Source organism: Balaenoptera acutorostrata, chromosome 5 (assembly GCF_949987535.1).
Source record: "Balaenoptera acutorostrata chromosome 5, mBalAcu1.1, whole genome shotgun sequence".
NCBI classification, from domain to species: Eukaryota; Metazoa; Chordata; class Mammalia; order Artiodactyla; family Balaenopteridae; genus Balaenoptera; species Balaenoptera acutorostrata.
The window spans coordinates 143,741,410-143,810,811 of record NC_080068.1 but is presented as its reverse complement, the minus strand read 5'-3'; the positions used below and the strand labels follow the sequence as shown (position 1 = coordinate 143,810,811).

Sequence of the window (69,402 nt, the reverse complement as noted above, 5' to 3'; positions counted from 1 at the left end):
GGAGCAACTAAGCCCGTGAACCACAACTACTGAGCCTGCACTCTAGAGCCTGCGAGTCACAACTACAGAGCCCACGTGCCACAACTACTGAAGCCCGCGCGCCTAGAGCCTGTGCTCTGCAACAAGAGAAGCCACAGCAGTGAGAAGCCCGCGCACAGCAACGAAGAGTAGCCCCCACTCGCTGCAACTAGAGAAAGCCCGTGTGCAGCAATGAAGACCCAACGCAGCCAAAAACAAATAAATAAAATAAATAAATTTATTTTAAAAAAAAAGAAGAAAAGACAGTCAAAACAATCAGTGACTCCTGTGTGCCAGGCACAGTCCTCAGCACCAGACATGTCAAGGGGTAGAGCAAAGATGCCAGCCCGGGTGGAGCCTGGTATTCAAGACGAGATGCAAAGGAGAAAAAACAGAGAGGAAACCAGACAAGCACATGGGTTCACAATAAACTGCTGGTATTTCCAGAGAGAATAAGACACAGGGAAATTTGTCTCAAAAATACAGTATAGTAAGTCCCCTATGATGTACGAACAAGTTCTGTTCCGAGAGCGTGTTCGTAAGTCCAATTTACTTGTACGTCCAACAAAGTTAGCCTAGGTACCCAAGTAACACAATCGGCTATATAGTACTGTACTGTAATAGGTTTATACTTTTCACACATATAATACGTAAAAAACAAGCAAAAAATAAAGAAAACTTTAAAAATCTTACAGTACAGTACCTTGAAAAGTACAGTAGTACCAGCTACATCACTGCTGCTTTTACTCTTGCTTCCGGACATCCTGGCCCTGAAATAAAGATACTTTACTACCGTACTCTATACAGTACTGTGCAGTAAAGTACACAAAAGCACAACCACTGGCAGAGGATGCACACACGTGACAATGTATGCCAGACACATGACTTACTTGCGTGATTGGACATGGGAACGCACGTTCGCGTCTTTGAAAGTTCACAACTTGAAGGTTGGCATGTAGGGGACTCACTGTAGAAGAAAATGCTCCTTCAGCGAAGGAAGTTCTGCATCGGCAGATTCACACAGTGGTACCAGCCGGGAGTCACCGAGAGTCTGGACATCGCGGGGGTGGGGGCGTTGGTGGATGCGTGGGCTCTGAGGAGAAGCAACCCACTAGACCCGTGAGCAACAACCCTGGGGGAAGGCCCGACTGCCTGCACCGTCCCTGCAGAGTGTTCTGGAAGACGCAGCTGTGGGGCTTTGGATTCAGGGCAGGAAGCCTTTTTGGGCTCCCGTGAGCACTCAGACCCCCAGCGCTGCAGGGACCACGCGCCTCAGAAGGGTCTGGAAGGAGTTGCCAGCAGGCAGCACCCAGGGCCCCGCGGGGGGTCTGCTCTGGCTATCGGCCGGCACTTAACCGGCCAGCCCGGGACCGAGTGCCTGGAAACCACCGTGCCGTCTGTTTTGCCCACAAACCTGCACGTGGGCAGGGCTCAGCGGGCAGCTGGCCCCCTCCTCTTGGTGTCACCGGGTGGCTGGAAGGCCATGGCCGAAGTCATCCCGAGGCCCTTCCGCTCACTGCTAGGGCTTTCGTGCTGGGCTGGGACCTGGGCGGGGCCTGGAGCCCCTGCACATGGCTCCTGCGTGCGCCGTGCTTCCTCTCCGCGCGGTGGCTGGTTGCCGGGCAGGTGCCCTGGGGACACGAGCCAGGAGGAAGCTGCACGGCCGCTCCTGACCTGCCCTCATGAGTCGTGGAGCCATGGCCCCGGGTCATGGCACAGGCAGCAGACCCCACCTCTCATGGGGAGCGGCGCCGCGGGGCTGGAGGGCTTGTGGACATTTGGGGGCCCTACGAGCTGCCCTTGGGTCTTGGCTGCAGCTCACACCCCTCAGGAGCTTCCGGGTCCCTGCAGGGACACACCAGTTACAGGGTCATCGCACCCAGGGGCCAAAGCGTGGCGTGTTGAAGAGGATCAAGCGCCCCAGGTTTCTTTGCCGCCCCCAGTCCCAATGCGACCCACCAATCAGAGGTGGGCTCCAAAGGGGACGCTGAGTAACCAGCTGGCCAGCGTCGAGCAGGGAAGCAGCTGCAGAGCAGCCGAAGGTCAGGTGCTCAGAGAGCAGGTGAAAGCCTCGTAGGAAGTTTACCCAGAGGGGGGCGGGGCTGAGATACAGACGAGGGCTGGGACCCCACCCCACGCTCCCTGCGTGCCCAGGCCCACGACAAGGGTGCCCAGTGTGGGCTCCCACCCAGCAGGATATGGGGCGGGTTGGGGCTGTGCTTCCCCGTCTGCTCTGGGTCTCGGCCACGAGTGTAGACAGACAGTGCTCAATGGCCGCACACGGGAAGGACCCAGGGGGGCAGGAGGGTCCTCACTGCCCTCACCCGACACCTGGGCCGATGGCCTCTTCCCGGGCTGTGTGCTCCGCTGCCTCTTACACCCTCTCTGGGACCCTGTCTAGCAGAGCTCGGCCTTGGGAAGGGCTCTGAGATCTGCAGGGACGGCCTGGGGGTCGGGGGAGGGGAGTACTGGCTGGAGTGGGCAGCAGGGGACGGTGCTTGAATGTGTGTACAGCCCAGAGGGGATGCTGAACCCGTGGGCAGGACCCCAACACACACTCCCGACGGGGTTTGCACCAGGGCAGGTGGAGGGGGCAGGGCCCCCAGGACAGCAGCCCCTGCCTCGGGGCCTGGGCGCCCAGCACCAGGGTGGTGGCCCTGGGCTTCTGGGCTCTGACGGGGCGGCGGACGCTCCGCGCTCGGGGGTGAGCTGGGCGGAGGGATCCCTGAGCCAGAGTTGCCTCGGTGTCTCTGTGGAGTGTGGGGTGTGACCAGCCCCCTGATGGCCCTCCAGCCCCTCTGGCTCCCAGTGCTTTCCCACAGAGGTGACCCCTGTCCTCATGACCCCACAGGCCAGCGCAGCGGCTGTGCAGGAACGGAGCTGCGTACAAGCCCTGAGTCAGAGGCCCTCCCTGGTGGCCAGGCTGCCTGTGGATCCTGGGGAAAGTTTTGGGATTTGGGGATTTACACTTTAATTTTCACATTATCTTCCTCCCCCTGGATTTTCCTCTGTTGCTCTCCACAGGGCTGTGAAGTCATCTGCTATATCTGAAACTGGAAGCCGAGTTCTGATGGGCTCAGGGAGCTGCGTCTCCACAGGAAAAGCATCTTTCCTTGGAAGGACATGTGGTGGGGAGAGGGGCAACTTTGGAGAGAGCCAGCAGAGGGGGTGCTCCCAGCAGAAGGGGTGCTGTCAGCAGAGGGGGTGCTGTCAGCAGAGGGGGTGCTGTCAGCAGAGGGGGTGCTGTCAGCAGAGGGGGTGCTCCCAGCAGAGGGGGTGCTGTCAGCAGAGGGGGTGCTCCCAGCAGAGGGGGTGCTCCCAGCAGAGGGGGTGCTGTCAGCAGAGGGGGTGCTCCCAGCAGAGGGGGTGCTCTCAGCAGAGGGGGTGCTCTCAGCAGAGGGGGTGCTGTCAGCAGAGGGGGTGCTCTCAGCAGAGGGGGTGCTCCCAGCAGAGGGGGTGCTGTCAGCAGAGGGGGTGCTCCCAGCAGAGGGGGTGCTGTCAGCAGAGGGGGTGCTCTCAGCAGAGGGGGTGCTCCCAGCAGAAGGGGTGCTGTCAGCAGAGGGGGTGCTGTCAGCAGAGGGGGTGCTGTCAGCAGAGGGGGTGCTCTCAGCAGAGGGGGTGCTGTCAGCAGAGGGGGTGCTCTCAGCAGAAGGGGTGCTGTCAGCAGAGGGGGTGCTGTCAGCAGAGGGGGTGCTCCCAGCAGAGGGGGTGCTCTCAGCAGAGGGGGTGCTGTCAGCAGAGGGGGTGCTGTCAGCAGAGGGGGTGCTCTCAGCACAGGGGGTGCTCTCAGCAGAGGGGGTGCTGTCAGCAGAGGGGGTGCTGTCAGCAGAGGGGGTGCTCCCAGCAGAGGGGGTGCTGTCAGCAGAGGGGGTGCTGTCAGCAGAGGGGGTGCTCTCAGCAGAGGGGGTGCTCTCAGCAGAGGGGGTGCTCTCAGCAGAGGGGGTGCTGTCAGCAGAGGGGGTGCTCTCAGCAGAAGGGGTGCTGTCAGCAGAGGGGGTGCTGTCAGCAGAGGGGGTGCTGTCAGCAGAGGGGGTGCTGTCAGCAGAGGGGGTGCTCCCAGCAGAAGGGGTGCTGTCAGCAGAGGGGGTGCTGTCAGCAGAGGGGGTGCTCTCAGCAGAGGGGGTGCTCTCAGCAGAGGGGGTGCTGTCAGCAGAGGGGGTGCTGTCAGCAGAGGGAGTGCTGTCAGCAGAGGGGGTGCTGTCAGCAGAGGGGGTGCTGTCAGCAGAGGCGGTGCTGTCAGCAGAGGGGGTGCTGTCAGCAGAGGGGGTGCTCCCAGCAGAGGGGGTGCTCCCAGCAGAGGGGGTGCTGTCAGCAGAGGGGGTGCTGTCAGCAGAGGGGGTGCTCCCAGCAGAGGGGGTGCTGTCAGCAGAGGGGGTGCTCCCAGCAGAGGGGGTGCTGTCAGCAGAGGGGGTGCTCCCAGCAGAGGGGGTGCTGTCAGCAGAGGGGGTGCTCCCAGCAGAGGGGGTGCTCCCAGCAGAGGGGGTGCTGCCAGCAGAGGGGGTGCTCCCAGCAGAGGGGGTGCTGTCAGCAGAGGGGGTGCTGTCAGCAGAGGGGGTGCTGTCAGCAGAGGGGGTGCTCCCAGCAGAGGGGGTGCTGTCAGCAGAGGGAGTGCTGTCAGCAGAGGGGGTGCTCCCAGCAGAGGGGGTGCTGTCAGCAGAGGGGGTGCTCCCAGCAGAGGGGGTGCTGTCAGCAGAGGGGGTGCTCCCAGCAGAGGGGGTGCTGTCAGCAGAGGGGGTGCTGTCAGCAGAGGGGGTGCTCCCAGCAGAAGGGGTGCTGTCAGCAGAGGGGGTGCTGTCAGCAGAGGGGGTGCTGTCAGCAGAGGGGGTGCTGTCAGCAGAGGGGGTGCTCCCAGCAGAGGGGGTGCTGTCAGTAGAGGGAGTGCTGTCAGCAGAGGGGGTGCTGTCAGCAGAGGGGGTGCTGTCAGCAGAGGGGGTGCTCCCAGCAGAGGGGGTGCTGTCAGCAGAGGGGGTGCTGTCAGCAGAGGGGGTGCTCCCAGCAGAGGGGGTGCTGTCAGCAGAGGGGGTGCTCCCAGCAGAGGGGGTGCTGTCAGCAGAGGGGGTGCTCCCAGCAGAGGGGGTGCTGTCAGCAGAGGGGGTGCTCCCAGCAGAGGGGGTGCTGTCAGCAGAGGGGGTGCTCCCAGCAGAGGGGGTGCTCCCAGCAGAGGGGGTGCTGCCAGCAGAGGGGGTGCTCCCAGCAGAGGGGGTGCTCCCAGCAGAGGGGGTGCTGTCAGCAGAGGGGGTGCTGTCAGCAGAGGGGGTGCTCCCAGCAGAGGGGGTGCTGTCAGCAGAGGGAGTGCTGTCAGCAGAGGGGGTGCTGTCAGCAGAGGGGGTGCTGTCAGCAGAGGGGGTGCTCCCAGCAGAGGGGGTGCTGTCAGCAGAGGGGGTGCTCCCAGCAGAAGGGGTGCTGTCAGCAGAGGGGGTGCTCTCTGGCCAAGCAGGGGGCCCCAGGAGACGCCTCGCCCCTGGGGCAGGGAGCACCTCCGTCGATGCCTCCCTCCTCGTCTGCAGGGTTCACAGGACTCACAGTCTGGGTTACAGGCTGGGGAGGGGTGGGGTGTAGAGGGGAAGGCACAGCCTGTTGCTCTAAAAGCCTGGACGTGTCCCGCTGTCCGGGGTGCCCCAGCCCCAGGGCATCTGCCTCAGCGCTCCCTGTGCCGCAGCCCCACCTGGTCCAGCAGGCTCCCGGGAGCCACACCACCCACTGATCCTGTCAACAAGGAGACAGAGCCACGGCGAAGGGGCTGGCTGAAGCCGCAGACCGCCGGTGACAGCCGGGGCCGAACCCTCGGGCTGGGCTCTTCTGGGGAGCAGAGCCGGCCGAGCACCGGGGGAGGGAGGCGGGGGGCCGAGGTGTCCGGGTGAAGAATCCCCAGGGCCCCTGCAGTGCCAGCGCACCCGGCCTTGGGGCCGGCAAGCGAGGCCGTTGACACCCCTGGTGGCCTCACTCGCTGTGGCCCTGAGCATTGCTGGGGGGTCCTGGGGGGAAGCGACCGCTAGGGCTCCCCATCGTGGGGGAGACACACCGCCTGGGCTTTGAGCACGGCAGGCGGGGCTACCGGAGGGCAAAGGACCCTCCCCAAGCCATGCCCCCTGGCCTCCATCCACCCCTCCCCCAGGATGGCGAATGGCCCCTCCTGGGGTCTGTGTTGCAGCGTCCAGGCCTGTCCTGTCTAGTCAGGGTGGCAGGTGCAACCAGAGGAAGCCCGGTCAAGGGGCCGCCTTCAGACGGGGGCATCACCGGAGGAGCCAACCCCAGGGTGGGGGCCCCCGGACCAGCCCCGCTGGGGAGGGGTCACCAGGGGGGAGTGCGAGGGGCACCGGGCTCTGTCCCCTTCCCCCTGCCCAGGCGGCCTCCCCGCCTCCCCCCACAAGCCTGGCGAGGCCGGCACCCCGAGGACCAGGGGAGGCCTCCCTCCCTTTCGGGACCTGCTTCCCAGCCTAGAAATTCTGAGCCCACAGCCTTGCGGCCAGACGCCCCGGCTCCAGCCTCGCGGTGGCCTGCTTTCTGCCGGGCGCGGTGGAAATGTGGGTCAGCGTCAGCTCCCGTGGCCGGGGGCCAGAGCCACTGGCAGGAAAAACTCGCGGCGCAGCCCCGGCCCCGCAGCGGCCGCCCATCCCCGTGCATTCCTGCTGCCGTGCTCAGACTGGGTCTGGCTGCGTGTTGGGGGGTCAGGCTGGCCGCTGCCAAAAGAAGGTGCTGCACCCCGCCCTGGGGCCCACTCCTCCCCCAGGGGCACTTGATGGGGCCTGCCTGCCCCGTGGGTGCCCCTACCGCCCCTGCAGGGGGTCTGCAGCACCTCCTAGAGTCCTCGGGCCCCCTGAGCAGCCCACAGGGCCCCGATCCTCCAAATAGCTCTGTTCGCGGGGAGAGGAGTCCCCCAATTGGGGAGGGCGCCCCTGGCATGGTGCCTGCTGCGGCCCCTACAGACCGCGGAGAGCAGAGCCGGTGGGGGGCTCGCAGGATCACGTGCACTTTGTGCAATGCCCCCCCTCCTCTGGGACTTCCCAAAGGACATCTTACACACGTGGAAAGTGAGCCTTGTTCCTAGGGATTTAAAGAAAGCATCAGCTGCCCCCCCAGCCACAGAGGAGAGGAATGAGGAGGAGCCCAGCAGCCGCTCATCGGCTGGGGGGGCACGGAGCCCGCCTCGGTCGGGTGACAGGACGGGCAGGGGACGAACGTCCACCCTCTGGTGAGCCAGCGTGCGCTCCGGGCTTCCACAGGCAGATCACGAGCCCTCGCCCCGCGCCACCCCGACTGCAGAGACACTTGTGAAGAAAACGTTTGTTTCTGAACTGACTTAGGCTTACAGAAAAGTTGCCGAAACAGTCGAGTTGCTTGTCCTGTCCACCGTTCAGGCTTTAAGTGCCCCTAAGAGCGGTCAGAACCAGCACACTAACGCTAACACCTGTCGCCAGCCAAGCCGCAGACCCGCCCAAAGGTCAGCAGCTTTCTGCTGGCGTCCCCCCGTGCAGGAGCCCCTCACGGACCCTGTGCTGCCCTGCGGACCCGTGAGTCCTGGGCGGTTTGAAGGGTGTGATCAGACCTCGGAGGCTGGCTTGGGCAGGAGTCCCATGGGGGCGGCGGGGCGGTCGTCCCCCTCAGGGGTCAGGTCGGGGTGCTAATGTGTAGATCCCTGTGTTCAGGCTGGGGCAAGAGTCCCCAGGGGTCGGCACCTGGGCCCCGAGCTGCTGGGGTGAGGCCCCCAGCCAGGCACAGGCCCTGCGGGTGCAGATGGGATTTGTGGGGAGACGGTGGCTCTGGCCAACCTTCCCCAGGTCCTCTGCAGGGCGACCCTGTCCTGTCTCCGTTCTCCTGGCTCCCCCTGTCCTGGGGGTCCTGCCCTCTGTCGGGGAGGGGCTGGCAACCAGACCCCTGATGTCCTGGACGTCCTGACCGCAGTGGGCCTGGGAGGGTGCCAAGCGGTGTGGGCTTTGGCTCGGCCCCTCGTCAGCTGTCTGGGGGGCAGCCCACCATGGGGGACGCAGTGCAGGGAAGTGGGTACACCTGGGTCCCGCAGGGCCTGGCGGGGGCTGTCCACCACTCCCCCCTTAAGGCAGTAAGTTTCCCCTTTGCTGTGGTGATCTGAGCTGGGGTCCTGTGACTAATATGAGAGGGGGCCAATTCGGGGAGTTCTTGGCACCCTGGCCTCTTAGGAGGCTTGTGGAGGCTGGTGGCTGCCCGCCCTCCCACCGACCTTCCCCCTTCACCCCCAGTGGGCCGGGAAGCCGCACTCAGAGGGAGCCCAGGCCAGGGGATGTGCCCAGGGAAGGAGCGGCCTCTCCCGCTTCCCTATTGGGCCACGCCCGCAGGAGGCCGCGAGCTCCAGGGAGGGGAGGCCGTGGAGAGCCTTTACTCACTAGCCATGCGCCCCCAGGGAGGTTCTGTGCCTCTCAGGGCCTCGCCTCTCCCCGTCTGAGCACAGGGTCTGCAAGGCACTGAAGGGCTGAGGGGGCTCTGTCTTGATCTCTCACCTCTGCCACTGTACTGGGCAAACCCACAGGTGTCCAACGGGGTCGCCGACCGAAAGCACGGAGGCGGGTGTGGCGCAGCACGGCGGGCGCCAGGCAGGGGCTCGCAGAAGCTGCTGCCGTGATCGTGATCGTGACCGCAGCCGCCCTGGCGCCCTCCTCACCCTCCCAAACCCTCGCAGGCGGGGAAGGTTTCGTGCTTGCTGTCAGAACGAACACGTTACTTCCAGAGAGAAAATATTAAGGAGGGCTGCAGTTCTCATCGGCAACCCTGGAAGCGGAGGACAGTGAAATGTCATCCATGGGTCTCAGAGGGAGGAGGACCCCACCCAGCATCGCACACTAGCCCAGAAGTAGTGGCTGTGAGCGTGGCATCCACACATCCCATCCAAGGAGAATTCCAGAAACAGACCAGCACTGACCATGGATCAGAACAGAGGTTACAAGCTGATGTCCAGATGCGGCTCAGGACAGGAAGCAGGTTGGGCACGGAGGCTGACGTAAGCACTGGACACGCTAACACACGCGTTCGATGAGCAAGCAGATGGCAGGAAGCCGTAAACATACGTGCCAGATAACACAGGGGCTAAACACATAAAGCCAACTGAGAGGTAAAACAAGGACTGTGGATGCAGACACGGGACTTCTCCCCGGACCTCTTCATAGTTAGGTCTCGTGGCAACTGAAAAACAAGCAGATGTGGGTGTAGATGCGGATCTTCATGTTCCTCAGAGAGAAAACATTGTACTTTCTATGAGGCCGTGACGTGGACTCTCCCACAAAGGAAACCTCAATGAGCAAAAAGTAGGTTAACAAACATGATCTTATTATAATCCAAGGAAATTTAAAATAAATTTTAAAAGGTGTCACACACATAGCCCCAATCTTGACCACTCAGAAACTAAGAAAGACATTCCTAGGTAACGTAGATAAAGCGAGAAGTCAAATCTGAACACGTAGGCTCTCTGGAAAGCTCAGCATCTCAGCTGAGCCCACAGGCTCAACCGACCAGCGCTCAGGCGCTCCAAGGAAAGAATAACAGTGAGGGATTTCGTGCCCATCTTAGGAAATTAGAATGAGAGCAATAAGATACAGTTTAGAAAGTAGAGAGAGGAAACTATGAAGGTAAAACCAGAAATTAGTTAAGTAGAAAACAAATAAGAAAAAAGGAGAAATGATAAAAGTGTTTTTTTCTAAAAGAAAATAAAATGGAGCTGCCTGGCCCTGCCCAAAAGCCTGATGAAGGAATGGCGGTCTCGATTTAGAATTTACGTATGAAATTTAGAAAACTGCCTATAATTAGGAACGAGGAAGGAGTCTCAGGGACAGAAAAGGTGGGAAGGCTGACACACACCACAACTTTCAAATCTGGGACAACTGTTCAGAAACCTGAAGCAAACTGGTAATTTTCTAGTGAACGCATATCACCAAAATAACTTAAAATAGGGAAAACATGAGCAGACGAATACAAGAACCTGGGAAGGTGATTTAAAATGAACAAATAGGGAAAAGCACCAGCGACAGATGTTCACAGCTGAGTAAGAGCTAACCTTAAGTTACAAGAAAAGTTATTCCAGTGTTATTTTAACTTTTCCGAGACACATTAAAAAGACGGAAAACTCTGTAATTCACCTCATGAAACCAGTATAATTTAATACAAAAACCTTATGTAGTACCAAAAAAGAAAACTATGGACAAATATTACTTACAAACGAAGATGAGGAAAAAATCTAAATAAGAGAGTAGCAAAGAGAACCCAGTAAAAAGTCTGCAGAATTATATACTACGACTGGTCTAGGCCAGGCTTCCAAGGGTGGCTCAATGATTCACCTAAATAATTTAATGGACAAATTAGCACAGAAAATTCATAAAACCAAATCAACAAGTACTGAAAAGAAATGTGACAAAATTCAGCGATTATTAATAGTAACAACATTAATTAAAATAGAGAAAGTGAAGACTTTGCCCACAACAGAGGCCAAGATCATACTACATGGAAAACACAAAACTGTCTCAAAAATGCAGGAGAGAGGAGTGGTACTCCCCTTTGTCTGTTGTAATTCAACATTTTCTTGGTGGTTCTAGCAAATGCAACAAGAGAAGAAAAATAAATGACATCAACCTTAAAAAAAATAGATAAAATTTTTAGTGCTGATGACGTGACTATAAATCTAAAGACTCCCGCATATCCCCTAGTTTAAAAAATTAAAAATGAATAAGAGAATGATACTAGATAAAAGTACAAAAGCTAGTAGCTTCTCGAGCAATGAGCACCTAGAAGCCAAGGCAGCAGAGATTCCGTTAAAAGCAGTAACTGTGGTCAAGCAGCCCCAAGAGTAAAGGTGACATCAATGGCCAAAGGCATTCACAGCTCTCACCCTGATGGCCGCTCTGCTCCAGCAGGCCTAGGAACCGGCCCCTCCACCACGCCTCCCCACTGGCCTCCGGGGCTGCCTTCTGGGCTGCGGGATCCAGCCTGCGGGAGGAAGCAGCTGCCACCTCTTCCGAGGCCACGTCTCGGAGGTCCACGTCAGCCCATCTGGTTCGCGTGGTCACTGCTCGGCCAGGCCTCGCCTGGCTGCCAGGGGCCCGGGTGCAGCCTCGCCGTGTGCGTGGTGAGGGCACGATGCCGTGGAGGGGCACCAAGCATGTCAAGCAGCAGTCTCCCCACGAGAACAAAACGGCAGGAGCAGAACCACACCCGCCGAGTGCAGAGCAAACAAGACCTAAACAGATGCAAAAACTCAAGGCTCTCGGAGGGCTTGAAACCCAGACGCAGCAGGTGTACACGCTCCCGGTGGGATCCCAGCTGTTCCCGTGATGGGGACTTACTTAAAGTCGCCGTGGAGGACACATGTAGAACACGTGGAGGGATGGAGGCCGAGGGGCGCGGGCCCTGGTGCAGATCCAGCCGAGTGACCCTGGGTGGCCACTGCGCCTCCAGAGCCCGGGGCCCCACGGCTGTCGAGGGGCGTGTGGCGGTGGGCTGGTCCGCGTGAAGTATGGGGACCTGTAGGAGCGGGGGTGCCTGCCAAGCGCTGGACGAAGGTCAGCTCGTCTCGGTGGCGGTATTTGCACGACTCAGAACATACCTGCAACCATGGAAGCCCCGTCTGTGTGCTAGTGAGACGCAGAGTAAGTCGTCTGGTGCCCAGAATCGAGCCCAGAATCGGATTCTGGAATATGTGAGCAAAGCCAGATAGACAGTCGGTGCAGAAAACGGTGGTTTGATCAAGTCATAAAGAACCTCTTGGAGAAGCAGCCAGAGCAGCCCTCCAGCGACAGGGGTGGGGCTCGGTTGGGGTGCTGGAGGGGCCCCGGAGGAGGGGCCGAGGCCACCAAGAGGAGGTCTGGCCTCAGAACAACCAGCCCCGCGCGGAGGCCGGGGCCCCGGTCTGAGGCGGCTCTGGGAGGGCACGCTGGCTCCGCACCCCGGGACCCGTCCCCTGCCGGGACAGCTCATTGGTCTGCGGAGAACGTGTACCCGTGAGCTAACTGCTGGGGGAGTGTGGTCTGTGCTGGGCCCGGGGCTGACAGCTGCTCCCCATCATCTCCCCAGCAGGAAGCCCGAGACCCCACGGCTGCGGGCCAGGTGTGGGCGCCCCTCCCGCCACTGCCCTGCTCCGGGCAGCCCTGTGGGGAGGACAGACAGGGCCCAGGTGCGGGGGGGGCGGGCAGGGACGAGCGAGGCCCCCCAGGGAGCAGGCCTGTGCCCCGCAGTCCAGGCAGAGGATGGGATGAGCTCACAAAACCACAGGGGAGGACGGAGGCCCTAAAAAAAAAGAGGGGGCGCCCTGACCGGCAGAAGGGCAGAGGGCTCACGCGGCCTCAGGGGAAGCCACCCTTCACCCCGTCCTCACGGAAGGGGGGCCACACTCGGGACGCAGCGCGGCTTCCTGCCGACCCAGCACGGGCCCCGCCGTTGCCCCTGGAGACAGATGGAGGGGCTGGGAGCAGACGTGCAGCACGGGAACGGCCGGGCCCCAGCACGTGGTTTTGATTTCGGGTGACGGCGCCTCCCGCCAGAGTCTTCCCCCCGTCCCTAGACTGGGGGCCACCAGGGTGACCCTGCTCTGCCCAGGGCCGGCACAGGGCCCTGAGTGGGAGGTGGCCCTCTCTGGTGTCCCCGTGTCCCACCACGCAAGCCGGCGGGCAGCTCCCAGCCTCGGCCGCCTCTCCTAGTGCCTGCCTGAGGGCCGGGCCAGTCCAGCCTCTGGAACTAAAAGGGCCCAGCACGGGGTGGATCGGCTCTGCCCATCCGCTCATCCCGTGGAGGGCCCAGCCGCAGACCGCGGCGTGTCCCCTGAGGCCAGGCCCCAGCTCCCCTGGGCCCACGTGGAGCTGCCACAGCTCTGCCAGGGCAGAGGGGCCAGTAGCCAAGGTCACCTGGCTAGTGTGTGACCCTGGCCAGTGCGTCACACAGCCACCCCTCACCCCCCCCCCCCACTGCTGGGCGTCCCCAACCGTCCATTCACACTTGCCACCCAGGGTGACCTCGGTGGGGACCACATCCCAGGGGCAGAGACCTGCGATGAGAGTCAGCAGGTGACAGGGGCCTCAGGTCTGGGACCCACAGCAGGCACCTTGGCCCTGCAGCTGGGTGGGGGCCAGTCTGCCCAGCGGAGGGCCACTGGCTCAGCCAGGATGCCAGGGCCGCCGGCCTCCCGGGGGAGGGGGCACCTGTTGCCGACAGGGGTCCCAGATCAAGAGGGGTCTCCTTCAGAGACGGACCCCAGCAGCGTTCACGGCAGCTCAGGATAGAAGGAGCCCCCCAGCAGCCCCGCCTCCAGGCTCAGTGCTTGGCCTAGCTCTGCGGAGAGCAGGGGAGGGTCCCTGGAGGGGGAGCAAGCCTGGCCTGGGGGGGTCTCTGTCATGGGGCAGAAGGGCTGGGGCATCCCATGAGGTGGGTGGTTGGAGCTCCGCCAGGAGCACAGGGGGTGCACAAACCGACGCCCAGCCCTGGGTGTGGGGGTGAGAGCAGGTGGCTGGGCCACTGGTGGAGAGTGAGGGGAGGGGGGGAGGGGGGAGGAGAGGGAGAGGGGGAGGGGAGGGGAGGGGGAGGGGAGAGGAGGGGAGGGGAGGGGAGAGAGGAGGAGGGGAGGGGGAGGGGAAGGGAGGGGGAGGGGAGGGGAGGGGAGGGGAGGGGAGGGGAGGAGGGGCACTGTTGGCCAAGGTCAGCTGGGGGAGGGCCCGAGAGAGGACGTGAAGGTCTGCAGGGTCGTCGTTGCTGGCCTGGGGTAGGTGGGCCCTGAGCGTCGGGCACAGCTGAGGAGCAGCACAGACCTGCTTATCCCAGGCTCCCTGAACAGGGCCCCGGGGGGAACGGCTGGACCAGCCCCACTCCCGGCTCCAGCTGGGAGCGTCCGGGGTCCGAGCTTGCCGGGCGCAGGGATTCCGTTCCAAAGAAAGCCAGTGTCCACAACGTGGCCTGGGATAGGGGCAAGGGCCAGGCGCCCGTCCTGTCTGCGGCCATCTGAGCGCCCCTCTTCTCCTGTGAGTCCGGGGAGCCCAGGGCAGCGGCTCCTCCCCGTGGTCGTCCCAGCCAAGCCTGATGGGCCCAAGGACTGGTTTTTTCCTCAGCAATTTCCAGGACCTTCCATTTGTTAAAACACTCACTGCTTTTATTGGAAAGCTGGCCCCCAGCCCTGAGCTCGGGCTGCCACCCCTGGCCTGCCCCCACCCGGGTACCAGGCCCCCCGGGGATGGTGCACTGGGCAGCCTGCCACGGCCCTGAGGGCGCAGTGACCACCCACTGCTCAGATGGGGACACTGAGACTCGCGGGAGGTGGGGGTGGACGTGGGCGGGTCTGGCTCCTGGAAATCCACGTGTCCCGAGAGCAGGATGGAGGTGGCCTCTCTCCCCAGCCTCGCATCCCCAAGGGCCCGGCCTGGCCCTCACCAGAGGGACCTCCTCTGCCTGCCCTCTGCCCGCCCAGCCCCAGGCCTCCTCCCTGTGCCTGGTTCGGAGGGGACGGGACTAACTCCGGGTCTGCCCCACCCACCCAGCTGCAGCTCCGCACCCAGGGGACAGGCCCAGCTCACACCGGATGGGACGCACCGGGGTCAGCTGTGGGCCAGGGGCAGGCGAGGAAGAGTGGCTGGGAAGAGCTACTTCCTGGAGCAGGGCCATGGGGCAGGGGCAGGCTGCTCTAGAATGATCAGGGGCTATGGGTGTGGGTTTGGAGGAAATGCCCTGGGACAGCCAGGAGATACAAGGCAGGTGGGGACCTCCGGTGTCCTGTGAGCCTGGACATTTGCCGAAAACAGTGCATTTCATCCTCAAGGACAGGAAGGAGGGGGTCTGCCTCGTCCCCACCTCCAGGACGGAGGGCTCTGTGCTCTGGGCGCCACACGCCAGCTCTGACCCTGCTGTTGATTTGGGGTTGTTCTCCTCGGTGGGAAATCTTAGTTTCTGGACCCAGTTAGGACCATCAGACATCAGCTGCCCTGGACCGAAGCCCCTGGCCTTTATCAGAGTGAGGAGGGAGTCTGTCCTCCCGAGTGGGGACCTCCTGGGGGGGTGCACTTCTCTCCTGACCTCTGAGGGGCCCGCCAGCCTCTCGGTCTGGGCCCTGCCCCGGCCTCCACCCCTGGCAAAGTCCAGGGCACTGGGCAAGGAGAGTCTCACCTGAGCCTGGGCACCAGGCCTGGGTAGGGCAGGCTCCCGGGTGAAGAGGACATTGTGCCGGGGCAGGCAAGACACTCCCCGCCAGGGCTGACCTTCCCAAGGAAAGTCAGTAAGTGTGTATGTAAACAAACAACAAATGAGGAAAGTATTTACAACTCATGTTGTAGATAAGTCTAATTCCTTAATATAGAAAGAGCTCTTACAAATCAATAAGAAAAAGACCAGCCATAATTTCCCAAATAGAAAATGAACAAAGATACCTCCCAGGACATGGAGCCATGGGCAGCGTGCAACTTCACTAGTACCAGGAGACAAGCACACACAGCAGTGCCATTTCTCACTGTGACATTGACGTGAATTGTGAAGTTTGATAACCAGAGTGTCTGGGTGGCTGTGGGAATATAGCTCTCGTATACGCAGTTGGGAGTGTAAATTGGCCAGTTTGGGAATATCTCCCCAGATTACACAGGGGTGTATCTTGCAGGAGCTATTCCACTCCTGGGAATCACCCAGGACAATGACCGAGGACAACCCCAGGCTGAGCCGCTGTTTGTAAGAGCAAAAGAGGGGAAGGCACGTGGATGGGGAATAAACAGTGACTCATCCCCACGGTGGAGTCCCATACAGACATCACCAGATCCCTGGCCGTGTGAGGGGGACGCAGGAAGCATGGGTGCCCCGGTGGGGGGGCGGCTGCTGGGCTGGGGGTCTTGTGCCCCTCCCTTCTGTCTCTCTGCGCCTCTTGGAGATGGTTCCAAGCCATCTGGGATGCCTGCCAGAGACATCCCTTAATTCTAGGACGAAGCCCCTCTGGCTTCTGTCGGAGGCAGCCTGTGGGGGCCGGGAGCCTGGAGCAGAGGTAGACTTGCGCTTGGGCCTCGGTGCTTCAGGTCTGAGGCCAGAGGGTCAGGGACACAGATGGGGTCAGTGTGTCCCTGCCAGGGCCACTGGGCGAGGCAGACTGGGCTCCGTGCCATGACCCGGGCAGGCCTGGATGCCGTGTGCCAGGGGAGAGGCCGGCAGGGCGGCCCGGGGAGCAGGGCTGGTCACGGGGGCCTGAGGTCCTCCTCCGGGTGCCGGGCGCCAGCCCAGAGGACCAGATGGTTCTCTTTACGAGGGGAGCACCGGCGGCCAGGGGCAGAGAGCCCGGAAAAGCCTGCAGCTGGCCCTCGTCTCCATGCTTCTCCCTGATGTTGTTTTTTGCTGGAAAATCAATTCTGCAAATCCAGCTGGGCCCTGGCCCAGAGCAGCTGGGGGCGGTGCGGCCGGTGCTTTGGCAGATGTGGACCCAATGCCTCTTCCTGCCTCCTCTGAGCCCTTTCTGGGCCCAAAGCGGGGAGGCGGGGCAGGAGGGGGCCAGCCGGGCGGAGACTCAGAGGCCGCAGGGAGAGAGCCTGCCCCGCACCCCGTGTCCTACTCAGGCCACCCCCAGGACAACTGTCCCCTGAGCCCCGGCCCAGGGCCCGGCGCATCCACAGACCCTGGCAACGGGCGCCCACTCACCGTCTCCACGGCCCTGAGCCCCAGACCCAGGGCCGAGGCCTGAGGGCAGCTACCGCTGGGTTCCTCGAAGGACCACAGTGGGGGCAGCCCTGGTGGAGGGGAGGCCAGATGGTCGGGCCTGCAGACGGGCAGGCAGTCTGACCTCGGCCCCCACTCCTGCGCCACGTTCTGCTTTGTTCTGCAGGTCACAGGACCGCCAGCGGGCTGTGCCCTGACCCCCCGTTGTCCCGGCCCCTCCTTGGATGGAGCCCACGACGGGGACACGCAGATCCAGCCGTCTTCTCCCTCGTGGTCTGCGCTTTTGCAGCCCTGATGTTTAAGAAGCCGTTCCACCCCCATTCCGGACACAGGGAGATGCCGTCCACAAAAGGGTGTCCTTTCCCATTGACTCGTGTCCCCACGACATCTCAAGGTTCCATGCACACACACACAAGCGCACACACCCTGAGCCAGGTCTCTCCGGGTTCTCTTCCGTTTGGCCCCATCTGTCTCTGTTGCTACGTCTGCTTTTTAATGTGCCTTAAAGTTTTATAATCCCCAATTCACAGAGCCTTGTTAGTCCACATACGTTTGGAGATGAGAATTTGCTGACAATAAACAGCTGGCATTTTGACTGGGTTACAGTGAACCTCAGCGTTCCTACGCAGAGAACGTGTGTTTCAGTGTTACCCCCCTGGTGCCGCCCACCAACACAGGCTGGTGGTCGTCCTGATGCGTCAGTGTCTCCCCAGAGGCCAGTGGCCTTTGCTAATTCCCAGGCTGCTCATCAAGCTTCTTTCTTCTGGAGTCAGCACAGTGTGTCACACACACTCTGGATCTTAAGATCGGGGAGGTTGTTGAAGAATCTTTGCTCACACGTCTTTCCATGGGTTCGTCAAAGCCATTTGTGACCCGCCGGCAGAGCTCTGGGTGTGAAACGGCCCTGCCGTCTTCTGATGGGTCCTGGTGGAGTCGGGGTTTCTGTGCCGATGCCTATTGGCAAACGTCAGCCGGCTTGTCTCTTGCTTTCCCACAGCCCGACCCCTCCCTTCATGCTCCCGCCTCGTAGCTGTGGCTGTGACTGCCGGTCTCAACCCTGCGACCTCCGTTCCCAGAGAGAAACCCTGGCTGCCGGGGGGGTACCCGCTGAGGTCACAGGGCAGCGCAGGGCGCTGGGTGTGCAGAGGGGCTGCCCTGGGCGCTGAGGGGCAGCTGGGGCCCACGGGGGCCCGAGGTCAGAGGGGAGCACCTCGCCTCCCCACCGCCCTCCCTGCAGCCCCCAGCTCCTTCCCGCCTGTGCCCGAGACCCTGGAGTCACCGTGACCCCCCTTCTCCAGCCCACACCCCGAACCAGCAAGGCCGGCGGCTGTTTTCTCCAAACACATCTGGAAGCCACCCCGCTTCGCACTGAGGTCAGCTGCCTCCGGGCTCTCGGGTCCCTCAGCAGCCTGGGCGGCCAGGCAGGGCTGGACAGGGCCTCCTGCGGCTGCTGAGGGTGAGGTGAGGGACCCCCGCCCCGGGGTGCGGGCCTGTGGGGGGGATCCCAGGACTTGGTGCAGGGCCTGAGGACGTGGGGCCTGGCGGCTCTCGGGCTCCTGACTCGGGCCCTGGAGCCGATGGAGGCTGATCCATGGGGCGGTGACGTGTCACAGGGGCCACCCGCGGGGTTGGCCTCGAGACCCCCGGCACTGGCCACACCTGCCAGTGACCTCCGAGGAGTTGGGGGCAGGAGCTCCGGGTGGGGCACTGTCCCCTGAGACCAGGCACCAGGTCAGGAGGGGCAGGGCTAGCAGGGAGGGGGCAGGAGAGGTTTCTCTTTAGAGATGGGGGTGGTCAGAGGCCCCAGGGTGAGCACTGAGGAGCCGCCAGGCCCGGAACCAGCCACTGGACAGAGCAGGTGCAGGCCAGGCCCAGAGGGCCAGCGCCATCCTATCCGCCACCCTCGCGAGATGGTCTGCAGTGGGCCCTGCTCCAGGCTCTCGCCCAGTGGGGCTGGGCTGGGGTCCCGAACTTTGTCCCACCCGCCGCAGAGTGGCCGTGCCTGCAAGGCCTCCTCCCTGCCAGGTGCTGCCCCACCCAGCTGGGAAGGGCGCCTGGGGAGGGGTCCCGGAGCTCCTGGAGCAGCACGTTGGGCCTGATCCCCAGCCTCCCCACCAATCAGTGTGCGGGCGACAGGAGGATATTTCAGACACATGAGGTTTTACAAAATCAGCTCCCCTGAGCCCATTGTCAGGAAGCTACTGAAGGATGTGCTTCAGCAAAATGAATGTGAAAACCCAAGAAGAGGGAGTCGTGGGCCCGGGAAATAGGGCCGCCAACACGGGGAGGTCTGAGGATGACCCGTGCCTCCAATCTGAGGAAAGGCCCAGATTCACTGATTCATTCACACCCTCACACACTGGGCACGGGGCAGAGAACAAGATGGACAAAGGGCTGGCCTCCTGAAGCTCACACTTCTGCAAAGGAAGTTAGACCAAAAAAGGGCTCAAATTAAAATATAAAGTTTCAGCTCTGACATGGAAAGAGCTCAGAAGCTCCAGTCCTGTCCTTACAGCAAGGAAAAACCAACAGGGTTTCCTGGACCCATTCCAGAACCGAGGTCACAGGGCAAAGTGCCACCCTGAAATCTGGGGGGACAGCTGACAACAGCACCCCAGCCGAGATCAGGTCCCCTGGAGCTGAGGCCGTGGGAGCAGAAACCGGTAGGAAGCATCCCAGGGGGCAGGGCGGGCCAGAGAGAGGACGCCTCCGGGAAACAAGCCTCGCCACCCCCGGTCACCGGACCCCCAACCAACACGTGCGCTGTGAGCAGCTGTCCCACCGAGCTCCGTGCGCACACCCGACGTCTGGCTCCGACCCCCGCTGGGCGAGGCCCACACTGACCTGTCCAGGCCAGGGCTGGCGGGCAGGAGGGCCCTGTGCTGACCATTGTGATGAAGCTGCCGTAAGATTCCTGGACGCGTCTCCCAGCCTCGGCATGCCGCAATTCTGTGGCGATACCAAGGGTAGAGATGCAGGGACTGGGTGACAACTGGGCCCAGGGAAGGGACGAAGCGCACGTGTCCACACACGGCAGACGTACACCTAATGCTCTCAGCGACCCCTACAAGGCCCGGAGGGGACAGGCCCGGGCAGAGGGCTGGTGTCTCTATGGGAGCTCAGGGCTGGGACAACCATCAACACCGTCCTCTGTGGGGGACAAGCATCAACACCGTCCTCTGTGGAGGACACCTGGGGGACCTGTCCCTATATGGCCAACCTTTAGCCTGAGGGAGACCCGAGGGCCCTGGTCCCCGTAGGTGGCCCCGTGCACCACCTGGGCTGATGGTGTAGGAGTCGCCCCACCTGCACTCACTCCTGAAGATGAGGCTGGACTGTCTTTTTTTCCTAGGAGATTTGAATCAGAGTTAATCTCATAAAATGATTGGAAGATGCACCTCCTTTCTTTCTGTCCTGTGGAATCAGTTGGTAATGTGTTTTTTCTACTTCAAATATTTTTTAGAACTAACCATTGATGCCATTTGTAATTTTCTTTCAGGAGTTTTTTTTTAAGTTCGATTTCTTTAAGTTATAGAGCAATTCAGATCTTTTACTTTTTGTCTGTTTTAGCAAGTGTATTTTCCTGTTTTCTAAATTCTCATCAGAAAGTTGTCATCACATTCTCTGTCATTTACTGACATCGCCAACTGTTATAACAGGCTCCTTTTCAGTCCTGTTCCTGGTGGTAAATAAATTCCTTTATCTGAATTTAATAATTTTACTAATTTAAAGAACCAACCAGTGAATTTCTTGACAGTCTACATTTGTGTTGTATTTGATTAATTCCAATCTTATATTTATCATGTACATCCATCTATAATTTAAAAGTTTGTTTTTTCAGTTTTTTCAAATTGCTAAGATACATATAAATATGTCCTTATTCCAGCCTTTATATTCTTTTCTCAAATTTGTACTGCCTCTCAGTTTTCTTCTAAGTCACTACTCCACCAGCTCTCAGTTACGTTAGCTGCTTCCCAGTTTGTGCAAGTTGTACTTTCACTGTTGTTCAGGATTCCCAAGGGGGAAGAAGGGGGACCACTGAAGACAGAACAGCTGAGAACCTTCCACAATCAAGTAATGACTCAAGGGTAAGCGGCTCCAGAAGCAGAAATGAACCAAAACCCGGCGTGGACCCGAGTGGCGGGGGACGGTGGCCGTGGGGAACGTGGCAGGTGGCGAGTGTGGAGTGCGACACAGCTCCTGCCCCGGGTTCCGTGCCCACACCCAGGCGGGGACGTGGGCAAAACCGAGGCATTTTTCCCGCAAGTTTCCCGTAAGCGAGTGTTTGTAGACCGCTGCCCTCGCGGGACCCAGCGAGGAGTCCAGGGGCGAGAGGCTGAGGGGCCGGAGCTGGCCGCCCGGGACCTGCTGCAGCGGGTGGCAGGAGGGACACGCCCCGTCCCCGCCCTCAGGCCCCTGTCTGGCAGCAGATGCTGAATAAGCGCGGCCACGCATCCCAGCCACGCGGTGCGGTCTGACCCACGGGCGCGGCGGGGCTTCCGGAGGCGGCGGTGTGACAAGGACAGAGTGGTGTCGCTGAGCACGTCCCTGCGAGCCTGGAGCCAGCGGCCTCTGCAGCCCCCAGGGGCCCGGGTCCAAGGCTGCCCGAGGGCGGAGTGGGGGGGGAGGCAGAGGCCAGCACTCAGGCCGCAGCGCCCCTCCTGTGGTGACAGCGGGGCTCTCTGGGCCGTCTGTCCAGCCCCAAGGCCACCAGCGCTAGGAGAGAAGAGGACTGACCCCGCCTGTGTCCTGGTGACACGAAACCGATAAAACAGATGCTGGACGTGCCGGCTCTTTCTGGGACTTTTATTTCTTTAAAATAATTCATACAAATGGTTACGGTCACAAACATGATTTTAACCAAAATATTGCTAGCCTACCACATCAGCAGGACGGCACTGCGCGGCCAGGCGCCGCGGCCCCGCCGCCCGGGACGGAGGCCCACGCGCTCCTCTCTGCACCGCTAGCGACGCCGTCTTCGTTTGGAACAGGGGGGTTCATGCCAAAGTTAGGAAAGACAGCCTTTGTTTTGTTTTTCTAAATTATTCTAAAAATAAGACAAGCAGGTAGAAAAAACAATGCACCGTGTGGCGTAAAAAGAAAACGGGGAGGATTCACTGTCCTGAGAAGTTTGCCAACTGCTTGGTTCGGGATGCGATCCACACACAAAAGGGAAAACGTCTGAAGCAGACCCGCTGAGCCCTGCCTCGGGCTTCTCCTGCCGACAGCTAAGCAAACAAATCCTTTGTGATGTTCTAAAGACTGTACACAGACGGGGACATTCATGATAGCACTACTGACTTCCGCTGCTGAACGAGGACGCAGAGGACACGGCAGCGGCCGGCCCTCGGGACGGGACAACTACAGCTGACGCGGGCAGAGGGTGCCTCCTCTCGCCCCTGGCGCCCGGACCGTCCCGGAGGCCGTGGCCACCTGCGGCGCTGCCCCTGCACACGCCTGTCCGAGGGCTTGGCCGCTGCCCAGACTGCGGAGCTCCGCCCGGGCTACAACTGGTCGCTCGCATGGTCTCTATCCGCCTCGGGCTTGACGGTCTGGCCAGGAGAAGGCGCGTGGGGTGGGTGGGACACGGGGGGCAGGCCGTGGGACAGGGACATGGCGCTGGGGACGATGCCTTCGACGGCGGCGGGGATGCCGCTGGGGGCCACGCCCACGACGCCTGGGGGGTACCTGCTGGGAGAGGAAGGAGGCAGGTGAGGCCCGCGGGGCGGGACCCCAGGCTGCTCCTGAAGGCCGCCTGCTGGGGGACGCCGTCCCGCTCCCTGCGTGGCCGCCACCCAGGCGGTCTCATGTCCACCGGGCCCTGAAGGTCGCCCCCGCTCGGGCGCTTAAGCCCCAGCCGTCCGCGTCCACGGGGGCCGCGTGAGCACACGTCCAGGCCGAGAGCCCCCGCTCACCTGTAGGCGGCCCCGTTGAGCTCGGGGTGCACCACGGCCGGGTCCACACTGGCCCAGTGGGTGGCAGCTGCCAGGTGGTCTTTGTTCACGCAGTTCTTCAGACTGTCGGGGATCCGGCCTGGGGGAGGCCGGGGAGACGGGAGGGATGGTGCCTGCGTTAGGCGGCTGCCACCAGAGGGACCCCAGAGGCAGGGGCTCCACTGGGGACGTGGGCAGTCTCCAGACCCGCTCCCCCTAGGCACAGCGGGGTCCTGTCTGGGCAGTGTCGCCCTCAAGGCTCGGGGACCCCCAGCCCCGAGCAACCGATCTCGGCTCAGCAGTGCCCCCAACCCCACCTGCTCGGCCCGGGGATTTCAGAGAGAAGCTGACAGGGCCCAGCCCGGAAGGCTTACACGTATAAATGACTCTTTAAAAGGTGGGGGGAAAACCCCATGAGTTGGCACCCCAAGCAGAATAGCAAGCGAGCGTCACAAACGTTGACACGAGGGCCTGGGCCGCGCTCGGCCTCCTCTGTGTTTGGGGTCTGCCACGCCTGGCCCTGGGTGGGTCCGTCTCCCTACCCACCCCAGCAGAAGATGCCCGTGGCCTCAGGGCCCCCGCCCGGCCCACCTGTGATGGCTCTCCGGATCTCCCGGGCCGCCTCCTCACGCATCTCAATGGAGGCCTGCTCGCTGTACCAGGCCGCGTGTGGGGTGCAGATCAGGTTGGGCGCGTCCTTCAGCGGGCCCTGGCTAAAGCTACACGGCACACAGGGGGTCAGAGGCCCCGCCCCTGCCCGGGGCCACACCCCACCCTCCGTCAGACTTGGTGGCTCCCCCTGAAAGACAAACCTGCCCACGGGCTCCTGACTGCAGTGGGGAGGGGCCTTCCCTGGGGGGGGCACGGCCCGCCCCCCCCTGCAAGCGGCTGTGAGCTCTAGACCCCAGGCCCTCCGGACACCGCTCTGCCCCGGAAGGGTGAAGACCCACCTGGAGCCGTCCTGCTGCCCCAGACGGGCATTTCGGCCATGAGGCCTCTGGCGTGGCCACACGGGGGCCAGCCGCCTCGTGCCCCCGGGCACTCAGCAGGACGCCTGGTCTGAGCCCTGCCCACCAGGCGCAGGGGACTGGGTCGTCTGGCCCACGGCGGCGGCCTCCCCTCGCGCTGAGATTTGGCCAGGGAGGAAGGTCTGCCCAACGGGGATCTCAGGCTCCCTTGTCCTCGGACCCTCAGCTGCCTGAGGCTGGGGCCTGGGGACCGGGCGTGGGCATCGGGGCCCACTCCCTCGCGGCGCCGTGGCCGCCGGGTCAGACGCAGGCTAGCGCGGGGCCTAAGCTGGGCGAGCGCCGTCTCGGGGACCCCAGGGCACCACCGGGAGGCACCTGAATGGCTCCGACTCATGCACGTCCAGGGCCGCACCACGGATCCGCCCCTCCTTCAGGGCCTGGGCCAGTGCCTTCTCGTCCACAAGGCCGCCCCGGGCCGTGTTCACCAGGAAGGCCCCTTGTCTCATCTGGGAAGACACGGGACAGTGCGGCCTGAAGGCACCCCCCCACCGGTTCAGGGAAGCGGCTGCCCCCGCTCCCAGGTGAGGGACTCCTTGTGACCCCACCTTCACCCCAACTAAGCCCACCCTGTCGTGGGGCTCAGGTGGCCGTCCATCAGCCTGGGGCAGCTCGTGCCTGTCTGGGCCTCATTGAGTCCTCGGGGACCACACAGCTCTGATCAGCGCCCCCGGCCACGCCCTGTCCCCCAGAGGCCCAGACCCACTGGGCGAGAACCACGGTGCCCGGCCTCACTCTCTACGGGGCTTCAGGAGCCCGGGGCAGACAGCAGTTGAGGCCCCAGGTGGGCACACAGAATGTACACGCACGCCCACCCACACGTACACGTGCACACACGGACGTGTACGTAACCACACGTGCACGTGTGTGCGCACACTTACGTGCACACATCAATGTAAACGGCCACCCCACACTTAAATACATGTATACACACGTGTGTGTACAAGCCCACGTGTACACACACACACGGGGGGGCACTGTCGTCGGAACTGACCCACCCCCACGTATATACACTGTGCACACTTATGACACAGGCCTCTGCACACACGGGCACTTGAAAGGCCCGAAGCCACAGTTCGGGGAAGAAAAGGCCCCGCGGGAGGGCCTGCGCGGTGGCCGGTGACTGGCAGGAGTGGCGGGCAGGCGGCGGTTTGGGCCCCGCCGCCCAGACCCCGCCGCCCCCCGGGGCCCCTGGCCGCTGTCCCGAGGGAGGTGCTGGCGGGCCGCACACCTGTTTGACGGTGAAGTCGTTGATGAGGTGGTGGTTGTGCTCGTTGAGGCCGCAGTGCAGGGTCACGCAGTCGCTGTGGAAGAGCAGGTCCTGCAGGGTGCTGACCCGCTGCAGCCCCAGCGCCCGCTCCGTGCCGTCCGCCAGGTAGGGGTCGTAGAACAGCACGTTGAAGCCAAAGGCCTTGGCCCGCAGCGCCACCGCCTGCCCCACGCGACCTGGGGGGCGACAAGGTGTCACCACGGCACCTCTCCGGCCGCCCTGCCTCGGTTCCCCGTCTGCCCGGGGTGACCCTGAGACGTCTGCTCCCAGAGGCCGAGCGGCAGGACGTGCACAGGACGAGGCTTTGCAGAGAAGGCACGGGGCTCCGGGGAGCTGGGGAGCGCCGACGGGGGCTCCACGGATGCACGAGGGGCGAGGCAGGGGCTGCGGTGTCAGGACAGGCCCCAGTGCCCCGGAGGCTGAAGCCCTCTGTCCTCGGCTCCCGAGAAGACAAAGCAGGGGAGCAGCGCAGGCCAGGAGCTGGTGGGGGGAAGGCACGCCAGGGCCCTGAGCTCGGGGCCACAGGACGCCGTGGAGGCTGGTGAGACGCCGGCGCAGACGGCCCGGGGAGGACGGGCACCCAGCGGTCCTGCCGACCGGCCACAGTGCCAGCGCCCCGGAGCAGTCACTCACACTGCCCGCTGGGCGACGCTGGCACGGGAGCCCCCGCGCGGCTGGCCTCGCTTTAAGCCACTTCACCTACGCCGTCAGTCCCCAGTTCCAGGAACCAAAAGAAACCCGAAGAGGATTTTCACTTTTATGAAAAAAGGCAAAAGCGAAATTGCGTTCAGTGGGTCTGGCAGGTGCCATTACAGAGCCCCTTCTGCCCCCGGGAACCGCACACCGTGCCTCAGCGTGGAGCTGCTGTGACCTCGGCCTCCACGCGCGACGTGGACCCAAAGGTCGCTGCTTCTCCCCTTTACGCCACTCGGGCCGCAGAAGGTTTCGGGGGACCACTCTGCTTTTGGGCGGTGGGAACCGGAACAGAGGCTCTCGGAGTCCCGAGGGGCGCGGGGAGGGCCGGAGCAGATGACCAAGGGCCGTGGTCCCCGGGCCGCCGGGCGCTGGCTGAGGTGCAGCCTCCGGGGCGTCCCCACCCCACTGAGCGTGTTGACCAACACCGCCTAGAGGTGGCCGCCCCAAGTCCACTTGGCCAGGCACACCCGGCTCCTCCTCCCCACCGGCTCCCCGGCCTCGCTCCTTCCTCCCGTCCTTCATCACACCGCATCCCTTCATCACACCAGGCCATCCCTGCCCCCGGACTGGCTGAGGGCGCTGGGGGCCGAGGTGCTGGGAGCAGGGCGCTCACAGGGCTACGGGGCTCTGGCCAGCCCTGGCGTCTGCGTGTGCACAGCCAGCAGGACAGCGAGTCGTGCCGGGGAGGGACACCCCTGTGTCCCACGGACGCCCATGACCCCATGACCCTGACCCCCTGCACTAATGCAGGCGCGTCTCTGCCCTGCAATTCCCCCACAGCTGCACGAGGTGGCGCCTTTGCCGTAGAGAACCTTTGTGAGACAGCTGATGGGGCCGCAGGGAGCTACGGTCCCGCCCATGCTGGGTGGCCCAGGTGGACCAGGGCAGGCCCCTCCCGCCACACTGCCCTCCCCTGCTTCCCCAACCCCTAAGGCCCGCACCACCCCGGCACCTCTGCCCCCTGGACCCTGCCTGCCGCCCCACGTCTCCGTTCCCTGCTTTGCTGTCTGAGCGCAAGGGGCCCAGGATTGGCCCAGGACACCGGCCTGCAGGGCATGCGAGTGAGCGGGTGAGTGGCGTGGGCAGCCTCCGTCCACCCACAGCAGGGCCCAGGGCAGCCTGCTCGGCCATCACCCGAAGACCGTGTGCGCTCAGTTGCAGGGTAGGGGGACGGCAGAGTGAGCACGCGTGAGTGTGCGTGACCACACGAGCACGTGTGACCCCAAGAGCACCTATTTAACATCTGCGTGCGTGCGTGGGCCCCACTAGGTGTTCCCGGGGCAGATAAGGGCCAGCACAGTCTCTGGGGCAGAGGCCCCTCAACCCTGCGCTGTCCCCTGGCTGGGCAGCCATGCCAGGTGGGGGCACCTGCCAGCAGCACAGTGCAGCCCCAGCCTCAGGGTCCACAGAGCCTGTGCACGGGGGCAAAAGCCATCGCACCTAGCCCGATGATGCCCAAGGTCTCCCCGCGGATCCTGGCGGCTCCAGAAGCCACCTCTCGGATCTGCTCAACACTCTGGACCCGCGTGCCTTCCCGTAGCGCCTGGTGCAGCCACGTGGTCCTGCGGTACAGGTTGAGGATGTGGCACATGGTGGAGTCGGCGGTTTCCTCCACGGACGCGGCCGGCACGTTGCAGACGGCGATGCCTGAGGACACGAGACACGTGGGCAGTCACTAGAACGGTCCTGGGTCTCACCTGGGACAGGCCGGCAGACACGTCCCTGCCCCAGGATGCTAGGAGACAAATGCAGGTCACCTGCCCCGTGCCGCATGGGAAAGCCACCCATGGGTCCAGTGGGCAGACAGGGTGGGGGACAGGAAGAGAGGCCGCCTGGGCGGATGCCCACACCTGCTTCTGCCCCTTCTGGACCACCTGCCACTGGACCTTCTGGAAAGGGATCTTGGCCAGGCCACACCTCCCCAGGCCCTGCCCTCCCCACCCCCTCACCAGCTCGGCTTGAGACAAAACCTAAGACGGGGTCAGGAGGTCATGCAGGGGAGACTGAGCGAGAACAGAGCTGGAGGCCCCGTCAGACTCGGGAACAAGGCTGCCGCCTGACAGAGGACCGGGCCGTGCGGAGGTCTGGCAGGGATGACCGCACGGCACGCCCCAGACTGTCCCTGGACGAAGGACGGAGCCCCAGCCCGTGAAATCGCGAGGCAATGAGGACCCGCTCCGCGAACGGGGACGAGGCCCGGAGGACGTCCCGGCTCGAAAAGTGCCCAGACCGCAGCCTGACACTGCCGTGCCTTCCTGGGGACAGGTGATAGCAGGGTGAGAGAGCTGGGCTGGCAGAGCAGAATGAACCCTGGGACGCGTGGCGGCCGACAGCGGGAGCCGTTTTCACGCTGCAGGTCTGAGGCCGCCGTCCGTGACCGTGGGCCGTGGCCGGGCGTGTCCTCACCTGCCCTTAAGCCGTGACCAACACAAACAAAGGATAAGGAGAGACTAGACCAGAACGTCACAAGAGGCGGAAGACTGTACCTGGAGGAGCACGCCGAGGTCTGTTTCCGTGAGTGTGAGTCACACACCTGTGTGTACACACGCCCACGTGTCCTACATCACAACACAAACCACGGCTCGTGCACAGGGCTGCACAAACCCCGACACGGATGTGCTGGCCGCCCCCCTGGGCTGATGTCCCTTCCCCACGGTCCCCAGGAGGCAGTGCGGGAGGGCGGCAGACACGCTGCCCACAATGCCCAGGCTTCCTAGGCCGCTGCTGCCACCCTGCGCCTGCCTGAGGGGAGCTGGTGTGGGGCCCACACGCTGCCGGCCCCCAGGCCACCCCCGGACAGGCAGGCGGCTGCAGCGGGACTCTCCTCTTCCCGGTAAAACCAACGGACAAAATGTGACGAGATCGCACCAAGGGAGCAGTGCGCAAGGTTGCAAAGAGAAGAATCCAACACCTCCTACCTAAGTCCCCAGCTGACTTGATGTCGATGTTGTCAAAGCCGCTGCCGATCCGGACGATTATCCGAAGGGCCTTGAACTTCTCCAGGTCCTCCCTGGTCAGCGTGATGGTGTGATACATCAGCGCCCCAACGGCCTCGTTTAGCACCTGCAGTGAAGGAGGCACGTGAGCCGCTGCCGCTGCGGGAGAAGCCACGCAGGCACTCCCCCCAAGTGCGGCCCCCGCTAGGCGAGTCCCAGGGCTCCGGCAGGTTCCCACCCGAGCAGCCTTCTCTCAGGTGCGCATGGCAGGCCCTCTCGGGGCGGAAGCTGCCCAATCCCCGTGTGAGCGGTCTGCAGTGACCCGAGTGTGATGGATCAGCAAACTCGTGAAGCACACCGAGGGTCCCTGCCCCGCTTGACACAGGGGACAGCGCTCTGCCTGCCTGACGCAGGGGGGTGCGCGGGGGCTGCCTTCTTGGGCACCAGACGCTACGATAGACGGGAAACGCCGGGCGCGCGGAGGACCCGGCACACCTGAAACCTCCAGACCCTGCCGATAGGGTGAGAAGCCAGCGGCCACCTTGACAGACCGCTTGCAGAACAGGAGCAGCCGCGAGGCCGCAACGCACTCGGAGCGGCGGGTAAGTCCCCGGGGGCAGTGAACGCGCTGCAGTGAGCAGGACACCCCTTCCAGACGGGGAGGGGGCTGACGTGCCGACCCCCACCGCCACTACGCACAAGGCCAGGCCTCCAGGTCAGCCTCACGGCCCCGGGTTGGAGGGTCACTCCCCCAGGGAGGGGCAGGGGGCAGCCCCTGCGCACCGTCCACGGCACCGCAGACCCGGGGGGCCGCCTCCCCCCGCCCCTGGGAGGGGTGTCAAGGGCGCGTCAAGGTCGGGCACGCGCTCCGGGCGCGCTTGCGCCTGAGGTGGGCCTCGCCAGCTGCAGCCCCCAGGAGGGGCCCGCCGGCTCTGTCTCTGCACCCTTCGGAGCGTGGCCGGGGCCGTCGTCCCCACATGCGGGGCTCCAGGACACCTGGGGGCGGCCCGTGTGTCTCGGCGAGTCTGTTCCAGGTGAGGCCCACGCGGGCAGGTTGGTGCCAAGTGCACAGACCTCCCCGTGGGCGAGGTCCACCCACCATCGTGCCCCACGCAGAGCCCCGCCCCCCACCCGCCAGCTTAAGTCCATGAGCTCTGCCAGCGCCGGGCCCACCCACGTGCGACACACCTCACTCCTGGGGGGTGGGGGTGGGGGCAGGGAGCGCGGGTCGAGGAGGGCGGGGCCACAGCCCAGAACCGAGAGCCGGGTCCGCACTGGGACGCAGTCTAGCCAAGGCCAGGGACGCGTGATCTGCCATCTCTGGGCCCAAGGTCAGGGGCTGCGGAGCGGGCCCACCCCGTTCCAACACATCATGTAATCCAAAACCTGCCATACTTGGGGACGAGGTTTATTCCTCCCTAATGGGACGTCATAATCAATGACGTCTCAAATTCAGTGAAACAGAGTCCACTGGGAACCTGTGGTGATGTGTCTGTGGCCCTCTCTGGACCGAGCTTCCAGGGCTGACCCTGGGTGCCCCGGGGCGACAGAGGCTGCTGGACCACAAGGGGCCGCATGCGAGCTGAGGAAGCAGCTGGCCCGTGGCTGATGGCATAAGCAGAGTGGAGTGGGCTCTGAGCGTGGGGCGCAGGGCAGGGGACTGCAGCCTCGGGGAGACTGCTAACGGCCCCGGGCTCGCCCCTTCTACGATGACTGAGCCCTGGTCCCAGCAGGACACACGGCCACCCGGAACGCAGTTTCCTCTGAGGCTGGCCTGGCGTCCCTTCCCCTCCTGCTGCCTGAGGCGGCCTGGAGGACACGGCCACAGGGGACCTCACAGAAAGGACCAAGGCAAGGACAGCTGGGCAGCAGGGCAGAGAGGTCCTGGGTTCCTGATCCTGCAAGGAAGGGACGGGGTGCTGCCAGCCTTGCTCTGGCCCCAGCTCGGAAGATCTAGGAATCTCAGCTCCGGGAGCGGGGGCTGCCAGCGGGCACGTGAATGGGCCGGCTGCATCATGCCCGAGTCCTGACAGCTTCCCGGGCCTCCTGGGAGGGCCACAGACGCAGGCACTGACTTCCGGTGCCATGACTCGACGGGACCCGGCGTGGACGGGGTGAGGCCCGGCGTGTGACAGCAGAGCAGCAGCAGAGGGGATTAACCGAGAGCACATGGGGAGGGTGGGCAGGAAGAGACAGGGCAGTGGACATGGCGAAGGCCACGGGGAGGTGCCGGGGAGAGGGGAGGCCCCTCTGGCCGCCCCGTGCCGTGCGGACAAGAGCTGGTGAGGAGGGCCCCCGGGGGCAGGCGGGCAGGAGCTGGGGGGCAGGCTGCATGTAGACAGAGACCTGTCGGTGTCCGGCACGGCTGGGTGCTAGAACCAGAGATGGACACGTCCCTGCCGGCACTGGGAGGCGCAGCCCCGGACGCAGAGGCGGGTGGATCGGCTGGACGCCTGCGGGGCCCTCGGCTACAACGGGCGTGCGGATGGGCTGTGGGCAGGCGGGACGGGGCAGGTGGTCCTCGCGGCTCAGGCGCATGCGCAGGGGCGGCTTTTCCTGAGCATCGCACCCAGCTGTGCTCCTTAAGTGTCCCGGGCTGCACTTCTAAGCAGGGATGGTCCATGATGGTCTGAACGTTTCTAAATCTGGAGAGACTGTGTGGCTTCCAGTGCTGGCTGTGCTGCAGCAAAAACCCACGTTGTTTGCTTGTTTCCTTGAGGTGAGAAGTGAGCGGATCCCTGCAAACCCTCTTCAGGCTCCAGTCCTGCTGCCACTGCCCCCGGGGCACTGTCTGCCCGTCAGCACCGACCGCCCAGCACCAGGCATTCCCAACTTCCAAATACTCCGCGTGATGCACGCAAGCTGGAACTGTTATTGTAGCTTTCATTTGCATTTCTGGGTGTGGCTCAGTCACCAGGTGCGTTTCTGGGTAAATTACTTTTTCCACGCCTGGCCCTTTTTCTACCGAGCATCTCTCGAATCCCAGGGTAGCAGGCGAAGTGTCCTCGGAGGGGAGCCCGGGCTCCTCTCAGAGCAGCGCCCCCCCTGTACCGGCTACAGGATGAGACCACTGCAGGGGCAGCACACTGCCCTGTCCAGACTCCAGGTCCACGCTCCTGCTGGCTCCTCATGACCCCTTTCCTGGTTGCACAGTGGCCGTGGCACCCCGGGTATGGCACTGACCTCCCAGCGTCCACTCCTGCCAGCCTCTACCTGCCGGGTACCCAGCTAGTCGCTGGCCTGGTGTCCTCAGATCCACAGGGGCAACGCGGCCCACCTGGCCAGGCGCTCAGAGCAGAGGGCCTGAGGGGTACTCACTGGGCACCACACCAGAGGCGGGCCCCCGGTCAGGGCACCTCCTCGCCCCGAGTGTCCCCTCCCAGCATCTCACACACACACACACACACACACCCTCAGCGACTTCTTATCTTTCCAGATGGGCGTCTTCTGTGGGATTTCCCGATGACAGATGGCCCAGGCGGAGGGACAGCGGGCTGAAGACCGCAGACCAGATTCTCACAGGCCTGCCGGAGCGCCACTCAGACCTGCGAACTGATGGCCCGGCTGCCCCTGGGTGTCTGTGAGTCCCTGGCGGGGGGCAGTGTCACCTGCTCCGCGGTCACTATTTTGTCCACACACCCCCTCCCTCGCCCACTGTCTACTGGGATTTGTCCTTTTCCTGTTGGTTGAGAAGTCTGAGTATTTCAGCTGTTCACTCCCCGAGTGTTACACGCACTGCGGGCACGTCTCCTTCGCCCCCCTATTTTCCTGTTTTGTGTGATTTCTCTTGCAGGGAGATTGTTTTGATTGCCTTGTACTCAGATGACCCCTCCTTTCCACGCCGTGCTTTCTGCAGAACTGCCCACGTTTGGTTCTGTCCTGACCAGGGGCGAACACGCTCCCTGCAGACGCCCCTCTCACTCTTGGTGACGGTGGGTGCACATGAGGGGACCGGCCAGCGTCCCCAGGGCTCGTGGGCTGACCAGTCCTTTCCGCCTCCAGGGTCCTCAAGTCCCACCGACCGGGAGCCACCCCACCACTGGCTACAGTGCCTGTTTCTGCGTTTTCCCCGGATTTTATTTCATGTCTTACCCGGCCTCAGCGCATCCCTCCTGGGACTGGGCGCTTCACTCCAAAGGCCCCCGCTGGTGCCCTTGGAACCCCAGGCGCGTCCCGCGTCTCACCCACCCTGGCCCAGCCCCTCAACGGGACCCCAGGTCTTCCTTTTCCACGGCTGCCCCCACCTCACGGGCACCTGACTTTGTCTGAGGAGCTTCGGAGAGAGGGGCGGGGGGAGAAATGCCTGCGCTGGCCCCGCGTGTGGGCGCGTGAGCGAGCCTGGTAAAACCCCTCCTCTCAGGAGCTTTGACGCACCCAGCTGGGGCCGCTCTGGCTCTTGTCCCCCGCCCCAGCGCTGGTGAACTCTGGATCCTGAACGGCAGGGCCTCCCGGGCCCCCGACGCTTGTCCTGGGTCCGCGGCAGGAGCGCGGGAGCCGCCGTCCAGCTTTGGTTGCTTTCCTTGTGTGGTGGCGAAAACGTCAGTCTCTCCTCCTTAACGCTCAAATAACATCGGACGGACGTCCAACCAGCTGTGAGGAGGCAGAAACCCCTGATCAGATGTGACACGTAAGACAGGCTGATATTTCCCTTCTAGGCCAAAGCCTGCAGCCAGGTGGTCCGTGGACCCCGTGTCAGCTCCAGAGCCATCGGGGTCCTGGGCTCCTGTCTTGCTGCCCCGCCATTCCCAGGCTCCCCTGGCTCCACATGGCTTCCTTCTGTGGTCTGGGTGGCTGCCCAGGCTCCAGCCATCACATCTGGGTTCCAGCCAGCAGAAAGAGGGAAGGTGGCTCTGCACACAAAGGCTGCTGCCCTCTCCCTGGCTGGACTTAGTCATTTGGCCACCCCTGGCAGCAAAGAGGGGGGAAGGAAGTGCTTGTCCAGGATGGGAAACGCAAGGCTCCTGAGAGCGGCCGCACTGGCCAGCTGGGCACGGCACCCCTGGGGAGTTTGCGAATCTCTCCTCGTTCCTCGTCGCTTCCGTCTTCCCTCTGGGCTTCCCTTGACTGCGTCTTCCGAGCTTCCTATTCAAGTTTAAACCTTCCACTCCCGTCCAGTCTCCAGGGCGCCCTCTGGTTCTCCTGATTCCTTTCTCGCCGCGTCCTGCTCGGTGTACAGTCAGGCGCTACCTCAGCTCTAAGGACACCAATTACACAGTCCGATGTCTCCTCTGTCAGGAGCATAAAATTCTGTCCCCAGGACACTTTTTCTACCTGTTCTTCTCTGGCAGGCAAGGCCTTGGCTGTGGCTTCCCGTGGGTGTCAGGAGGCATAGGGCTCGGGGGGGACGCCGCCTGCCCGTCGGGTGGGGCTCTGAGGGCCCTATCCCCCTCCCCAGGGGTCTGTCAACTTGTTTATTTGGGGTTTTGGTTTTTTAAAAAAAATTATTTATTTATTTATTTATTTATTTAGGCTGTGTTGGGTCTTTGTTTCTGTGTGAGGGCTTTCTCTAGTTGCGGCGAGCGGGGGCCACTCTTCATCGTGGTGCGCGTGCCTCTCACCATCGCGGCCTCTCTTGTTGCGGAGCACAGGCTCCAGACGCGCAGGCTCAGCAGTTGTGGCTCACGGGCTTAGTCGCTCCGCGGCATGTGGGATCTTCCCAGACCAGGGCTCGAACCCGTGTCCCCTGCATTGGCAGGCAGACTCTCAACCACTGCGCCACCAGGGAAGCCCTGGGTTTTATATTAACTTGTTGAAATAGTTTTGGTAAGTTACAGTTCTGGAAAAAAACACGTTTTGTCTTAGTTTTCAAATTTACTGGCAAAACTTGTTTTACTACTGCTGACAATTTTTAAAAATTTCTCTCGGTATGTCTCTTTTTCATTCCACTACTGGTTTTTTAAAAAGTATCTTTTTAGTTGGAAACAGTTTAAGACTCACAAGAAGTTGCCAACGAGAGGGATCCCGTGTCCCCCGGCCCGGCCGCTGTGGTGGGCAACGAGCTCGTGCCCGGTGAGGTCCATCTGTGCACCCAAGTCCCCTTGGCCGTCTTGTCCTCGCTCGTGTGTGTTCTGTGCAACTTCACTGTGAGTCTGTTCGAGTAGCCGCCTCACAACAGGACACAGATTGCAGGACTGCCATCACCACAAAGAAACACGCCCGTGTTAGCAGCACCTGAACCCGGCACCTCCGCCTCCTTCGCTGTCCCCGTCATGGTGGCTGGCCAGAGTGACAATGCACGTGACCCTCACGAGCTGGCTGCTCTGGCCCGGCCGACGCCGGTGCCCGTGGCTCATCCTTCCTTCTCCTGCCCAGTGGGGCTCCTCGGTACCCGTGCCCTGGCTGAAGGCCACCTGGTTCCCTCTGGCTCCGGCCACAAGGAACAAAGCTGCTGGGGGGCTCGCGGGCAGGTTTCTGTGTGGACGCGTGTTTTGCTTCTCTGGGAGAAATACCGGCGCTGCGACGGCCAGGCAGGTGGCCCGAGCCTGCTCCGCTGTGGGAAACTGCCGGCCCCAGTTCCCGGAGGGGCCGCCCGGGCGTGCACGCTGCCGCACTTTTCTCACCCGTTTATTGCTGCCTTCCCTCGGCTCTGGACCATCGTCAGCCTTTTTCTCATCTAATTTCGCTGGTGGCCCATCCCCTCCCCTCGGTCCCTGAGATTTCTGTCGGAGGCTGGCTCCCCACCGTGGCCCCCTCACCCCAAGCCTCCGTCCCGCCACTGACCCGAGTGGCTGGTGAGCCTGCCCAGTGAGTTCTCACTTTCAGCTTTGCTCTGTTTCAGCTCCTAGATCTTCTAAAAACTCCCCCGAAGCCTGCCGTCGTCACGTCTTCTGCGCTCGGCTCCTTCTGAAGTGCTCAGGCTTGGTTTTCACGTGGTGGTTGTAGCAGCAGACACCCACCCCGGCCCCATGGGCCCCTCTAGTCCTCTGTCTCTGCTGGTTTTCGCTCAGTTCTTTCTTCTCCTACTATCTTGTTATCTTCGACTGTGCGATGAACATGGTGCTAGGAGGTGATCTGCAGAAACAACTTGGGGCCCAGGCCTACGGTCTCTTCCCGTAAAGTGTACTGTTCTCCCTTGTTTCTGCCAGCCACCTGAGCATAGAACACAGGGTCGCCTATAATCCAAGTTCAAGGCTTGATGTGGACATTGCTGGGCCGGTTGGTGGACAGGTGAGGGTGCGTCTGGTTCCAGCTCGTCCTTTCTCCAAGGGTCCAGCCCAGAGCCAGGGTCGAGCAGGGCTCCAACCTCACCGGCCCATGAGGCTGCCAAAGCCGCCCCGGCCTCTCAGCCGCCTCTTCCAGCACAGCCGATGCCCCAGCCCGGCGGGCACCACCCGTGCACCCCTGTGGCATCTGGGCCTCTCCTGACCCTGTTGGCTCTCCGAAGCACCCAGGTTTCATAAACCTTGGCCCAGCTTCCTCAGCTGACTCAGGGGAAAGGTGGTTCTGAAGCACCCGGTTGGCTGTGACTACAAACAGAAACCAGATGAACATACTTCCGGTCCCGGGCGCCCGAGAGCCGCAGGCCGCGTGGCACAGGCTCGGGGTGTCCCGGCGACCGCCGTGGCCTGCGTCGTCCGGTGACGGAGGTGCAGCCTGCCCGCCCCCAGCACCGTCCACTGCAGCCACGTCCCCAGATGCCACTGTCTGGGGAAGAACTGGTTGTAATGGGGACATCCCACCCCTGCCTCCCGGCCGGCCAGGTGGCAAGGGCAGCTCTGCACCTGCCCGCTCCGGCAGGAACCCTGGGACGCCTGCCTCAGCGCTGGCGAGGCCACGGCTCCCCGCCTCCCCGCCCCACCCGTGGTACCTTCTCGTGGATCTCCTGTGTGGACTGTGCGTCACAGAAGGCCACGGTGGCCACGTCCTTCAGGATGGGCATCTCCACCGTGCAGTCCCGGCCGTCCAGCAGTGCCACCAGGGGCCGGGGGTGCAGGGGCCCGTTCATGATCGGAGGTCGGACGCCTGCAACGACAGGGCCGGACGCTCAGCTTCCCGCGGCAGCACGGCCCCCGCGGAAACCTCAGCCCACCCCAAGGGCTTCCAACTCTACGTGTCCAGCCACCAGGATCTTTGTCAAAAATACGTTAAAAATCAGGAAGGAAAACGCACTGGTGTTTGCCACGGCTCACTGCCGCCTGAGTGGACACCGACGGTGGTGACTGCCCCCCCCGCCGGATCAGGACCTCAGGGGTGCAGAGCCCCAGGCAGCCCCGCGCTCCAGCTGGCGGCCAGACACGCGGGTTGGAACGACGGGCTCGGGGACGCACCCGATGTTTCTCTTCCACTCGACGCTGTGGTGTTGCCACCCAAAAACCCGACAGGGACCCACCCGGCACCAGCATCGCCTCTGCTTGTAGGTTTGAGGAGCAGGAAACAGCGCAAAGGCAGAAGAGGGTTAAAACACCAGAAAAAGGCCAGAACCCCTCACCTTCCCAAAACGAGACAGCAAAGAATTATTAAAAACTCGCTCCTTCCACACAAGGCCCAGGTCGAGACGGGAGGGCTTCACAGGTGACACGCGAGACAGCGGTGGCCACATTGGCCCGCCCCCTCACCACGGCCCCGCCAGGCTTGCCCTGGGACGTGGCAGCCGGCGCGCGGGGCGCAGGACGAGAACCGGGAGCGGCCCGCCAGTGCCCACCACTCCCGAGAGCGCACGGCCGTCAGGACCGGCGGCAAAGGCGCCAGGACCGCCGGGAGGGCTCCTGGCCTGGGGTCCAAAGGCCAGGGCCACCCTGGTCACCTCCCCCCGCGTCACGAGCAGAGCGTCCGGGCCCCCTCTGTCTGTGGTGCGACGGCGGGAGTCCTGTGCAGACGGTGCCCTGGTCTCTCCAGCTCCACTGGGAGAACAGCGCCGTGTCACTTAAAGACGTTACTCATTTCAGCGTGTGACAAACACCTGCTCCCGGCCTCACTCAGCCTTAACTCTGCCCAACATCGATCCACGCGACCGCAAGAAGCCGAGCCCTCCGGGTCTGCGAAGGTGTCTCAGCTGAAAGGTGCCTGCAGAGCCTTGTCTGGAGCGCCCAGCGGTCCGAGAGGACGGGAACCCCCACGGAGGACACCGCGACCGGGAGGGCGCCCCACCACGGCGAGTCCACGGGAGCATCCAAGAGAAACCCCGCGCCGACCTGCGGCCTGGCCGGGCACCCCTCCCTCGAGACCCTCGACAGAAGCAAACCCCACGGCAAACGTGGGGCCCGGGCGACGCGCCCGCTGGGGACGTCCCTGTCCTAACCCCGCCACGCGCAGGGAGCCCGGGAGCAGCTCCTTCTCCGCGGCCGCGGGGACACCGGCCTCGGGCGGCCTCTCTCTCCCGAGCCCCGACCAACCTGACATCTCTTAATATGGGCTCGGCTTCCACGACCATGAATCCGACTGTTCAAAGCGTCTATCTTCAGAACCCCCGCGGAACTGCGTCCTGTCACTGGATCCTCATCCCACGTCTTTAATTGTCTCGAACCAAAGCTCCTAGGCTCCTGTCCACGGCGACCACTGAAGCCCACGCCGGGTCAAAGTCTGACTAAAAATTAAACACAAGAGACACGTTAAACACCACTGAGGGTCAACGAGACTCACGAACCTCAGGTCCGTGGAGGAGGGGCTTCCCTGCACCTTGACCCCAGGCCCGTGGCTGCCGGGCCGGGACCTACCTGGAATCAGGCCCGGCCCTGCGTGGGAGTGACCGGCGGGGCCACGGCTCGGACGCAGAGGCAAGAGGCTCACCCCGAAGGTCGCCGCCACGTGCCCGGGACCCCGCCCGGATGCCACCAAGTGCACCAGCCGGGAGGCCTGGCGACAGGACAGCCCAGGGAGCGGGCTGTGGACAGTTCCGCAAGCTCCTATCTCACGGGGCCCGTCGCTTCCTGGGTCCACGACGGGGCAAGGAGACTGGACTTCCGACAGGCCGCTGGGGGAAAGGGCCCCGGGACACAGACCCCGACCTGGACGCTTCCTGCATCCCAGCCGCGGGCCCCGCGGGCGGTGTCCCGGGGCCGGGGCTAGTTTCAGGTGCAGTCCTCCCCAGAGAGCTGCCCAGCCCTTCCCGGGGGGCAGGACGACCTGGTCATGACCCAAACCTCGGGCGCACCCGAGTCCTCCCTGATCCGGCTCAGCTGCGGGGACTGGCCAGCCGCTCCTGAAAAGCTCCAGCCAGCCAGGCACAGCCCACGACCCCAGGACACGGGCGGCAGGGCCAGGGGGCAGCCTGCAGCCACGGGCCGTCCGCGGCCCTCAGTGCCTGCCACCAGTGGGTGTCCAGCACCCGAACTGACCTCACCGCCGGCTCCCAGGCGGCCTTGGCCCCCCTCAGCCCCACGCGGCCACGTGCGCCGAGGCCCCCCGCGCTCCCACAGGTAGGGGCATGACACCCCGGCCCAGGTCCCCGTCCTGCCGCACCCGCTCCGCCTCCCGGGCCACGCAGCGTGGACAGCAGCCCCGCCGCGAAGGGACTCCGTGCCCGAGGGGCCGCGCTACCAGAGCTCCCGCAACTCACGCCGGGCCCCCCCCCGCCCATGCAGCCATGCTCCTCTCCGGAATCACCAAGCACGAGGAATCGGAACGCTTCCACGCTGCAAACCGCGGACGCTCCTTTGATCTAACTTTCTCTGGTGGAAAACGTACTCAACGAGCCATAGGCAGCAGGTGTCACCCCACACCCCAGACACGCCCCGGGGGCGGCCCCAGGACAGGACGACACCCCCAGAACCTCAGGGACCCTCAGTGCCGGTCCTCAGGCCCCCCTCTCACTCCAGGCCGACCTGGAGGCCAGCCTCACCCTCCTACCCTGATCCTCACAAGAGGGGCTCGGGGACAGCAACGGGGGTGGGGTGCCCGGGCCGGGCGGCAAGGACGCTGGCCTCGCTCGGGGTCTCGCTGGCTCTGGGGCCCCAGCCTCGCTCCCGCTGACCGACCACACCGCAGCCGGGGTGGGTGCTGCCGACGGCGAGTGGGCCCCCCCCGCCGTGGCCCCGACTGGGCAGAGGCAGGAGAGCGAGCTCCAGGACCTCAAACACCTGCAACCCAGGTCCCACTGATGCCATCGTCTCTTCCAAAGTTGGCCCCAAACTCATTCCAAACTGCAGCGGCAGCACCGGGCAAAGCACCCCAGTAGTCACCTCCGCACGGCCGAGTCAGGCCGACCCGGGTGCCCTGCCCTCCTACCCGAGGGTCCCCGGGAACCACACGCGAGGAGATCAGTGTGTGCAGGTGAGGGAGACCCCAGACAAGTCACAGCCGGCCGTCTGGTCACGAGGCTTTCTTCAGTCCCCTCCCTAAACTCTGGAGGAACCAGGGCCAGCTGCACCGGGAAGCAGGACAGCACCCAGCCGGGCCTTCCCTGGCTCACTCGCGGTCCCATCCATCAGCAGCGTCCCTACACGCCCGCTACATGCCGACGGCCAAGACGGTTCCCTGTCCCCCGAAGGCCCAGGGCTCACGCGCCTCAAGGGTGGCCCAGCACTGCGTCTTCCCAGCCCTGGTGAAACAACCTGGACCCCTGGGCTCTCCCGTGTCCACCTCCCACCAATCCTTTTGTGAAAATGGTCTCAAAAGGAAGCTTTGCTTTGCCAATGCTGAGCAGCCTAAAAGGAGCCAGGTGCGTCCCTGCTACCCCATGGGGGTGGTGGGTGCCCGCCCAGAGGAGCGGCTGGCGGGCCTCGGGCCTCGGAGGCCAGCCGGGACAGACGGAGGGCCCTGGGCAGGTCTCAGGCCCAACGTGCAGACGGGAGGCGACCTCTGCTGGGCACTGCAGACAGACAGGGTGAGTCTGGCTCTCCCCTCCCCGGCCCCAGTGCCCTGTGGGCAGGACGGCAGCGTCCAGCAGTGGCCGAGACACAGGGATTCAACCGTCCAATTGTGCTTGAAATAACAGCAAGACCACAGTCGCAAGAAGCTTCTGGTCTCATGCTGGGGACACTCACGGGTGAAAACGCTAAGCTGCACCTTGTTTCTAGAAATAAACCAAACAGAAGCCCCGTAAGTGACTTCACTGCTCAAGACACTGATGGGAGAGCCCCTGGACGCACAGGGCAGCAGGGGGTGCGCTGAAGGGTTGACAAGGTCAGGCCAGGGGAGGGGAGGGCATGGTCAAGCCCAGAGCAGGCCAGCAGGTAGCCCCAGGGACCTCAGGGCCATCAAGCCACCTCCTACAGCCACCGCTACCCCAAACACCCTGCACAGGAACCTACAGGAGGCCTTCTGCCCTCCGGGGGAACAGCCCCGTGTTTAAAGAGGGAGTGAAGGATGGGTGGAGAGAGCAAGGCCCGTGGCCAGCAGGCGTGGACCCTGGGGGTGGCACGCAGGCCATGTCCCACGCGCCTGGTGGGTGCACTGCCGCCAGCCTGGCCCCCCACCCTGTGCTGACTGGACGAGTCTCAGGGGCTCCTGCCCTCTACTCACCCGCCTGTCTCTCAGGAGCCACAAGGGTGTGCACCCTTCCCCCACCAGGTGAGCCAGGGGCTCGGTTCGTGGTCGGGGGCGTGGCAGGGATGGGGTCTTGGCGGGAGGCCCCCCGGCCAGATTCCAGACACACCTGCCCCTCCCCCTTACCAGAAACTGGACCCCACCTGGGAGGGTGGGACACAGGGCCGGTTCCTTGCAAAGAAACTCTGGGGACCAGATACGACAGGGACGGCCCCAGCCCCTTGGTGGCCTCCGAGACCGTGGCGAGGGGCCGCCGTGGGGAGCGGGTGGCTGGCAGCCAGGACACCTGTCAGGGCGGAGCCTCTGTCCCCTCAGCGATGGCACAGCCAGGGAGCAGACGGGTCATCTCCCGGTGGCGTGAGGCTGTCCCCAGGTTCCCGGGTGTCCAGACGCCCTCCCTGGTCAGCCCCAGACCCGGGGCTCTGGGCGCAGGAGGGCCCGTCCCGTCCTCACGCGGACCCCGCTCCAGCACGCCCCGCGCTCCCCGCACGGAGGTGCTGGCGGGGTGAGTGTGCCTGCCGGGGCCGCACCGGCTGCCGGGAGCACCTGCCGGGGGCCACAGCCCCGCACTTCCAACACGTGACACTCCCAGGCTCCCTTCTCCCCGGGGCCTCACCTCCGCCCACCACCCCCCGCTTCCCTGCTCCCCGCCCGCCCGCCCGGTTTCTGCTCAGGGATGGACGTGGGTGCCGGCTGACCACTGGGGCCCTACGGCCAGAACACGAGCTCTGCCAGGACGGGCTTCCGGGGGCACCCGGCGAGCACGTGGGGAGGGGGGGATCTCTGACGACCAGCCTGACGCACAGACGGCTCTATCCCACGTCACAGAGGCGCCAGGTGCCCGCCACGGGGAGAGGCAGTGCGTGCCCGCATCCCAGCGGCTCAGTAAAGGGGGGAGGGGAACGCAGGGACCAGCGCGGCTGCTGAGAGAGGAAGCCCGTGCCAAGAGCTGGCAGCGCCGCGGCCCTGGGCTGCCCCGGCTCCCGGGCAAACGCGGGGAGCGGGCGGTGGCCAGACCTGCGGGGCCGAAGTGGACGTCCCTGCCAGCTGCCGCCCAGCTCGGGCCCACCAGGAGGGTGCTCGATGAAGGCCCGGCAGACGGCTGTCCTAACACCCCACCCAGACCCTAGGACCGGTAGATGGTTCCCTTGAGCCGCGCCACGCAGCAGCAAGAGGGGACGGCGGAACGGGAGGGAACAAGAGGGGACAGGAAAGGACGAAAGGGGACTTGGGCTGCGACTTGCATTCCACGCTAAGGGAAGATGCCAACGACGGGGAGCTGCACGGGGGGACGTGGACACACCGGCACCGTCTTCGCGCTCCCTCCTGCCCAGCTCCACACACTGGCCGCGCGGCCCTCCTGCCGGGCGGCTGCTCCTCCCCTCCCCACCCCCCCACCACGCACCTAAGACGCGTCCTCGGCCACGGCTCCCCAGTGTGGGGCTACCCTCGGAGGGTCCAGGGGCTGCAGCTGGCACGCTCTGGGGTCACCCGAGTCGCTGAGCCCCCCAGACCGATCACAGCGCATCCCTGGCACCAGGGCCTGCAGGAAGCCCGGGCTTCCCGAGAACCCGGCCCTCGGCCACACCACGCCCTGAGCACCGGGTCAGGGTCCCGGGCCAGCTCCTGCCTCCTTCTGCAGCACCGATGAGCATCTCAAGCCCAGCGCACCCAGAACTCGCCCCCAAAAGGGTCTCTGCTCCTCTCCAGCCCCAGTAACTGCCCCCCCCCAACCCAGGCCCCAAACGCGGCAGCCACAGACAGGGTCTCTGGCCCCACGGCCTGTCCAACGGCCAGCCTCCCCGGGCCCACGGCGAGGGTGTGCTCTCCTCACTCCATCAGGCCTCTGGCCCGCACGCCGCAGAGCCCCAGTCACCGCAGCCGGAGCCCGTCACGCGCACCGTTCAGCAGCAGGAAAGGAAACTCCTTGGCACTGCTGGCGGCCGCTGCCCCTGCCACCTCCCCACCCTCCTGCGTGAAGCCAGCCCCTCTGCCAGCACCGGCCCTCCAGCTTGACCAGCAGGCACGCCCTCCGGAAAGCCACCTCCCGAGACAGGACTCTGACGACCCGAGGGCGGCCCCGCGCCTGCCCCCGGTCACTCTGCCTGAAGAGCCAGCAGCAGCCAGCCTTCTCCAGCTCGCCCCACTGCCCCGCAGCCCAGCCGTCTGGCCGGGGTCTGCCGTGCTGCCCCAGGCAGAGTCTGGCTGGGGTGGGCGCTGAGCCCCTGCAGCCAAGGCCAGGGCGCTCCGGCAGGCAACGCGTGGCCGCGTAAAACCTCCAGCAGGACCACCAGCCAGAGTCAGCCTCAACTTCTCAACTCCTTGGAAACCAAAAGACGCCCCACACACGTGCTGGATAAAAACTGTGACAAAAGGTGAGGATGCGTCACCGAGACTTCCCCACGCGTGTTCACCTCTTTCACCATCTTCACTTACGCCCACGTGTGTGCACGTGTTCTGCTACCTTCGTGGTGCTCAGAATCCCGGAAACAAGAACATGATCCATGTCGAAAGAACGCAGGTTGGGGCGGGTTCATCGTGATGCCACCCGTAACTCAGGGAATGTCACCTTCCTACCTTCCAGAGTGACGTTTCACAGCTGCCCCGTGGAGACCCTGTCCCTCAGCCCTGCCCCCGGCCCTGTCCCCAGCCTTGGTCCTGTCCCTGTCCCCAGCCCTGTCCCTCCATCCCCAACGCCTGGCACACGCTCACTCACGTGATCCCACCTCTTCACACGCTCCATCCCCACTTTACAGACATGACACAGAGAAGTCATGTGAGGGGCCCATAACCATGCATTGGTCAGGGGCTCAACCGGGATTTCCCCAGGGACAATTCTGTGCTCTTGACTACTGTGGTCACTCCCCCAGAGGCTGAGGAATGCTGCCCCATTCAAGAGTAGACAGGCTACACTGACCCACAGGGCACCCCAGATGTCCACACTGCTGGGAGCTGGCTTTCTCCTGAATATTTGCCTGTGTATGTTTTTATAGAAATAAAGTTGCTTCTCTTGAAAAGTGGGGGGGTCCTGGAGAGGTGGAGGACGCCCCCATGGGATACGACCGGCAGTCCCAGCTCTGGACCCCCTTTGTGCAAGCCAACTCTCCAGCCACCCAGAGAAGTGGGAGTTGGGTGAGGGGCTTACCCTCGTGACTACTCAACTCAGAGCAGCTGGAAGAAAACCTACCCCATCCCACTTCCCGAGAGCAAACCTGTCCTAACCAACCACGAAGAAGAGCATCACCAGAAAGGGGCTGCCTGGGCCAGGTTCCCGCCTTAAGAGGCTGCAAGCTAAAGGCCGTCCTCCCGGCAAGCCCAGGGCCGGTGCACCCTTCCGGGACAGGCAGGCACGAGGAAGCTCCGTCCAAACCCTCGGCTCAGGTGCCGTGGCAGCTCCTCCCTCCACAGGCCTCGGGGCCTGGGGCCCCGATCTGCAGGCCCCAGCGGCAGGGTGGTGGCGTTGGACGCTGAGGGTGGGGCCTCTCGGGTGGGGCCCCTTCCCTGCCGACAGGATGCGCCCCTACCATGAGGAGGCCCCAGCCCGGTGGCTGGAAGCCCGAAGAAGCTGGGTCTGTGCAAGAGTGGAAAGACAGGTGGGCGTGACACGGAAGTGGCCGGACGGGGGCGTAGGGCAGCGGCCGGCAAACCACCACCACCCGTGGCGCCCCCCGCCCGGCCTGCGCCCCCCAGCCCCAGGCTCAGGGCCCTCAGAGCTACCCGGGGCACGGAGAATGCCTGTTCCTGACACCTTTCAAAACAGGAAGAGCACAAGGTGCCTGGGGACAAACAGAAGCAGGTCACACCTGTCCCGTTACTCAGGTGGAAACGGACTCAGAGAGAGAAGGGCGCCCTGCCGCCACCTCTGCCGGGTGAGCGGGAACGGCGCGCCTCCCAGCTGACGCATCACTTCGGTCATTTCAAAAACGAGTAAAGATCTCAAAACGGTCATTTCATTTCAAAAACGTCATTTCAAAAACGAGTAAAGATCGCCTGCGGGAAGACCCGGCGCCGCGGACCCGCAGACAGGCCGGTTCGGGTCCGAGGCTGTGGCCCCGCACATCCCCCGGCAGCGGTCCGAGGTCCGGCCCCGAAGGACGTGGGGTCACCGGCGCGCCCGGCCTCCCTGCAGGGCCCCGCCAACGGTGACCCGGCCAGCCCGGCCCGCAGGACGGACGGGCCGGCGGGGCTTGCGCACCGAGTGCGAGGTCCCGGCTGCGGGGGTCCCGAGGTCCCCGCACCCCTTTGTGTCACCTGCACGGGCGGGCGGGGCGGCGGCGCACGCGCACGCAGCAGCACGCGCACGCGCACGACGCTCCCGCGGTCCCGCCCCCCCAGCCCCGCCCACGAGCGCCGGCGCGCGGGCGCCGGCGCGCACGCGCACTCGCACACAAAGCCGGGGCCCGCGCCCGCCCCGCCCGCCCCCGCGGCCCCGCCCCGCCCCGCCCCCGCGGCCGGAAATGCGCGCGCGCGGCCTTACCGAGCGGCAGGCCCTTGTTGAGCAAGTGCGAGCTGCCCATTGAAAGGCGCGGGCGGCCGCGGGCCCCGACGAGTCCGGCGCGCTCCGCCGCGAGCCCGGCGCGTGGGGCGGCCTGGGCGCCGTCCGCTGCTCCGCCCGCTCGCCTGCGCCCGGGCGCCGCCGTGCCGAGCCGCCGCGCCGCGCCAGCAGCCGCTCCACCGGGCGGGGACAGGGCGCGCGCGCGGGCGGGGCTTCCGGCGCGGCGGCCTCCTGTTTCCAGGCGCGGGCGCCGCGCAGGACCACGCGGGCGGCTGCAAGCCGCGCCCGCCCGCCCCGCCCGGCCGCTAGGCTCCCCCCCCCGCCCCCCACGTTGGCCGCGCCTTCCCGGCAACCGCACAGGCACCTGCCCGCACACACCAGGCCCCTCCTGCCCGAATGACCACACGCACTTGCTGAGAACCCCCAAGGCCCCACTTGCCGTACACATGCACACGCACCTGCCCTGAACCTGCCAGGCCCCACCTGCCTGGAAGCCACTGGGCATTGACTGCTGGGCTGAACCGGGCCCTCATCCTCACCCTCCGGCCGCACCCATCCCGCACCTACCCGCCGGCCGCCGAGCGGGCTCCTGGGCACTGGTGGTTTAAATGTCCGGGCGGCCGCAAGGTCGGGGGAGGCAGCGGCGCAAACCCCGGGGGGTTTTTCTGGGAAAACCCGCCCTTATGCTGGGCGGGGTGGCCTACACCGGAGTCCTCAGGACAGCTTCCCGAAGCCAGCGGCAGGGACTTCCCTGGGCCTGGGGCGGTGCAGGTGGTCCCTGGGAGGTGGCCAGGTGTGGCTGAAGTGGGTGTCAGTCTGACCACCGCCGCAGCCCTAGAGATAGCACCTGTGCTTAGTTCCAGAAGTCCAGAGGGCAACTGGCACCCGAGGGTCATGAGGGCTCTCCAGGGTGGGAGCTAGCCAGGCCTCAAGGGCAAGGTGATCCGGTTATGGGGAAGGGCCAAGGCCAGCCCTGGGAGAACCTGATCCCCAGAGCAGGGATGTCCTGGGAGTCGGAGCGCTGTCAGGTGACCCTGAGGATGGGCGATGTAACTGTCCTCTTAGGTAAAAAGCACATCATTAAACACGACAGCAGTGGGTACCACTAAACTGTTGGTACGGTTTGGTGAAACATGATGGACCATCCTGAAATCAATTGTGTTATCTATATATCCTTAAAATCCATAAATCAGTGAGAAAGTGTGGGTGGGTTCAATAAAGGATGATAGGGAACTGGGTGTCTATTTGCAAAACAAATGCTTTTAAATTCTCACTTGGTACTCACCTGTGAAAATACCTCCCAAACTGGATTAATTAGAACATATGGGGAAAATGAGAAAATGGGTTGTAAATGAGCATTCAGCAATCTCTTAGAGAACTTTCCTAAACACAGACGCAAAACCAGTCACAAGGGAAAGATCAAAATTCTGGACCTGGGCGTGTGTCTTGCCCACACACCCCTCTCATTTTCTTAGTTAACGTTGTCCGGGAACAGAACCCCTGACGTGGCCTGGACCAGCTCCTCCAGGCCCCTTCCTGTCCTGTCTTGGCATCTCGAGTGCTGAGACCCGAGGTGCCCCTTGATACCTGCTCCCTCCCCCACCCAGCCCCCAGCCCAGGGTCACCTGCCTCACTCCATCCCTGTGAGTGGCACAGTGAGTGGTAGAACAGAAATCGGATTCAATTGAGTCCTGCTCAAAGCTTGCAGGCTTGTCATTGCACTGGGCCAGTCAGAGAGCCCTGGGCCCGGGCCACCTGCATCTCCCCCAGCCTCCCTTCCATTCCCTGGCCAGGCGCCCCTCCCTCCCCCACACCCCATGCTCCAGCCACGTGCCCTTCTTCCCACCTGCCACAGGCCTCTGCACGGCTGTTTCTGCTGCCTTCCCCAGCTCTTCCCGTGGCCACTTTCTCCTCCTTACCCTGTGCCTGCTCTAGGATTTACCTTTCTGTCTGGGTGTCCTTCCCGCTGTGCTGTCAGCTCCCTGAGGGCAGGGCATCTGCTCCCCCGCCCTCGTGCACTCGAGGTGGGAACCGCTCAGTGGAGGTGTGGGAAGACTGCCCCGCCTTCCGAATGTGCCTGTCCCACGCTTGCCCCCTCCATCCTCGGGACTGGTCAGAGGCGCCCAGGCCACGGGCTCCCGCCTCTGCTGCCCTCCACGCCCCCTCACCCACCCCCGCCTTCGCACATGGCTCTGAAGACCCTGAATCACCCTCAGGGAACTCCTGGCCTGCAGACCAGGGCTGGGCGGGCAGAGGAGCAGCCCAGAGAAGCTCATCCCCGTCTCCCCACAGCCCGGGGGAGGCGGGGGCCTGCACTAGGACAGAACTGCCCACCCCGCCCGGCCAGCTATGCTGCCGCCTCCCGGCGAAGCCCCCTCCCAGGAGGACTCGCCACCCAGAAGGAAGGACTGGAGGAACCCCAGCCCTCGCTCTTGGGCTGGACCCGCGTTTGTACCCAAAGTACGTCCTGGGAACTCAGCCTAACTCTGCGGACGGCAGCACGTGGCCCTGAGCCCAGGAAGACCAGAATATGTTGCTCCCTTCGGGAGGAGACCAGGCCCCCCGCCAGGTCACCAGAGGTGTTGCCCCCGAAGCACAGGCTTCTTGAGGAATGCGAGAATTTTTTCTAACGCCAGAAGTTAATGTTTTACTTTTCTCTCCGTGGACAAGAAAAGATCCTTTGTCTTTATTCTGGAACGGTGTTCAGATACCTGCATAATTTGTGAAGCAATGGTCAGTGCGGGCATCCAGCGATGTCCCGGGTCTCATCCGTTGCTGTGGGACAGTCACTCTCCCTGTGTTTAGCGGTCCCTGAGGGCACAACGTGGGCGCCCCCAGGAAAGCTGTCTCTCCTACTGGCATTGAGAGGTGGCCTCGGGATCCAGCTTCTGGTTGAACAAAGTGGCTCTGAGGCTCTCCCCGCTTTCACACCACTGGGGCCGGTGTGCCGAGGGTCTGCTGGCTGCCCTGTGCCAGTGGGCTGCGCAGAGGGGAGAACCTGGGGGCTGATGGGCCCACGGTGGGCTCAGTGGGGTCCCGGAGGAGGGGACAGGCGCAGTGTCCTGATGCGGGGAAGGGGCAGCCCTGCAGAGATCTGGGAAAAGAGCATTCCAGAAAAGGGAGAAGCAAACTCTAAGGCCTGGAGGAGATAGGGGGACAGAGGGCCGAGGCCAGAAGAGGTGGGAGACCGTGGGCTCGTAAGGGCAGGGACTTGGGTTCTATTCCCACTGCTGGACGGTGGGGTGCACAGGGCAGGGACCCCACGTGGCAATCCAGGGGAAGGCCTGGACGGCTCTCACACTCTGAGTCGGACTTTGGACTCCACCAGGGACCTCCCAGAAGCAGGCCATCCCAGGCAGAGTTAAAGTTTCTTTCTAGGCTCCCTTTCACCTGCAGTTTCATTTTGTACCAAAAGCAAGTGCCAGGGACTTCACAGGTACAACTGAGACCGAGCGCATCTCCCCCAGCCCAGCGCCGCAGCTGCGTCGGTGCTTTCCCACGGCTCCTGTTTGGCCCTGACCCCCGTCCCGGTGTCCCCGCGCACCATCTTCTGGCACTGGGGCTCTAGCCTCAAAGTTCTGTTGGCTCCCCGCACGTGCTCCCAGATGTGACCGCGCGGCCCGCGAGGGCGTCCCTGCTTCCTGCGGTGCAGCTCTGCTCCGGCTCTCCCGCTGCGTCCTTCCCTCCATCCCCCCTTCTGGCCTGGGACTAGCAGATGCCGTGTGTGTGCGCGCGCACGCGTGTGTGTACGCGTGTGTGTGCACGGGGCGTGCGTGCCGGCCGCCTTGGCCCCCCTTCCCTTCTCCTGTGCCTGGGCCCACCACGTGCCTGAGCATAGGAGGCCGTGGAGAGTCACCTCGGTGGGGAAGCCATGACCAGGGAACAGTAGGGTTCGGGGAAACCACATCCATAAGGAGCCAGAAGCGAACGTTTTGGTTGAACAAATGTTCCTCGTGGGGCCCCGCGTCTGTGGCCTTGAATTCAGTTTAAATACTCGTGCCGGCCATGTGTGGGAGCCGTGCTCCGTTCCAAGTCATTTCACGCTGGAACCAGCCAGGAGGGACGCTGCATCCACCGCTCCTGCTGCCCGAGCACACTTCTGAGGCCGAGGGTCCGCGCCTTACCCAGTGCCCATCACTCAACCCCAGGCTTCAGATTTCCTGGTCAGTAAAGTCGCAGCACCTTGTCGTGGTCCACAAACGCAGGGCCTGGAAACTCTGACGAGGTGCTGAAGGAGAGCACCGGCTACCAGCCGGACGCACGGCCAGAAACGGCTGGTCAACAAAACCACCCGCAGGTGCACTTGAAACAGAAATGGACAAATACCTACAACAATTGTTATCCAGACTGAAAACTGCCACACAACTTATATAACTTCTGTGACACTCAGGATTTCAGCCATAAGATGAGAAGAATAATGACATCTACCTTCAAGGTGATTGCAGACTGTGAAGTGCTCCAAAGGTGGGGAGGTGGAGGGGGGCTGCGGCGGCTGAGTGGGTATTCTCCCGCCCTCCCCCACCCCAGGTCCCAGTCTCCTCGATCATAAAGAGGGAATAAAAACTCGCCTGTCCGGCAGGCTGGCTAGGACTCGATGAAACACATTACCCGAAGGCTGCTTCTTACGCCCTGGTGTGTGGGGCTGGGGAACGCGTGGAGGGCCCACCTCCTGGCCAGCTCCCCGGCCCAGCTCCCAGCCCTGAGAAGGCTCTCCTGGTAAGCGTGTGGATGTGACCTTGGACGTTCAGGGAGAAAGTGTCCCGCCGGTGCAGAGTTCCTCTTGAGACAGGTCATGTCGGTGAGTTCAGCAAAAACATGGAACTTGTGAGTCATTTGTTGAGTGCCAGCTAATAGAGACTGTATGGGTTGACTCGTGCCCCCAGTACCTCAAATGTGACCTTATTTGGAGAGAGGGGCTTTGCAGGTAATCAAATTAAGATGAGGTCAGTAAGGTGGGCCCTAATCCAATGACTGGTGTCCTTATAAGAGGAGGAAAGAGATATTGGGACAGGGAGAAGGCTGGGTGAAGATGGGGGCAGAGATCAGGGTGAGGCCAAAGGTTTCCAGCAACCACCAGAGCGAGGGGAGAGGCCTGGACAGATTCTGCTCAGAGCCTCAGAAGGAACCACCCTACTACCATCTTGAACTTGGACTTCTGGCCTCCAGAACTGAGACAATAAACTTCTGTTGTACAAGCCACCCAGTCTGTGGTGCTTTGATATGGCAGCCCTAGAAAATCGACACAGAGGGGAATGGCAAATGTTCTGAAGACGAGACCAGAAAATGATCTTAGAAACAAAGCAAAAGGAGACTTCCCCCTCTGGCGTTACCCATGACGGCAGAGCCCTAGGCCCCTCCCACTTCGAACTTGCAAAGACAAGATGGAAGCAGCAACCTTTCCGTGTGGAACCGGCTCATGAGGAAGCCGGGATACTCCAGCAGCCGGACACAAGCCGAGTGAGAGCAGACGGGTGGCACCCAGGAGAGCTGGTCTCAGAATCTCAGGGTGTCCGTCTTGACACCCACATCAGCCCTCCTGAGGCAAGGGCCCTTGCAGGGAGGAGCGCGAAGCAGGAGGCCTGTGTGCCCGAGCTGCTCAGACACAGCGCTCAGAGCCTTGCTGGAGCTGAGGTGCTGCATCTTCACGGGTCTCACAGCTCAGGCCCCGTCACCCCTGCAGCAGATAAACTGACACGGAGCTTGGGCCTCGGCCAACGACACCCGCGGGGCCCAGGACAGAGGCAAACGTGTCATCGCTGCAGGGAGAAGCTCTCCTTCCAGCACCGCTGGATTGTGACCAGCGAAGGTGAGCTCACAGGCGGAAGCGGGACAGCGAGGCCGGGGGCAGCAGGTGCAGTCTCCAGAGGGCCGGCCAGTCAACACGGTGGCGCACTGCAAGGGCTAAGGGAACAAGAGGGCAGGCGAGCAAGCGTGGACGAGACCTCCAGGGGGAGAATGGAGCCTCCACCAGGAAGCCACACTCACTGGAGGGAACCGGCCGGTGGGTGAGCAGCCGGGAGCCCCCCGGACGTTGAGTTTGCCAGGTGTGTGCACGCCACCCAGGACGCGGCGTGGAGTGCGGGGGACACAGAGGGGCAGGCAGAGCGTCCACAGGGCTGCCATTCAGGGAGACTGAGAGGGTGAGGAAGGAACGGTAACGCCTGAGAACTTTCCCCCGGCTGAGAGATGCAGCCCTCGGACTCCGGAGCACCTGAGTGTAGAGCTGGAAAAAAGGAACCTGCGCTTGTACGTGTGGGAGAGAAACCATAGAGCACAAAAGACAAACAGTTCAGGAGAGAAAAGCACCCCAGATACCTCAAAAGTAGTTATGACGACAGCAGACTTACTAAGATGATAAAAGCAAACAATAATTATGTACCTAGTTTTTCAGTCTCGAGATAAAATAACTATCGACTTGGGATTTTACACATAGCATGGTTCTCTGCTGTGGTGTAAAAAAATTACCCCAAAACTTAACGAGTTAGAACAAAACACATCTAGTATCTCAGCTTCTGCCGGTCAGGAACACAGGCGTGGCCGAGGTTGGCCTGATGGTCTCATGAGGCTGCAGTCAAGGCGCTGGCCCGGGTCGGGGTCCCGCTTGAAGGCGTCCCTGGGGAAGGGTCTGCTGCCGGGCTCACTCGGCGCTCGGCTCCCCCTGGCTGTTGGTCTGAGGCACCTCACTTGCTGGCCTCACGGGCTTCTCCCAAATGGCATCTTGCTTTCCCGAAGCACGCGAGCCAACGAGGTGACAGGAGTCTTCCGGCAAGGTGGAGGTCACAGGCGTTTGTAACCAGATCGTGGATGTGAACCCTGTTTGCCACATTCTGTTGGTTACCAGTTACCAGGTTACTATGTTAACACTGTTACTAGGTAACAGTGTGGGGGGGAATTCCACGAGGAGCCGGGGATCGTGAAGGTCTGGGCAGAAGTCGGTCTAACTCAATAGTCAGATTATCACTTGAGAGAGAGGGCTTAAACCAAAACATCTTCCAACACGCGTGACTAAAGAGTTTATCAGTGACAGGTCCTTGCCGAAGACACTGCTAGAGGAAGCGCTTCAGGAAGAAAGAAGTGGGGCTGAGAAGGAAAGGCTGTGAGCAAGAAGCAACTGCGAGCTACTCACACAAGGTAATAATGACAAAACTTTGGGGAAGAAAGGCAGAGAGGAGGTGAGATATTGAAGAATCAGAATGGAACTTAAAACATGTAGAACTTGGCAATAAAGAAAATGCTTAGGATGCAGCTAAACACACACCTGGAAGGGAGTTTCTGTTCTGAAACTGCACATGTGGGAAAAGAAGAGAAGTGGAGAAGCAGGGACCTAAGTGTCCAACTCAGGAGGTTAGACGTGGATAGCAGAGCAAAGCCATGGAGAGAAGAAGGAGGAGAACAGTCAGGACTAGAGAAGCAATTCATAGGACTACAGATCAGAAAGCAAGCAAACATTAGGCAGGATGAACAAAACCAAAACCTGCCTGGACTACCTGATGGTTCCACAGACTAGAATACGGCGGACACGATGGGATGTCGCCTCCAAGGTGAAGCTACAAGAGGCTGTGGCTCCTGTTTCCCTCTCCCTCTTTCCCCAGCCCCACCTCCATCCTCACCTCCACCTCCACCTCCACCTCCATCCCCATCTCCACCTCCACCTCCATCTCCACCTCCATCCCCATCTCCACCTCCACCTCCATCCCCACCTCCATCCCCATCTCCACCTCCACCTCCACCTCCATCCCCATCTCCACCTCCACCTCCACCTCCACCTCCATCCCCATCTCCACCTCCACCTCCACCTCCATCTCCACCTCCACCTCCACCTCCATCCCCATCTCCACCTCCACCTCCACCTCCACCTCCATCCCCATCGCCACCTCCACCTCCATCCCCATCTCCACCTCCACCTCCACCTCCATCCCCATCTCCACCTCCACCTCCACCTCCACCTCCATCCCCATCTCCACCTCCACCTCCACCTCCATCTCCACCTCCACCTCCACCTCCATCCCCATCTCCACCTCCACCTCCACCTCCACCTCCATCCCCATCGCCACCTCCACCTCCATCACCATCTCCACCTCCACCTCCACCTCCATCCCCATCTCCACCTCCACCTCCATCCCCATCTCCACCTCCACCTCCACCTCCATCCCCACCTCCATCCCCACCTCCATCCCCACCTCCATCCCCACCTCCACCTCCATCCCCACCTCCATCCCCACCTCCATCCCCACCTCCACCTCCATCCCCACCTCCACCTCCACCTCCACCTCCACCTCCATCCCCACCTCCATCCCCACCTCCACCTCCATCCCCACCTCCATCCCCACCTCCACCTCCATCCCCACCTCCACCTCCACCTCCACCTCCACCTCCATCCCCACCTCCACCTCCACCTCCATCCCCACCTCCACCTCCACCCCCACCTCCACCTCCATCCCCACCTCCACCTCCATCCCCACCTCCACCTCCATCCCCACCTCCATCCCCACCTCCATCCCCACCTCCACCTCCATCCCCACCTCCACCTCCACCTCCACCTCCACCTCCATCCCCACCTCCATCTCCACCTCCACCTCCATCCCCATCTCCACCTCCACCTCCATCCCCATCCCCACCTCCACCTCCACCTCCATCCCCATCTCCACCTCCACCTCCACCTCCATCCCCATCTCCACCTCCACCTCCACCTCCATCTCCACCTCCACCTCCACCTCCACCTCCATCCCCATCTCCACCTCCACCTCCATCTCCACCTCCACCTCCACCTCCACCTCCATCCCCATCTCCACCTCCACCTCCACCTCCATCCCCATCTCCACCTCCACCTCCACCTCCATCCCCATCTCCACCTCCACCTCCACCTCCACCTCCATCCCCATCTCCACCTCCACCTCCACCTCCATCTCCACCTCCACCTCCACCTCCACCTCCATCCCCATCTCCACCTCCACCTCCACCTCCATCCCCATCTCCACCTCCACCTCCACCTCCACCTCCATCATCTCCACCTCCACCTCCACCTCCATCCCCACCTCCACCTCCACCTCCACCTCCATCCCCACCTCCACCTCCACCTCCACCTCCATCTCCATCATCTCCATCCCCATCCCCATCTCCATCTCCATCTGCATCTTTATCTCTATCTCCATCTCCTTCTCTCTATCTCTCTCGAGCTCCTTGCTCTGGGAAAAGTGGTTGCTCTGTTGTGAACTGTCCCGTGGAGGGGCCCCATGTGGAGACACTGACGTCTCCAGTCAACGGCCCTGTGAGTGAGCTGGGAAGTGCCTGTGACCCCACTTGAGCCCTCAGATGACTGCAGCCCGAGTCGACACATTGATGGCAGACTTGTGAGACCCTGAGGAAGAAGCCCCAAGCTCATCACATCTGGTTCCTAACACTGGGAAACTGTGAGGTGATGCATGTTTGTGGTCTTCAATCACTAAGTTTCGATGTAACCTGTTACACAGCAATCAATAACTAATATAAACTACAAAAGTCATAATGTGGCAGGATTGAAGAAGAAAGGAGGAAAGATGGCTTTACTAAACAATATTAGTAATGAACAGTGAAATATAACCACAGATAGAACAGAGATTTTAAAATCAAAAGAAGATATTATAACCAATTTTACCAAGAAATTCAAAGCTTAAATAAAATAAACAATATTCTGTTAAAAATTAAGCTAATCAAAACTCACTCAAGAAACAATAGAATACCCAAATAACCCAATAACCACAAAGAAAATGAATCGTTAGTTTAAAGATGGACCCCCTGCAAAAATGCAGATGATTTAAAGAAAAGTTCTGTCAAATATTTAAAGAGCAGGTAATCCAGATCTTATAAAAGTGTTTCAGGTAATTAAGAAGTAGGAAAGCTATGCAAATAATCTTGAGACATCAAACTCAGATGTTACAATGAAAAATTTTAAGATATAGACTAGTCATATTTAGAAACAGAAATACAAGATTATCAAATAAAATATCAGCAAACCAAATCCATCAATATGTATAAAAATAATGACAGCAAATTAGGTTAATTTCAGGGATGTAAAGATGATTTATCATTAGAAAATATATTAACATTTAACACATTAAAAATCAATGGAGGGGCTTCCCTGGTGGCGCAGTGGTTAAGAATCCACCTGCCAATGCCGGGGACACAGGTTCAAGCCCTGGTCCGAGAAGATCCCACATGCCGCGGAGCAACTAAGCCCGTGCGCCACAACTACCGAAGCCCGCGTGCCTAGAGCCCATGCTCTGCAACAAGAGAAGCCACCGCAAGGAGAAGCCCGTGCACCGCAACAAAGAGTAGCCCCCACTCGCCACAACTAGAGAAAGCCTGCACACAGCAACAAAGACCCAATGCAGCCAAAAATAAATAAATTTTAAAAACTCAATGGAACTTTTTCATTGAATCATTGCAATAAATACAAGAAAAATATTTGGTAAAATCTGGTAAAAAATTATTTTTTCATCAAGGTGAAATTGACATAACATAAAATTCAATTATTTTAAACTGGACAATTCTGTGGCTTTTAGCATATTTACAGTGTTATGCAACCATCACCACTATATAATTCCAGACCATTTTCATCAACCCCCAAAGAAACCCTGTGTCCATTTAGCAGTCACTCCCTATTTCCCCCTCTCCTCAGACCCTGACAACCATTAAGCTGCAGATTAACGTCCCCATGAATTTGCCTATAATTACATTTAAATTGAATCATGCAATATGTAGATTTTTGTGTCTGATTTCTTTCACTTAGTGTAATGTTTTCAAGGTTCATCCATGTTGTAGCATGTATCAGTACATCATTCTTTTTTATGGCTGGATAAAATTCCATTGTATAGATATACATTTTGTTAGTCCATTCATCATTTGATAGACATTTGAGTGGCTTCCACTTTTTTGCCTGCCTTTTTATCAGAGAGTTCAATCCACTTATATTTAGTGTAATTACTGATGAAGAGGGACTTACTTCTGCTATTTTGCTACTTGTTTTCTATTTGTCTTACATATTTTTTGTTCCCGGAAAAATATATATATATTTGTTAATTTCTTAGTGGTTGTTCTGTGGATTACAAGTAACATCTTAATTTATAATAATCTCGTCTGAATTAATACACACTTAGTTTCAGTAGTTTAAAAACTTTGTTCCTATTTAGTTCCATCCCCACCCCCTTCTGTTGTTTTTGTCACAAATCACACTTTTATACATTGTACGCCCATCGATATCATTTATAATTATTGTTTTATGTAACCGTCTTTTAAATCAATAGGAAATAAAAGTGGACTTAGAAACCAAAGCACAATGATACTGGCTTTTACATTTACCTGTGCTCTTTACTTCTTTGAATGGATTTGAGTTACTGTCTAGTGTCCTTTCATTTCAACCTGAAGGAGTCTCTTTAGCATTTCTTGCGGGGCAGGTCTACTAGTGACAGATTCTCTCAGTTTTTGTTTATCTGAGAATGCCTTAATTTCTTCTTAGATTTTGAAGGATAGTTCCGTGGGTGTTGAATTCTTAGTTGATAGATACTTCGAATGTAATTATCATCCCACTGCCTCCTGGCCTCCATGATCTCTGATGAGAAATCAGCTGTTATTGTTATAGAGGTTCCCTCATACGGGTCAGGATTCTCACTTTGTATTTGGTTTTCAGCAGCTTGATTATTATGTGTCTTAATGGGGATCTCTTTGAGTTTATCCTACTTGGAATTTGTTAAGCTTCTTGGATGAGTACATTCATTATTTTCATCATATTTGGAAAGATTTTAGCCATTGTTTCTTCAAATATTCTTTCTGCCCCTTTCCCTCTGTCTTCTCCTTCTGTGACTCCCATTATGCATATGTTGGTTCACTTGGTGGTATTCCACAAGTCTCAGGCTCTTTTCATTATTCCTTTTTCTTTCTGCTTCTCAGATGGTCTAATGCCTATTGACTTATTTTCAAGTATACTGATTCTTTTGTCTGTTCAAATCTTCTGTTGAAACACCTCTAGTGAATATTTCCTTTCAGTTACTGTACTTTTCAACACCAGAATTACTATTTGGTTCATTTTGATCATTTCTATATTTTTATTGATAGTCTCCATTTGGTTAGACATTGTTCTCATGGTTTCCTTTGGTTATTTGTACATGTTTCTTTAGCTCTTTGAGCATATTTAAATAGTATATTTAAAGCCTTCGTATAATAAGTCTAATGTCTAAGCTTTCTCAGGGGCAGCTTCTGTATATTTATTTTGTATGAACCATACTCTCTCATTTCTTTGCATGCCTCATAACAATTTTTGCTGTTGGAAACTGGACATTTTGAATATTATAATGTGGCAACTTTGGAAATCAGATTCTCCTCCTTCTCCAGGATTTGTTGTCATGTCTTGTGGTTAATGTTGTTTTTTTAGTGACTTTTCTGAACTAAATTTGTAAAGTCTGTGTCCTTTGTCATGTGGCCACTGAAATCTCTGTTCAGTTAGCTTCATGGTTAGTTAGTGATTTGACAAAGACTTTTTTAAAAGCCTGGAATAAATAAACAGATAAGTAACAGAAACACCAAAAACCCTCCAGTCTTTGCAGAGGGGCTGTGTGTGTGAGCTCAGTGCCTTCAACTCTCACCCAAGGAGCTGACAGCTCTGCCTTAGCCTTCACCTCCATTTACATGGAGCCCAAAGGTCACACAGAGGTGAGAGATTAGGGTCTCTCAAGTCTTTTCTGAGGATGTGCCCAGCCCTGGGTATGCACATGCACCTCTAGATTCCCAAGGATATGTGGGAGGTTTGCAAAACCTTATTCCCCAAAGTACCTCACTGCCCAGCTTTTCCTCCCAAGCTTTTTAGTGTGTCTGTTGTTTGCCCCAGTAGCAACAGCTAATACATTTGCCTTTAAATGTTTTTGATAAATGTTTTGACAAAAATCAGCCCCTTAGGTAGCTACTTCTCCATGCCAGGAGAGTTCCTAGTTAGGTAAAATAAAGGCAAGCCCCTTGCAACAGTCCTTCAGGGAGCCACCAGAAGGTCAAAACAAAGAACCACAATTCCTTGGGAAGAAGGTCCACTCTGCCGCCTCTGGTACCAGACACCCACACCTGGCACACAGGCTGCCATTGTCAAGACTGCCAAGTCAAGCCAAGCCAGGGATGGGGGCGGTAGGCCAAGCGTGAGAAAAATGACACGAAGCCCTCACGCTGAGAGTGAGCTGCCTTTTTCTTGATTATTCATTCACCTTGTTTCCTTAAATCTTTGACTGTATTCCAGAGTTTTGATAAAGTTTATTCTGATAGTTTCTGCCAGAGTATTTGCTAGCTTTTGGAGTCCCTTACTCCACCATTTTCACTGATGTCACTCCTTAACAAACATTTCTGATGAAACCCTGTGAGAAAACTATGAGTAGCTGGGAAATTCCTTAACTGGATAAAGAGTATTAACCACAAGTCAACCGCAAGTATTGTAAGCAATGGTGTGGCAATGGTTACACAACAATATGAGTGTTCTTTTTTCTTTTCTTTTTAAATTTATTTATTTATTTATTTATTTATTTATGGCTGCATTGGGTCCTCATTGCTGTGCGTGGGCTTTCTCTAGTTGTGGCGAGCAGGGACTACTCTTCGTTGCAGTGTGTGGGCTTTTCATTGTGGTGGCTTCTCTTGTTGCAGAGCATGGGCTCTAGGCACGCAGGCTTCAGTAGTTGTGGTTCGCGGGCTCAGTAGTTGTGGCACGCGGGCTCTAGAGCGCAGGCTCAGTAGTTGTGGTGCATGGCCCTGGTTGCTCCGAGGCATGTGGGATCTTCCCAGACCAGGGATCGAACCCGTGTCCCCTGCATTGGCAGGCGGATTCTTTACCACTGCGCCCCCAGGGAAGTCCCAGCCTAATTATTATTGGAAAATGATAAAGGATATTGTGCACTTGAAGGAAGTGTGGGGCTAGTGATGGGAGAGCTGAAGGGTGAGGGAGGCAGTCCCTGTGGCCACAGGGGGAGCTGCCGGGAGAGTCCCTCTGGACAGAGGCCGTGGCCCTTGTGCAAGGACACGGCCAGCCTCAGGTAACCCAGCTGCCCCCTAACCTGATGCCCTGCCTGGATCCTGAGGGTCCAACTCAGCCAAGTGCATGGGCCATGGGGTCCTCCCGGGGCTGGGGGCACGGTGAGGAAGGGGAGAAGGGGTGCTGTCTGATGCATCTCCTTAGTCATCTGACACCAAATCTCGACCCCACAAGGGGTCACACAAGTCCGGGGCAGACTCAGCCAGTGCCAAAAAGAAGACGGAGCAAAGCCAGAGCCACCCTCCCCCCCACCCTCCACCAAGGACCAAAAGCCCTAATGGTTGCTTGTTTCTTCTCTCTGTTAACCAGAACAAAGACCTGGTTGTAATAAAGAGGCGCTTATTTGGGGTTTGTTAGGACCACAGCCCAGATCCAAGCACTGGAATTGTGTTCCACCAGCCTACAAGATGGAGGGCTTAGAAAGGCGACACACGGCCCGGTGACATAAATTGCTTTTCAAGAATCAGGATGGGAGCTGGAAGAAGTTAAGCGAGAATGGGTTGGGGAGGTTGCAGCCGGCAGCTGCTTGCAGATGTTGTTTTGAAAAGGGCTGGTGGAGGACTTCCCTGCCCAGTGGTTAAGAATCCGCCTGCCAATGCAGGGGACACGGGTTCGAGCCCTGGTCTGGGAAGACCCCACATGCCGTGGAGCAACTCAGCCCTCAAGCCACAGCTACTGAGCCCGCGTGCCACAGCTACTGAGCCCGCGTGCCACAGCTACTGAAGCCCACGTACCTAGAGCCCGTGCTCTGCAACAAAAGAAGCCACCGCAATGAGAAGCCCGCGCACCACAACAAAGAGTAGCCCCTGCTCGCCGCAACTAGAGAAAGCCTGCACGCAGCAACGAAGACCCAATGCAGCCAAAAATAAATAGATAAATAAGTGAAGAAAGAAAGAAAGAAACAAAGAAAGAAAAAAGAAAAGGGCTGGTGGAGTTTGATAGAGTTCAGAGAAAATCCAAGTTCTCAGTGATGCAGGAAGTGTCTGAAAGCACATCCGCACTGGCCCCCTAGCTCCATTTTGGAGCCTGAAACACAGTTACTCCATTTTGATTTTTTAAAAAAAATCATCCTAAATATGTCATCACCTCCCACCCCTCCTCCCCCTTTGCCTCCCTCCTTCCCTCCCTCCCTCTGTGACAGGAGCTTGGGGCGTAAGAGCAGCCCAGCACTGCGGCTCTGGAGACACAGTTTAGCAATCTCTCGGGCGGTCCTGCCTGCAGGGTGGAGGTCAAACCATGAACGAGAGAGAGAAGCGTCACCACGGCAGCGGCTAATGTCTCCACCAGCAGGACAAATCCCAACAGCTCGGCAGAGGTACTTTAGGCCATCTATGAAAGGAAAGGCTGCATTCCAGACTTTGGGCTGTGCTTGCAGGAAACGGGGCCGTGGCAGCCCGAGGCGAGGACCCCCTTCTCAGAGCGCGGCTGATTCGTGATGCCATTGCTCCTTCACCAGCACAGGCACGCCCAGAACCCCCTCAGACCCGCTGGAAGCAGAGCGCTGGTTCTCCCCGGGTCGGGCAGCACCGTGGCCCCCAGGCCTGGCTCGGCTCAGGATCTCAGGGCCCAGGAGTCATGGAGAGCAGGCGGTGGTGAGACCAAACCCTCACACACAGAACCAAAGGCAAAGAGCTGTCAAGTTGCGGCTGCAGAACAGGCCGCGGATGCCCCGAAGCTGGCAAATGAGAAAGAGCAAACCACACGAGGGGCGGAGGGGGGACGACACAAAGGAGGGGGAGGGTGCAGGCTCCAGGTAGCACAGAAGACCCTCGCTCACGACCGCCCATGGCAGAAACTCGTCTGTAAGAAAAGTCCAGAATGATTGGTGTGCATTGAACTGTGTCTCCCCCAAAAGACACGTTCAAGCCCCGATGCCCGGGCCCGCGGAGGCAACCTTGTTCGGAAACAGGGTCTTTGCAGATGTCATCAAGGTAAAATGAGGTCGTTAGGTGGGCCTTGATCCAACCTGACAAGTGTCCTTATAAGAAGGGGGAAATTCAGACACAGACACACAGAGAAGCCCATGTGACGATGGGGGCAGAGATGGGAGGGGTGTGGCCGCAAGCCGGGAATGCCACACCCTGCTGGGCACCCCGGAAGCCGGAAGGGGCAGGAAGGACCTTACCCAGGAGCCTCCGAGGTAGTGTGACCCTCTTGACCTTGACTTGTGGCCTCCTGGACGGAGAAGGCACGCCCCCGCCGCGGGGCTTCGCTGCGGGGCTTTGCTGCGGGACTTTGCTGCGGGAAGCTGACAGACAGTCACCCTCCTATTGGCTTTCATCATCTTTTTTCTTAATTTAGAAACAAATATCTCTGGTAGTAAAAAACCCACATCTGACTTTCACAAGTCCATTCCATTTCCCTTGCTTCTTTTCCTTCTGTTAAATTGATGGAAAACGAAAATGAACACTATTAAAATAGCACCTGCCTTACCGCTGTGCTATGATGGAGTTGCTTCCGTGTTTATCTGTCCCCCCATCCCTCCGTTTCCCAGCATCTCTCGCCCCGTGAACGTGTGCTCAAGTGACATCGAAAAGGACGGTCACCAGATGGTCTGGTGAGAGATGGATGGCAGGATAGGGACTGGTTTGTCGCTTTTATAAGTTTTGTACTTTTCTCTGTTTCCTGGGTTGCTATCATAAGATTGTATTCTTTTTATTAAGAACAATAGTGCTTAAGCAGATTTGAAAAACCCGAACAGACCTGGGAGCTACAAGTACGGAACATGATACTGGGAAAGACAGTAGGTCATTCGGGAGCCAGCTCCCATGGAAGCCCCTCTTTCTCCCTGGTAAGTGTTATTTTGTAACATTTCTTTGATTCAAGATTCTTGAGAGAAAACCACCTTTACCTGGTGTACTGGTTTCCTAGTGTAACCGAGCAGGATCCTGCAGGGCCTTCCTGGGGTGGTGTGTGGGGGCGGGTATCCCCCGCCTCTTGTTTGTAGAAAAGCTTTAGCCTCCTAGGCCTTCCCTGAGTTCCAAAGAGCAAATTTAATCAGAGAAGTGATAAATTTCAGAAACAAAGGAAAACAGTCAAGCAAGGCAAAATCATAACAGTTTAGCCATAAAACAAAGTCAAGGACCTTTAGTTCCTCCTCAAGAGCCATGTCCTTGAGATGTTCTGCAGATACTGAAACCCTCACCGGGTGGAAGATGTCATGCAGGCTGCCCACCAGCAAGAAGACCCCAGACCAGGTGGAGCGAGGAAACCGATCACTGAGATTCCCGAAACGTCACCCAGTTACCTCACCACCAACCAATCAGAGAATTGTACACAAGCTGATCGGGCACCCTGCAACCCACACCCCTCACCTTGCCTTTAAAACCTCTTCCCTGAAAGCCATTGGGGAGTTTGGGTCTTTTGAGAATGAACTGCCTGTTCTCCTTGCTGGGCCCCATGCTGGGCACCTTGCAATAAATGCTGTACTTTCCTTCACCACAACTGGGTGCCAGTAGATTGGCTTTACCGCACACGAGCTAGAGGACCCAAGTTTGCTTCTGTAAGTCTAGGGCCACCATAACAAAGTACCCACAAACCAGGTGGCTTAAGAAAATAGAAATTGGGACTTCCCTGGTGGTCCAGTGGGTAAGACTCCGCACTCCTAATGCAGGGGGCCCACGTTTGATCCCTGGTAGGGGAACTAGATCCCGCATGCGTGCCGCAACTAAGAGCCTGCATGTCGCAGCTAAGGAGTTCACGTGCCACAACTAAGAGCCCACGTGCTGCAACTAAGCAGTCCATGTGCCGCAACTAAGACCCAGAGCAGTCAAAGTAAATAAATAAATATTTTTAAAAAAAAGAAGAAGAAAACAGAAACATGTTGTCTTGCAGTTATGGAGGACAGAAGCCTGAGATCAAGGTGTCTGCAGGGCTGCACTCCCTCCTGCTCCCAGGCAGGACCCTTCCTGCTCCCTCCAGCTTGAGAGCCTTAGGGGCTCCTTGGCTCGAAGCTGCAGCTTCCAGTCTCTGCCCCCATTGCCACATGGTGTCCTCTCTCATCTTCCTGTAAGGACACCAGTCATATTGGACTAAAGGCCCACCCTATTCTCATGTGACTGCATCTTAACTAATTGTATCTTCAACAACCCTGTCTCCAATTAAGGTCACTTTCTGAGTTCCTGGATGTTAGAATGCCAACATATCTTATTGCTGGGTACAACTCAAGCCCCAATACCTGGGTGGGGTCACATATGTCAGACAGCCTTCTTGCTTCCTCAGCTATAACCCATCTTCCTCCAGAGCTGCCCATCAGAGCTGGTGGAGGTGAGCATAGGCCCCCAGCCTGCAACGCTGGGTGTGGAAAAAGCTAAGGGCAGGCGCTGACCAGGTGACCCAATCGCTGCTCAGCCTCAGCGCTACAGGACGTCCAGTGCGGTCCACTCCTTGTGGGCGCCTTCTGTGCTGAAGGGAGGTTGCCCACATGACCTCTGCTCACGTGCCCCTTCTGTGTTGACGTCATCTACAGTTATTATCATTATTAAAGGCAAACTCATTATTATTAAAAGCATAGATAATTGTTTAAAAACTTATTTTTAAAACCCTCCAGCTCACCATTGTACCCTTAAACGCAACTGTAAACTTCAGCAGTTTCTTTGCTCACCATCTCTCCTTGTATCCCAGATTTGGTTTTCTTCTTGCTTTAGCAGTTCTTTCAGAAATCATGAGCATAAACTTTTGGAATCCTTATGTCAGGAAATAAGTCACCTCCCAGTCACTCTTGAATGGTCATTTGGCTGGGTATAGAATTCTAGCTGCATGTTCTTTTCCTCAGCTCCTGGAGATACTGTTCAGTATCTAAGGATAGATGGTAGCTAAGTGGCTACTATCTAAGGTAGCTAAGGAGAAGTCTGCTGTCAATGAGACTCCTGTTCATTTGTGGGCAATGCAACTTTGATGTCTAGTGGCTTTTTTGATGGAATATGTAACCTCAATTCATTCATTTAAAAACATTTACTGGGCATCTACTGTGTGCTGGGACGGCTCCCGGTGCTGGGCACGTAGCTGCAAAAAAGAAAGACAAAGCCCTGCTCGTGGAACTGCCAGGCCATGGGGAACAGACAGTGGGCCAAACCAATAGCCCCTATAATACCAGGTGGTGACAACGGCTATGAAGAAAGAACCAGAGGGAGAGGTTCCAGCAGGAGGTCAGGTGGTGCAGGAACGTCCCTCCGAGGACCGCCCTTGATGAAGGGAGCGGCGGAGCCTTGCAGGAGCTGACGAAGCTCGTGGAGGCGGGCTCACGGTACCACATGGGGTGAGGGCCTGCTCCCGTTCCCTTTGCTCTGTTGCGCTCTGCCCGGCACAGTCAGCGGGCCCTTCCAGCCTGGCGATCCAGGTGTGAGAAGCTCAGAGGATTCCGCTCCTTTGGGTCCTGACCCTCCGTGCCGCCCAGCCCCCAGCAGCGTGCCTGGGGCGTGGACACTGGCGCCACTTCGGTTTGTCTTTCTTACCTTCCACCTCTTTATCCCCACGTCCTGGAAAAATTTCTCCGTGCGATTGTCCAGGTAACTACTCTGCCCCTCAGCTACATTTTCCAATCAGCCCAGCTTAAAAGAAAATAATTTCCATAGGTAATGGGTTCTTCACCGTGCCAAGCTGCTCTTACCTTGCAGACATAACTCCTCCTGCACAGTGTCTGGGGCGTGCGGGTCGAGTGGGATGCCGGGTAGCACCCAGATAACTGGCCCTTGTGGCACGGGTGCTCCCACGACCCCAAGGGTCCCCAGCCGCTGCGTTCTGACCATCCCTCCAACCCTGGCTCCTTCTGGCCCCTTGAAGGGAGATCCCTCACTGCTGGTCTCAGCTGGGGGAAGGCACACAGAGATCAGCTGACCTGGCTCTCGGTCAGTGACCCTGACCTTCCTCAGGCCCTTCCTGCTCCAGGCTCCACCTTCGCCCACCCCTGGCACAGACACCCTCTGAGCTGCCCCCACCGCCTTGGCTGACTCACACGATTCTGGGCTTTGCCTCCTTATAGTGGTCTCCCTCTGCAGTTTCTGTTGGCTTCCTGGTCTTCCTTGGAGTTGGCGCTTCACAGAAAATGGACCATCCTGTCTCCTGATACAGTCCTTTCAGAGCGGGGGCCCAGACGGGCTGAGGAGCACAGGGTTGAGGACACAGCGGCACTGCCCAGTGGAGAGCCAACTTCTGGAGCCTGGTGGATGGCAGATCAGGATTTGGCCGCAATAGAAGAGGGTGGAGGGGGCCTCCAGGACCTCTGGGTGCCACTGAGGTTGTGCTGGTGGAGGATAAGGGGGTCGGGGAAGCCCTTTCTCACTGAGCAAAAATCGCTGCTCATCCTCCAACAAGAAGTGTGGGGAAGCAGTGCGTGCGAATGGCTGTGGCCATGGTTACCGGTCTGAACAGGGAGCAGACAGCCCTGGGTTCCCCGACGTCAGGCAAAGAAGTGAATCCACAGACTCAGGAGAGACGATGTCTCCAGCCCATAAAAACCTGCTGGAAGTGTTGAAGAAGCTTCCCCAGGCCGCTTAAATCCTCACTTTCCCATTTCAAGCTTAGATTGTTAAGCGAGATAATATCTGAGCCTTCTGTGCAGTAGTGAGTACCAATGGTACCAAGGTCACCAAAAAGGATACTTACAATACAGGGAGCGCTGTTGATGCCAAAATCTCCAAGGAAAGGCCCTGGAGGGGTGTGGCCACCAGTGAGCAGTGGGGCTTAGGAGAGGGTATCTGCCTTGGGTGGACTTAAGGGTCCAGGGCTGATGGGGACGTAGCCAACCCCGGGGCCCACCTTTAACAGATGAGCCAGGGTCCACGAGCCTCTCACACCAGAGCCCACATCAAATGAAACCCTTGGAAAGCACTCTCCTCTGTATGTTCCCCACTTGGCCATGAGGTCTTTAAACTGTTACTTCTGATCTCTGCTCCCAGCTCCTAGGTTTTGCTCAGATAAACTTCCACTTTCTTGTCCAGATTATCATTAGATATTTTTGACAGCACATTGATGTCTGTTTTCTTTTTTTTTTTTAACTTTATTTATTTACTTATTTATTGGCTGCGTTGGGTCTTAGTTGTGGCATGCAGGATCTTTCATTGCGGTGCGCAGGCTTCTCTCTAGTTGTGGTACGTGGGCTCCAGAGCACGTGGGCTCTGTAGTTGTGGCACGTGGGCTCTCTAGTTGTGGCGCATGGATTTAGTTACCCCACAGCATGTGGGATCTTGGTTCCCCGACCAGGAATCGAACCGGCGTCCCCTGCATTGCAAGACCGATTCTTAACCACTGGACCACCAGGGAAGTCCCCAGATGTCCATTTCCTTGAGTCACATGGAGAACTGCTGTCATCACGAGGCTGTGCAACATGGATCCCAGGGCTCAATGCCAGGTTTGGTTCTTGAGCCGCTACTCACCAGCAGGGCTCCCATGGCCAGGAGTTCATCTTCTCTGAGCCTGCTTTTCCTCACTTGGCAAATGTAGACTGGATAGCACCTTCCGCATGGGCAGCTGGAAATGAAGCGAATTGATGTAAACTGGAGACCATGCTCTGCCTTCCTCAGGGATTTTGAGAGGTGGGATAGTGTTGATTTAAACTGAGATTATGATATGCCTTCTTCATGGGTGATTGGGAGGGTGAAATCAGTTGATGAGAAATGGAGATTATGACAATCTCTTTCCCACAGATAATTGGGAGAGTAAAGCGGATTGATGGAAAATGAGATGATTACCATGGCTTCCCATGGGGGAACGGGAGGAGGAAATGGTTGATGGAAAGTTGAGATTATTATGTGTATTTTCTGTGAGTGCTTGGGTGGAAGAAATAGGACGATGGGTAACTGAGATTGTGGTATACCTGCCCTGTGTGAGGTTGGCAGGTTAAACTAGATGGATGGGATGATGGAATTATAACTTGCTGTCTGGGAGGTTGGGAAGATGACACATGTGGATGGAAAGTGGAGATTATGAGATACCTCTTCGAGGGTTTTTGTTGTTGTTTGTTTGTTTATTTGTTTTTGGCTGCTCTATGCTACGCGCAGCATGCGGGATCTTAGTTCCAGGGATGGAACCCGCGCCCCCTGCAGTGGAAGCGTGGAGTCCTAACCACTAGACCGCCAGGGACGTCTCCTCTTCAATGGTTGTTGGGAGGATACAGAGGGTTGAGAGAATATGGGTATTTGACAAGGCCTTCTTTTGGTTGGTTGGAAGGTTAAAGTGGGTTGATGGGAAATGGAGCACCTCACAAACTCTTCCCCAGGGGGGCTGGGTGAAATTGTTGATGGAAAATGGAGGTTATGGCAACGCGGATTGTGCTGCTTTCCTCTTGGGTGAAGGAGATGGTCGGGGGGGTGGTTGAAGGAAAATGGAGCTTATGACCCCTGCCTCTCCCCACACAGCCAGGGGGTGGCAGTAGTGAACAGAATGTGGTGAGTTGACCCCACAAGGCCCGAAGAGGGGTCTCCACAGGACCGGATTGACATACTCAGAAGGCACAGCATTGGGAGGACAGGGAGGAGGGCTGCCTGCATTGGGGTGTGAAATATCAGCAGGAGTATTTACAGGGCAGACTGGGAAAGGGCTTAATACCGAGGAGAGCCTCACCTATGCCCTGAATGCTTGACCCTTGAGGCTGCCCCTCTTCTGCCTTTGGCTGGTCCCAGCTGAATCCCAGGGCTTGTACCCAGCCCCTCCAGCGCTGCCCAGTGACCCTCGCCAGTCTGTCTCCTAGGGTGCACCCACACCAGCAGCATTTGAGGCCACCTACCAATCCCTGCTGTCTCCCCCACCCACTGGCTAGCTGTGGGCAAGCCAGCTGGGGCAGACCTCAGGCCCCTCATGGTTCCCCTGGGTCTGCATACCCTTGGGCTCTGCCTATGGCTTGTCCCACTCGGGAACCTCTTCCTTGCTACTTCATCCTCTCCACTTGCCCTCAGTCATCTCTGCCCACATCAAATTTTGCTGATTAGAAAGTGGAATCAGCACAAGAAATATTTGATAAGATATTTAGATAATTCTGGGAATGAAATGGATCAGCTAGAGTGCCTTCAATTTCATATAACAGAATTTTTAGCTTCAGTGCGGGTGGTTATGATCTCACCAACGAGGAGTCCAGAGTCAGGAAGCTCCAGGGTTGATTAATTCATCTGGTCCCAAGGGCAGGCCTTTGCATCAGCTCCTCTGGGATTCTCTTCACCTCTTTCCTCATGGTCTCACTTTGACTACTACAGCTCCTAACATCACACATTCACCCTACCAGGTCAAAGGCAAAATGTGATGACTGATGTCTACCACCTGCCTTTCTTTAGTTAAAGAAATAAGACTTTCCCAAACACCACCTGCCTCCTAATCAGGCACCCTCTTGGGCCCTAGTGACCAGAACTGTGTCAAATGCCCTCCCCACCCCCAACCAATCCTAGCAAAGAGGAAGGGGAGGAGCATGATTGGTTTCCTCCAGTCATGATTCATTCCCTGGGAATGGGCCTACTTTCTGTGAGCCCATTGCATCAGGAGACCAGAACAATTTACATTTTATTTATTAGTATTTATTGTATTTGGCACAGAAGAAATGGCTGCTAGGGAAAATACCAACAATGTTCACAACAGGAGGCAAGGAGGTCAAGGACCAGAAGTCCAGGTATAGAACAGATGGTCCTTGTGGATGTAGAAGTTACCAAAAATAAAGACAGGGGTGTAGGACTTCCCTGGTGGTGCAGTGGCTAAGAATCCACCTGCCAATGCAGGGGACATGGGTTTGAGCCCTGGTGCAGGAAGACCCCAGGTGCCACGGAGCAACCAAGCCCGTGTGCCACAACTACTGAGCCCACGTGCCTAGAGCCCGTGCTCTGCAACAAGAGAAGCCACCGTAATGAGAAACCTGTGCACAGCAACAAAGAGTAGCCCCCGTTCGCCACAACTAGAGAAAGCCCACGTGCAGCAACGAAGACCCAATGCAGCCAAAAATAAATAAATTAATTAAAAAAAAAAAGACAG

General features: G+C 59.8%; 1 protein-coding gene across 4 annotated transcripts; it reads right to left on the bottom strand.

Annotated features, from left to right (window-relative positions):
* Nucleotides 1-21,430: 21,430 nt before the first annotated feature.
* Nucleotides 21,431-45,608, bottom strand: CTBP1 (C-terminal binding protein 1). 4 transcript variants are annotated; one of them, XM_057546581.1, is made up of 10 exons: nucleotides 45,399-45,608; nucleotides 37,831-38,021; nucleotides 36,306-36,460; nucleotides 28,481-28,625; nucleotides 27,003-27,209; nucleotides 24,828-25,042; nucleotides 23,915-24,045; nucleotides 23,163-23,290; nucleotides 22,554-22,671; nucleotides 21,431-22,329 (listed from the first exon to the last, which is right to left on the bottom strand). In XM_057546581.1, the coding sequence occupies exons 2-10, from the start codon at nucleotides 37,835-37,837 to the stop codon at nucleotides 22,143-22,145; spliced, it is 1,293 nt and encodes a 430-aa protein (XP_057402564.1). In that variant the 5' UTR covers nucleotides 37,838-38,021; nucleotides 45,399-45,608; the 3' UTR covers nucleotides 21,431-22,142. The 4 variants fall into 4 exon arrangements, with proteins under 4 accessions (XP_057402564.1, XP_057402562.1, XP_057402563.1 ...); XM_057546579.1 differs by lacking the exon at nucleotides 37,831-38,021; XM_057546580.1 differs by lacking the exon at nucleotides 37,831-38,021 and having other exon boundaries at nucleotides 21,431-22,326.
* Nucleotides 45,609-69,402: the final 23,794 nt, after the last annotated feature.

What these genes read in the sequence shown, in the direction of transcription:
- CTBP1 (XM_057546579.1), bottom strand. Translation starts at nt 45,438, where the DNA reads ATGGGCAGCTCGCACTTGCTCAACAAGGGCCTGCCGCTCG. An exon ending in CACAGGAGATCCACGAGAAG is followed by an intron (nt 28,626 to 36,305) that starts GTACCACGGGTG and finishes CCTTCACTGCAG; the next exon opens with GTGCTAAACGAGGCCGTTGG. An exon ending in CTTGGGCATCATCGGGCTAG is followed by an intron (nt 25,043 to 27,002) that starts GTGCGATGGCTT and finishes GTCGCCCCCCAG; the next exon opens with GTCGCGTGGGGCAGGCGGTG.